This window comes from Schistocerca americana, chromosome 10, assembly GCF_021461395.2.
Source record: "Schistocerca americana isolate TAMUIC-IGC-003095 chromosome 10, iqSchAmer2.1, whole genome shotgun sequence".
Lineage (NCBI taxonomy): Eukaryota > Metazoa > Arthropoda > Insecta > Orthoptera > Acrididae > Schistocerca > Schistocerca americana.
Window position 1 is genome coordinate 83,890,265 of NC_060128.1, and position 72,089 is coordinate 83,962,353.

General features: G+C 44.3%; 1 non-coding gene and 1 pseudogene across 1 annotated transcript; both read left to right on the plus strand.

Annotated features, from left to right (window-relative positions):
• The first annotated feature begins 9,461 nt into the window (after positions 1-9,461).
• Trnap-ugg lies at positions 9,462-9,536 on the plus strand. The gene has a single exon. It is a non-coding gene; the product is annotated as a tRNA-Pro (tRNA).
• A 14,068-nt stretch (positions 9,537-23,604) lies between these two features.
• LOC124552903 lies at positions 23,605-23,722 on the plus strand (annotated as a pseudogene).
• The last annotated feature ends 48,367 nt before the right edge of the window (positions 23,723-72,089 follow it).

Here is a 72,089-nt window from a genome sequence, read left to right on the forward strand (position 1 = left end):
CTTTGTTTTTAACAAGAGCATCTGATGGTGACTTGCTAAGAACTCCAAAAAAATGGCTCTGAGCACTATGGGACTTAACATCTTAGGTCATCAGTCCCCTAGAACTTAGAACTACTTAAACCTAACTAACCTAAGGACATCACACACATCCATGCCCGAGGCAGGGTTCGAACCTGCGACCGTAGCAGCCCCGCGGTTCCGGACTGCAGCGCTAGAACCGCACGGCCACCGCGGTCGGCCTAAGAACTCCAAACCGATTATGATACCAAGTGTACGACCTGAGCCTGAAAAGTATAACAAAGGAATTTCGATAGGCTGGTGCCCAAGATGAAATCTTTTCGGTCATTTTTTCACCGTTTGGAGTCAGCGGCCGCGAAATTCCAACAAAAAAGAAAATTCCAAATTCCCAGTTTTAAAAATAAAATGTATGATAGGAACAGAGTTTTATCCAAAACGGACGGTGATTTATCTACACAGCATGAAAAGGTTCTTTTTAGAGACCGCCACAATTTTTTGTTGGTTTGTTTAAATCATGCGATAGGTAACGAGCTTAAAGTACGGGATGCTTTAGAGAAGAGCTGAAAAATGGACATCATATGGGAAATAGGAATAACCATCCATAATCAAAAGTGGAACAACGAGGTCCTAAACGAAATTACAGATGTCAAGAGCTCACATTACTTGAGCAACTTCGATTTAACACTGTTACAATAAATAATACGTGACGATAAGGAATGTTTATGATTATGTGTTCCAAAAGCAATACATTGCCAATAATTTTTATTAAGATGAAAATGTCAAAGTATCTCTTATCGTTATATATTTCGGTGACCAACGCGGGACATGCTTCAGCGAAGCGTGAGGAAGACACTGAAAGTGACAGATGACACCAACATCGGCGCACCGATAGTTAAATCGAAAAAGCTTTGTTTTGACCGTCGTCTCGTTTCTAACAGACAGTAGAGTTGATATTGATGACATATTTTAACTGTCCATTGCACTTTTGTTAAACGGTGGTTGACAAGGTTCAACAAGCGATAGCAACTGATATTACTGCACACACACCACAAGAAGACAGCCATTTCATGTAATTATAATGGTTTTTTTTATGTATGACCGACAGACTAACAAACGAAGTAAACATTAGATCTTATAATTAAATGCTTCCCAGAGACATTTAAGTCTCTTTTTATTATCTACCATAATAATCGAAACAGATGAAATGAATGAAGACTTGTGCTGCCGGTGGGAATCGAACGCGGGTCTTCTTGCTTGCGAGGCAGAAATGCTAACCATTACACCACCGCAATATGATGGTCAACCTAGGAGAAGTAAATATTGCCTCACATTAGCTTATACTTCTCTTTTGGAACTCAGTCGCCGTAGCAGATGCCAAGGGACCGAAGAACAACTTCGATACTTCTATGCACTTCTCTTAATTATTATTATTATTTTTTAACTGTAGTATCAAGCTGAGGTTTCTGCCTCGAAACATGATGCTCTAATTGAAGGAAATAAAAAAAAAATTCTGTCTGATAGCGGTCTCTGAGAAACCTGTTAATATTTATGAAACAGTCACGGTCGACGAACAGTCAATGTGATTTTAAATTGATGTATACGCCAGTCGGTATCGCTGCAACAGAAACCCTCCAAAAATATGTTTTTTTTAAATACATTTTTAACAATGAAAGGAATTCACTAACAGCTTCTATTCTTCTTTGTTTGCAGGTGAGTCAGCGTGGATTCCATCACAAACGCTGCAGCGGGTTTTTCGTACAGAAGTAAGTAGTTATCCAGTTTAATTTTATTTCTTTATGGCGTAGACCATTTTTTGGAGTGACTAGGAAACTGCTAGCACCTTGCGCAAAAAAAAGAAAGAAATCCACACCACCGAAAAATAGCAGTAAAAGTGTGGAAATTGCACCATAGTCAGTACTTACTTAAACGGTTGCGGCCAGAGATCTTGTCCCAGTCGTTCATTTATTTACTTCATTTCATTTTATTCATTAAGATCCGTGGCATCATGCGAGCCAGAGCTATTTGGTCACGGAACGAATCACTACAAGGTATATCAGTACGCTGATCATAAAATTTGTAAATGAAAGAATTAATGAAACACGAAAAACCAGCGAGGGAGCATACGAATAAATAATATCTTATGGCAAGAACTCCGCGAATAGTTGCATTTGGAGCCAGTTTCATTGAGGCACTTCCGGTTTCGTGACCTACAACCACAATATCAGGTGCACATAAACATCAAAACATGGTAAAAAAAAAACACGGCGGAGAACATACACTCATGCTTATAAATGAAGGATAATTATAGAATGTGGTGCCAAACAATGTGACACTACACAAAACTGGCGTTAATAGGATACGCACATGGGAACACAAACGACACGGATCTGTAAGTTCACGATATTGGTGATAGGTTGAGAAAACCGTCCCGAAACACATGTGCTACAAAACGCCATTGTTTCCTGCGCATGTACCCCGACATCAGTATGGGATATGATCACCATGCACACGTACACAGGCCGCACAACGGGTTGGCATACTCTGGATCAGGTGGTCGAGTAGCTGCTGGGGTATAGCCTCCCATTCTTGCACCAGTGTCTGTCGGAGCTCCTGCAGTGTCGTACGCGTTTGAAGACGTGCAGCGATACGTCGACCGAGAGCATCCCAGACGTGCTCGATGGGGTTTATGTCTGGAGTACCTTCGCCTGATATCTTCTGTTTCAAGGTACTCCTCCACGATGGCAGCTCGGTGGGGCCGCGCGTTATCATCCATCAGGAGGAAGGTGGGACCCACTTCACTCCTGAAAAGGCGGACATACTGGTGCAAAATGACGTCCCAATACACCTGACCTGTTACAGTTCCTCTGTCAAAGACATGCAGGGGTGTACGCGCACCAATCATAATCCCACCCCCACACCATCAAACCACGATCTCCATACAGGTCCCTTTCAAGCACATTAAGGGGGTTGGTATCTGGTTGTGGTTCACGCTAGATGAAAACCCGGGGAGAATCGCTGTTCAGACTATACCTGGACTCGTCTTCGAAAATAACCTGGGATCACTGTTCCAATGACCATGTACTGTGTTCTTGACACTAGGCTTTACGGGCTCTCCTGTGTCCAGGGGTCAGTGGAATGCACCTTGCAGGTCTCCAGGCGTGTAAACCATGTCTGTTCAGTCGTCTGTAGACTGTGCGTCTGGAGACAAGTGTTCCAGTGGCTGCGGTAAGGTCCCGAGCAAAGCTACCTGCAGTACTCCGTGGCCGTATGCGAGCACTGATGGTGAGATATCGGTCCTCTTGTTGTGTTGTACGCTGTAGACATCCCGTACTGTAGCGCCTGGACACGTTTCCTGTCTAATGGAATCATTGCCATAATCTTGAGATCACACTTTGTGGCACACGGAGGGCTGTGTTTGACCAGCCTCCACTCGACCTCGTATACTATCCTCCATAATGTCATCAATATGTATCTGGTTACCCTCCATTCAGAGGCTGTTGCACTCAGCGACCGTTATTTTGATTTGTGAATAATAGATTTAAGCTATAGTGAATACACAGTGAACTGTGTACAAAGCCAGACCAACGGGCATTACATGCATTGACCAAAAAAAGGATAGTGCATTGAGAATGGCTAGTTTCTAGCTAAATCTAGATCTGCCAATAAAAATTCCAAAGAACGACTGATACCTGAAATCTATTATTTAGAAATCATCAATACGTGTTCTTTGAGCCATTTTCAACACACAGTCACCATTAGCACGTCTGAAAACGTCTGCACACTTACTCGCTGCACCGTACTCTGACATGCACCAACACACCTCTGCCTATGTGGACTGCTGCCAGCGCCACCGTGCGACGACCGCAGATCAAATGCACCGCATGTTCATACCCCGACGTGATTTAAACCCGCAAAGCGCCCACCACAGCGTTGTTTCACCATGTATCAGCAGTATCCTTAATTTATGAGCTCGAGTTAAAATCATAACGGTCGTAGGACGGATTGTGAATGAATAAAAAGTTGGACGAGGGAAAACAACTGCATATAAACATTATAACATTGTACACAACGTGGTGAAGAATGTAGGAGGCCCAGGCTCCCTAGTTAAAAGCATTACACCAGTAGGGCAGATATATTTTCCGTTGCCAAACTTTTCGTTCATTGACTATCCGCCCTACGGACATGATGGTTTACGGTTTTAGCTATGAAGATTGAAGCTTCCGTATTCTCCTCCGTGTTGTGTACTATGTTGTGACGTGTAGAACCACCTTATGATGTGGGTGTAAGCCACTAAATCAAATGGCTCTGAGCACTATGGGACTTAACATCTATGGTCATTAGTCCCTTAGAACTTGGAACTATTTAAACCTAACTAAGCTAAGGACATCACACAACACCCAGTCATCACGAGGCAGAGAAAATCTCTGACCCCGCCGGGTATCGAACCCGGGAAGCCACTAAATCGGTAGTAGCTTAAATAATTGGTTCCAAACACAGCTGTTTGCTGAGTTCTTGATACAGAAGGTACTACCGCAGCTGCGTTTGGAATAATTAACACATTACACCGAAAGGACCTCGACTGCTGCGACGGCATCCTGTACAGAATAGAAGAAGTGGGCCTCAGGGAAAGTTTTCAACACGGATTTGAATACTGGAATCTGTCACTCACCTTTTTCTGTTCTCCTGGAAGCCTGCTATAAATTACACCTGCTCAATACTGCACGCCTTTCTGAAGAATGCTTTAGGAAGTGTTGGGCAAGTTCATACCGTTTCTCCGTCTAGTGGAATACGATGACAGTACGACATTATTGGTCCCAACACCCCACCTGGGGTTGTCCGGCCGTCTGGAGCATGTCTTCATATCTGACGCGTAGCTGACGATGAGCTGAAATAATTACGACAACACAAACAACCAGTCCGCGAGCGAAGAAAATCTCCGACCCGACCGGGAATCGAACCAACGACCCCGTAGGCCAACGGCACTAAACTTGAAACGTCCCCGTAGAAAAATTAGTAAATTACTGTGCTGGTAAACCCCTCGTGTTATTTGATTTTCAAACAGCTGAGCAGAACTGAACGTACTCAGACATTTCGCTCTTCTCCTATTCTGATCAACTCTAAACTGACACAATATTTTTAGCGCAACGCTACGCGCTGTTCACATCCAACTCCCCAACACTACAATAACGAATGTTACAACAATGCCAACCAGCCACAGACTGCACACAGCACAGCCAGTGATTTTCATACAGAGCGCTACGTGGCGTTACCGACGTAAAAACCCAAACAGCCTACTTATAAACTGTGAACCACAAGCTAGAGTCTTCAGTCGTGTGTTCACCGAATGAAGGTTCCCGTTTCTTCCGAGTGAGTCAACACTGTAAACAACAAATACCGTGATGCGGTACATACAGGGAACCAGAGCTAGAATTCCGACACACCCGTATCAGAAAACCACAAGTATTATGAATATAAGTGTAAGGAAGTGTCTTGTATAAGTAACTAGCTCAGTGCCCGCTGCTTCGCTCGCGTAGACTGTATGGCCCGCAGAGATATTTTTGTTTTGATTTAATCGAATTTTCATGTTGTTCACGAATTGCAACACCTTCTAAGATTTTCACGCTAGTTAAGGCCATATGAGCATGGTCTTCTCCGAATGCACTTCTAACAATAAAACGATTATGGCAGCCGGAATCCAAAGTTTTTGTTGATCATGCCTTTTGCGTTCTTGTGGAGATATTTGCATAGCAACTTTCATCCCCTAATAAATATTTCTTTATATCTAAATCAAAGGTGAAATACCAAGCCGGTCGGAGTGGCCGTGCGGTTCTAGGCGCTTCAGTCTGGAGCCGCATGGGTGTGTGTGATGTCCTTAGGTTAGTTAGGTTTAATTAGTTCCAAGTTCTAGGCGACTGATGACCTCAGATGTAAAGTCCTATAGTGCTCAGAGCCATTTGAACCATTTTGAAATATCAATTTTCATAAATTTAGCTTTAAATTTTTTTAATGTAACGAAATCTTATCTTGAAAATTTTCATACCCTATTGCACTCCCTTAGGCAGTTAGTTTTTTTTCTTCTTTTTTTTGTTTACCAAACGAGAAGCCAAATACCAGTTTTTGTAGACGTAGCCTTGAGAACCCTTTAGTAGTTCTTCTTCTTCTTCTTCTTCTTCTTCTTCTTCGTTTCACCCAACTTTGGGGTACGTTGAATCAATCACTTCTGTGTGTTCTGTGCCTTTCTTTTCGCCCAGTACTGCTTCATTCTTTCTGATCTTGCTTTTCTTTCCTCATCAGAGATGACAATCGTTCTTTTCTTTCTATTTTGGAGCTGGAATCCCTCTTTTCTGTCTTTGCTTATCATTTTTGCGGTCCTGTCTGTGAGCATTTTTTCTGTGATGTGTAGTTCTCTTAAGTCTTTCTCTGTTTGGATAAACCAATTTGGTTTGGATTTTTTATTCCTGAAGTAGTCAAACATTCTTTTTGTAAGTCTATTTGGGTTCATTCTGAGAATGTGCCCATAAAACTCAATTCTTCTTTTCCTCATTGTATCCGAAAGTTTTTCTGTGGTTTTGTAGAGTGTTTCATTTTTGGTATGAATTAGTTTGTCGTTATGAAATTTGGGGCCTAAAATTTTTCTCAATATTTTTCTTTCTTTGATCTCTAGCCTTTCAATTGGGCCATGGTTAGTGATAGATAATGTCTCAGCTGCATATAGTGCTTCTGGTTTAATGACAGTGTTGTAATGTTTTATTTTTGAATTCCATGAGAGGGACTTTTTATTATAAGTATTTTTAGTAAGCTGAAAGGCTAGTTCAACTTTGTTTCCTCTTAATTCTATTGCTTTTTTCTCAAGGGCGTTCCAGCTAATCCATTCACCAAGATATTTGAATTCTTTAACAATTTCGATCTTTTGGTCTCTTACTTTAAGATATTTCATTGGCTTTTTTATATTTGTGATTATTTTGGTTTTTTCAAAAGAAATTTTAAGGCCTATTTTCTCTGCTTGTTTCTGTAATTCGAGGATCTGTTCTTTGGCTTCTTCCCATGTTTCAGCTAGTAGGGCCATATCATCTGCAAATGCTAGGCAATTAACCTTGATGCCTTTGTTTTTTGTTCCTAGTCGGATTCCACTATTGATTTTCTTGTTCCATTCTCTTACTATTTTTTCTAGGGCACAGTTAAATAACAATGGAGAGAGTCCATCACCTTGTCGTACTCCAGTTTTTATCTCAAATAGGTCTGAGAGTTCTCCCATAAATTTAATTTTGGAGTATGTGTTGGTGATGGTTTCTCTAATTAAGTTTGTAGTTTTATTGTCTAGGTTCAATTCTTTTAATATGGAGATTAGAGATTCCCTGTCTATGGAGTCGTACGCCTTTTGAAAGTCAATGAATGTGATGACATACGCTTTTGCTCTCGATTTTTGGTAGGCCATAAGATTTTTGAGGTTTAGAATTTGTTCTGGGCAGGATCTTCCCTTTCTGAAGCCTGCCTGGTATTCTCCAAGTTGACAATCTAGCTGGGGTTCTGCTCTGTTCAAAAGGACTTTAGACAGTATTTTGTATGTTACGTCAAGGAGCGAAATCCCTCTGTAATTGTTGGGGTCTGTTCTGGATCCCCTCTTATGAATTGGGTGAATGAGGGCCATCTTCCATTCATCCGGAATTCTTTCTGTTTTCCATATTTCTTCAAATATGTTTTGGAGAGATTCTATGGCATTTCTATTGACATTTTTCCACAGTTCAGCTGTAATTTGGTTCTCTCCCGAAGCCTTATAGTTTTTGAGATTCAAAATGATTGATTGTAGTTCCTCGACGGTGTGTGGTTCTGAGTTAGGACTTGTTGAAGTTGAGTTGCTTTAGTAGTTCTATTGTAGTTATTTATTTAAAAAAAGCTTTAACCATTTTACTCCTTTAGTAGCTGAATTTCCAAAAATGCCGAAACACGTATTTTTTATTTTGTTTCATGCAGGTGGGTGACTATTGCTGATGTGTGGTGGTTTTTGTGTTTTAGTGCTGCCATGTGTTCTTTGATCTAATCTCAAATGATCTGCCTGTCTGGCCTACACCATGTTAACAACACAAGTATCAGTGTCCTACACTTCCAACCAAAAGGCAGAAAACTAGACATACTTGAAACACTCCAAATATACCAACACCAAACAAAAAAACTTGAATCCACCTTAAATGACAAAAATGACGATATTTACAATAGTATTATCTCTGGTTTCAGCAGCTACCTACATCATTCAAAACCGCGCACACCCTCACTCTCTCTCTCTCTCTCTCTCTCTCTCTCTCTCTCACACACACACACACACACATACACACACCTTAATGTTTACCATAAATATTTAGTCATGTTACCATGACAGCCGCCAAGGCAAGAGATTGACCTCATTTAGAGATATTTCATTGCAGCGACATCTTGTACCCCTTGTCATCTTGAAACTATATGTACATCAACTACTGGCACAAATTGTATATCCGTCTGCAAATTTTAAGTTCCTCCAAAAAATCATAACACAACACACACAAATGTCATACTAACTAATGTAAATCCACCTGATGATGGAGGTTTAAACCTTTGAAACGCATCGTGGAGATAAATGAAACGGTGACTGGTAACAGTAAACGTGTTGTTTCATTTAATAAAATATCTGCTAAAACACATAACCAAGGAGAACAAGACCCACATCAACTCAAAACCAAAAGCAACAGAACGAAACACACTCAGAAGGCTAAACAAAAAACTACAAGAACACAACGCAATCGTCACGAAGACGGATAAGGGAAATACCCTGCTCCTTATGAGTGAGACAGAACAGAAAAATTCATAGAATAGAACAACATCGTTTAATTAATCAGTGGGCCCACCACGAGATACCAAAGAAACATACAGAAACTTCTGAAAAGACTCAAACTTACCGTCACAGAAACTCGAGCCATACTCATGACACAGAACAATCCCAAAGCACCCACCCTAAATAGTTTACCACAGATAAGTAAACGTAACTGTCCAATAACAACAGCAATTAATTTAAAAATGCGCCATCTTACCTCCTACCTAGGCACATACGTACAGTACTACAGAAATTGCACACTTCCACAAACAACAGACACCTGCAAACACCAACAAACTTATTGGAAAGATAGAAGACATAAATATTCCAATATCTGACATCACCTCAGTGTTCACAAATGTGCCAGTAGCAGAAAAAAAATCAGCAGCAAGATAGTATCTGTTCTTTCTGACCACCTCCTTCTGTGCTGGATGCACACGCATTGCCCGAACTCTTACAGAACTCGGAAAGATTAGCTGGAGCGAGTAATGACTGTAATGGGCAGGGGCACTACGAATGTATCGTGTGGACATTAAGTTGGGAATGTCGGTCCCACGGGGACGTGGAAGGGATAAATCCCTGCAGTCGCACTATCCTTTGTGCCCTCGGTGGCTCAGATGGATAGAGCGTCTGCCATGGAAGGAGGAGATCCCGGGTTCGAGTCCCGGTCGGGGCACACCTTTTCAACTGTCCCCGTTGATGTATACCAACACCTGTCGACAGCTTAGTGTCTTGATTTAATTATCATTTCCAAAAAAATCAGCATTGTTGAAGAACGACTGCAGAAATGAGGGAATACAACGAATGCCCACGTAGATGAAATTGAAGCCATCCTAACCGTTGTAACAGAGCAGAGCTAGTTTACTTTCAACAAGGAGTTCTGTCTACAAAATGATGGCCTACCAGTGTCCTCACCCATGACTGGTCTACTTGAAAACATATTTCTGAACCACATTCAAAACAAAATATTCGCTTAAATTATACATTCAGAATAATAGAAGGTTACCTGCTGGTTCTTGTATGTTGAAGACATCATTTGCTTCACAGACTAAACAGAGATCTCCCCCCCCCCCCCCAAAAAAAAAAAAACTAGACAGTGACATAAACACAGGGTGAACACCCAAAAATCAAATTCACCGTGGAGACAAAAGCAGGATCGAAACTTTTTTTTTTTTTTGAGATCACTAAACAGAAAATCAACAACAAACGTAATATTGGAATATTCAGATAACCTACAGCCACAAGTACAACCATTCACAACCATTCCAAATAACCCCAAGGCACACAAACTCTCAAGTTTCTGATACGTGATACGCAGGCTTAAGGGAACTCCACTAGACAAACTCAGCTACACACAGGAACTCAACACAATACGCCAGAGAGAGAGAGGGTACAACACATAAATAATAAACAAACTGAACAACAAAACGAAACGTAAACGAATTACCAGCGACAGCGTACAACCAAGAACACAAACACGTGACAAACGCAGGGAATCAGGAACACTTTAGAGAACACAGCCTAGCACATAGTAAGATAGAGCTACGAAAACATCCACAGGGTGGGGAACATACTGTAGGAACGAGGGCTGAAAATATTGTTCTGCAGAAAAATTTGAACACCTCCGCAGACAAATTCTTCATAGCTGGACTCTATCAGTTAATCTGTAGTTCATGCCAGTCTGTCTACACAGGCCAGACAGGCACAGATTTTAAAACAAGATGTTCTGAACACCCCAGAGCCTTAAAATGTGACAGTAGACACTCAACTTTCGCAGATTATCTCATACAGGAAAAGCACCACCCAAACAATAATGATCTTCAGCTCCTCGGAGAAAGAAATAGTCTCTATCAAAAGACAGTAGACGATGATGTTTGGTTTGCGGTCGTCACTGGCCGACTCACTGTAGACAACTACCATATACGGAAAGCAATAATACAAGGAAAGAAGGCCTTGAACTACAATACAACACTGTGCGACAAAACACGGCTTGGAGCAGTCAGTGAGCTATACATAGACATTTCCCGACACAAAACATGATCATTAAACACCCTCAAACATTGAAAAACACCCCTCTCTTTCTCTCACTCACACACACACACACACACACACACACACACACACACACACACACATTTTTACACATACGTTCTCCCCTTGCAGAGACACTACAGTAGTTGTCAGAAGACATTCAGTCAGCGGCGCAGTAAAACGTAATGCAAACTATGAGCAAGTGAGCAGCGACAACAACATAGCACCTTTCAATGAATGTGGAGACGGGAGTGTCTGGTGAAAACACAGTTAGTGGAAAATACGTGTGAAGTAAACGTGGCAGCGAAATCACATAAAAAACGGCGCGAAAACAGTGTAAACAATAGCAGTAGAAAGAAAATCTAGCAGATATACACAACAGGGCGGAAAATGTGAGTATAAGGCTTCAAACATGCACAAATTTTCTTTGTGACTACTTTGCAAGGGACATGCTGTCAAGCGCCTAACAATAACGCGGTATGATCGATTCGTGTCATTATAAGAAACGTTTATTTACCAGCATCACTGTGTCCTTACGGGGAGGTTTACTACCTTTTGGTTCAAAATCGAATTTTTTTAAATTGCATTTTTTGATCCATAAAAGTGTTTAGGATCCACCCCTGAAACGGTTTATCCGAATACGGAACGGAACGGTTGAACAAAAAAATGCTCCTGCCTGAAATCGGCCTTTTTCACGCACCAGTTTGTTTCTTTCGGAGGACGAGTTATTGTACCGGTGCTTGGGAGGAAACATACAAAATTCAAATGGAAGTTTGAACGCATGTGTTTGGAAGTTAGCCCCCAAGCATTTGCATTCTGGTGCGAAGACTGTGGACACTGCGACTGTCCTGGTAGTGAATGGCTTTAACTAAGGGTATTCAGCAATTCTGAAGACCATGATAACGATGGACGTCACCCTGGGACTCCATTCGACGCAGTTCGCCAAGCATTCCGACGACCACCGGATTCGAGCGGCCGAAAACCGCTTGTCACCGGCCGTACGAGCGGCTCTGGAGCATCGTAGGATGGCCCAGATCGAGCAGAACGCCCTCTATGAGGAAGAGGGAGGACTAGTTTATGGACCCGGAATAGCACATTGCACGTACGTTGCATAATATCGCACTTATATGTAGTCAAAACTTCAAACGCGTCTTTCTCGAAATGATGATTCTTTTTTATATTTTTTTATCGCGCAGTATATTAACTTGAAATCTACTGAACCGATTGGCATGATTCTTCGTTTTCGACGAAGCTAACTAAATAGTCTAGGAGTTGTACCACTTTTATTCCGATCCATCAACGATAAATATTTTTACTTGTCCGAAGAAGTCGAAAAATCAATGAACAAAACCGTATTTTTTTCCAATGGCTGACATTTTCTTCCCTACGGTCCAAATAACTTAAGCGACGTACAACTCCTAAAGAATCGTGTACAGGGTGGTACATTGATAGTGACCGGGCCAAATATCTCACGAAATAAGCATCAAACGAAAAAATTACAAAGAACGAAACTCATCTAGCTTCAAGGGGAAACCAGATGGCGCTATGGTTGGCCCTCTAGATGGCGCTGCCATAGGTCAAACGGATATCAACTGCGTTTCTTTTAAATAGGAACCCCTATTTTTTTATTACATATTCGTGTAGTACGTAAAGAAATATGAATGTTTTAGTTGGACCACTTTTTTCGCTTTGTGACAGATGGCGCTGTAATAGTCACAAACGTATAAGTACGTGGTATCACGTAACATTCCGCCAGTGCTTCGTGATACATTACCCATGTTATAATGGACCGTTTACCAATTGCGGAAAATGTCGATATCGTGTTGATGTATAGCTATTGTGATCAAAATGTTCAATGGGCGTGTGCTATGTATGCTGCTCGGTATCCTGGACGACATCATCCAAGTGTCCGGTGTGGTGTCACCGCCAGACACCACACTTGCTAGGTGGTAGTTTTAAATCGGCCGCGGTCCATTAGTACATGTCGGACCCGCGTGTCGCCACTGTGTGATCGCAGACCGAGCGCCACCACAAAGCAGGTCTCGAGATACGGACGAGCACTCGCCCCAGTTGTACGACGACTTTGCTAGCGACTACATGGACGAAGCCTTCTCTCATTTGCCGAGAGACAGTTAGAATAGCCTTCAGCTAAGTCCATGGCTACGACCCAGCAAGGCGCCATTAACCGTATCTGAAGATAGTCTTATTTGTATTATCAAGAGCGATGTACCACAAGGATAGAATAAAGTTAAGTATTCGAGGAGCTGCATACTTTTCTTATTAGAATTCACTACTTATCCTGTTCCAGAATTCACGCCCGTCTGCGTTAGATAGCTTCCATTTCGGCCTCCTCTATCTACAAGGTGTTGGCACATTTACCAACACATCATCCGGACCGTTCGCCGGATAGTTACGTTATTTAAGGAAACAGGAAGTGTTCAGCCACATGTGTAACGTGAACCACGACCTGCAAAAAATGATGATGGCCAAGTAGGTGTTTTAGCTGCTGTCGCGGCTAATCTGCACATCAGTAGCAGACAAACTGCGCGAGAATCGGGAATCTCAAAAACGTCTGTGTTGAGAATGCTGCATCAACATCGACTGCACCCTTACCATATTTCTATGCGCCAGGAATTGCATGGCGACGACTTTGAACGTCGTGTACAGTTCTGGCAGTGGGCACAAGAGAAATTGCGGGACGATGACAGATTTTTTGCACGCGTTCTATTTAGCGACGAAGTGTCATTCACCAACAGCGGTAACGTGCACTATTGGGCAACGGAAAATCCACGAAGGCTGCGACAATTGGAACATCAGCGACCTTGGCGGGTTAATGTATGGTGCGGCATTATAGAAGGAAGGATAATTGGCCCCCATTTTATCGATGGCAATCTAAATGGTGCAATGTATGCTGATTTCCTACGTAATGTTCTACCCATGTTACTACAAGATGTTTCACTGCATGACAGAATGACGATGTACTTCCAACATGATAGATGTCCGGCACATAGCTCGCCTGCGGTTGAAACGCTATTGAATAGCATATTTCATGACAGGTGGATTGGTCGTCGAAGGACCATACCCATGGCCCGCACGTTGACTGGATTTCTTTCTGTGGGGAAAGGTGAAGGATATTTACTATCGTGATGCACCGACAACGTCTGACAACATGCGTCAGCGCATTGTCAGTGCATGTGCGAACATTACGGACGGCGAACTACTCTCTGTTGAGAGGAATGTCGTTACACGTATTGCCAGATGCATTGGGGTTGGCGGACATCATTTTGAGCATTTATTGCATTAATGTGGTATTTACAGGTAATCACGCTGTAACAGCATGCGTTCTCAGAAATGATATGTTCACAAAGGTATATGTATCACATTGGAACTTTCTGTATTTTAATTTAAAAAACATACCTGTTACCAACAGTTCGTTTAAAATTGTGAGCCATATATGTGTGACTATTACAGCGCCATGTATCAGAAAGCGAAAAAAGTGGTCCAACTAAAACATTCATATTTATTTACGTACTACACGAATATGCAATAAAAAATGGGGGTTCCTATCTATTTTAAAAAACGAAGTTCATATCCGTTTGACCTGTAGCAGGGCCATCTAGAGGGCCAACCATAGCGCCATCTGGTTTCCCCCTTCAAGCTAGACGAGTTTCATTCTTTGTAGGTTTTTCGTTTGACGCTTATTTTGTGAGATATTTAGCCCGGTCACTATCAATGGGCAACCCTGTATACTTAGCTAATGTCAACTCAATTTTGATTGCAGGCGAGCCGGCTGACCTGTGACATACCGTGCGTGGAGGACTACATCGAAATTTTGTTTCGTTCCGGCGGCACTTCCGCCTTTGCTCTTCGATATTTGCAGTCGAAAAAATTCCGGCTCGTAGAGGAAATATCAACAAACAGTTTGACCAAATTTGACATTGACATCTATAGCACATCCCGTGAAAAAAATTCTCACAGAACATGCTTTTTTCGGGCCAAAGGTAGTAAAACTGCCCTTAATGGATAAAAGTACTAGTAGTTTTCTGTGTCGTTCAGTGGGCTGGCGACCGCCCGGCCTGAGTGTACATTGGAAGAGGTGTTTCCCCTCACGTTGTTGGTGTCCGGCAGTGCGTGCAGCACAGTGGAAAAGCAGCGGTTAGCAGTCAGCCACGGCTCAGCTAGCCGCCGCACGAGACGTCACGTGGGGTCACGCCTGTCGCACAGTACCTGCGCGCCGTGGCAGGGCAGGTCAGCGTTCCGCGAAGTCGCGGCGCATGCGCAGTGAGCCGAGCTGCTGCGTCCGCCACAGGTGGCAGCCGGCCGCCTTCCCTGGCCGCGCGGCTCGGATTTCCTCGCGTCCGCACTCGCTGCTCGCTTCTCCAGAAGGAAAACTGTCCGTCCGCTCACTGGCGCTCCAGCTTCTAACACCCTTAACAACCCAACATAGCGTCTGAACCACGACCTCCAGGGTCTCATTTTCGAGAGATAAGTGGTCCCGATTTGTTCCGGATATGCATCCACATACATACTCCGCAAGTGGTGTATGGCGGAGGGTGACTTGTACCACTACTACTCATTTCCCTTAAACAGCGAGGTCATCGGTCCCATCCGATTGGGGAAGGATGTGGAAGGAAATCGGCAGTGCCCTTTCAAAGGAACCATCCCGGATTTGCCCTGAAGCGATTTAAGAAAATCACGGAAAACCTAACTCAGGATGGCCGGTCGCGGGTTTGAACAGTCGTTCTCTCGAATGCGAGTCCAGTGTGCTGACCACTGTGTCACCTCGGTTCTTTCCTGTTAAAAAAAAAAATGGTTCAAATGGCTCTAAGGACTATAGGACTCAACATCTGAGGTCATCAGTCCCCTAGAAAATGGTTCAAATGGCTCTGATCACTATGGCACTTAACATCTGAGGACATTAGTCCTCTACAACTTAGAACTACTTAAACCCAACTAACCTAAGGACATCACACACATCCACGCCCGAGGCAAGATTCAAACCTGGGACTGTAGCAGCTGTTCCAGACTGAAGCGCCCTAAAACCGCTGCCGGCCGCGGTGGCCGTGCGGTTCTAGGCGCTCCAACCCGGAGCCGCGCTGCTGCTACGGTCGCAGGTTCGACTCCTGCCTCTGGCATGGGTGTGTGTGATGTCCTTAGGTTAGTTAGGTTTAAGTAGTTCTAAGTTTTTTTTTTTCTCCAGACACTTGGGACTATGCGCTGCGCGAGATAAATGCCAGCTAAGTAAGGGGCCAATACCGTAAAGTACTCTGTGTAAAAGTGAACTAGGATTCCATCTGGATCTCGCGAACTACGAGGTGCATTCAAGTTCTAAGGCCTCCGATTTTTTTTCTCCAGACTGGAAAGAGATAGAAACATGCGCATTGTTCTAAAATGAGGCCGCGTTCATTGTCAATACGTCCCAGAGATGGCAGCACCGTACGGCAGATGGAATTTTACCGCCAGCGGCGAGAATGAGAACTGTTTTAAATACTTAAAATGGCGACGTTTTCTTTACTTGAACAGCGTGCAATCATTCGTTTTCTGAATTTGCGTGGTGTGAAACCAATTGAAATTCATCGACAGTCGAAGGAGACATGTGGTGATGGAGTTATGGATGTGTCGAAAGTGCGTTCGTGGGTGCGACAGTTTAATGAAGGCAGAACATCGTGTGACAACAAACCGAAACAACCTCGGGCTCGCACAAGCTGGTCTGACGACACGATAGAGAAAGTGGAGAGAATTGTTTTGGGGGATCGCCGAATGACTGTTGAACGGATCGCCTCCAGAGTTGGCATTTCTGTGGGTTCTGTGCACACAATCCTGCATGACGACCTGAAAATGCGAAAAGTGTCATCCAGGTGGGTGCCACGAATGCTGATGGACGACCACAGGGCTGCCGGTGTGGCATGTTGCCAAGCAATGTTGACGCGCAAAGACAGCACGAATGGGACTTTCTTTTCGTCGGTTGCGACAATGGATGAGACGTGGATGCCATTTTTCAATCCAGAAAAAAAGCACCAGTCAGCTCAATGGAAGCACACAGATTCACCGCCACCAAAAAAAATTCGGGTAACCGCCAGTGCTGAAAAAATGATGGTGTCCATGTTCTGGGACAGCGCATCCTACGAAAATATTTTGAAGAACAAATTCCTTCCTGCACTGCAACAAAAACGTCTGGGAAGGGCTGCGCGTGTGCTGTTTCACCGAGACAACGCACCCGCACATCGAGCTAACGTTACGCAACAGTTTCTTCGTGATAACAACTTTGAAGTGATTCCTCATGCTCCCTACTCACCTGACCTGGCTCCTAGTGACTTTTGGCTTTTTCCAACAATGAAAGACACTCTCCGTGGCCGCACATTCACCAGCCGTGCTGCTATTGCCTCAGCGATTTTCCAGTGGTCAAAAGAGACTCCTAAAGAAGCTTTCGCCGCTGCCATGGAATCATGGCGTCAGCGTTGTGAAAAATGTGTACGTCTGCAGGGCGATTACGTCGAGAAGTAACGCCAGTTTCATCGATTTCGGGTGAGTAGTTAATTAGAAAAAAAATCGGAGGCCTTAGAGCTTGAGTGCACCTCGTATTTGTTTTCAACTCTTCCACTACGCAAGAAGTACCGATAACTATGTCCTTCACAGGGAAGTCTCTGTGACGTCAAATGACGGTAATTTCCTCCTGTGCTAATGATTTCTTAGACGCGTAATTTGTAACTTCGGCTTTCCTTTTGCTGCTTTCTAGTGTCACACGAGACTGGTCAACGAGTGACTGTATAAAACCCTGCTTAGCGATTTCACATAGGAGCAGATCTCCCTCCCTCCCCGCTCCGCAATACCGCTTGTCGCATAAGTCAGTTAACCTCTGCGCGTTTCTGATGACGCTCAAATTTCAGTTAAGTAACTAAATATTATGCCCTATACGGAAAAACTGCGAAAACCAAGCGTAGTGAAATTTGTTTAAAGTGTGATAACGGAAGTGGTTTGTTGTTAACGAGTCACCATCTCAGGCTGGCCATCATTTGTACATTCATTGTAGGCTTGAAAAGTGTACATGATGATGAGTAAATTGTCTGAAATATAGAGTAGCGTGTGTTTGCTCTGTTAGATGTAGTGGAAATGAGCCGCCCGGAATTAGCGACTACTGAAGAAATGGTTCTGAGCACTATGGGACTTGACATCTGTGGTCATCAGTCCCCTAGAACTTAGAACTACTTAAACCTAACTAACCTAAGGACATCACACACATCCATGCCCGAGGCAGGATTCGAACCTGCGACCGCAGTGGCCGCGCGGTTCCGGACTGAGCGCCTAGAACCGCTAGACCACCGCGGCCGGCCGACTACTGAAGAAAAGCTACATCTCGTCGCGTAGCAATCACCCAAAAAATCTGAAAGGAAACCTTGTAAGGAACTAAGATTTTCGGACAGAAGTTTAAGAACGATGTTAAAAACGTTGCATCTGAAGCCTTATACAGTTCCTACATTGCTTCACGTCATAAACGAGGGTCATCCTGATGGAAGACGTGAATTCTGTATGCAATCCGCAATGAGAGTCAGCATTACTTTCAAAAGACTGTCCCATTCTCTAATGAAGCAAGTTTTAAATTACGAGGCGTGTTTCTTTTTAAGTAAGCACCGTTTTGAAATTATAATAAGACGTGCTAAGATATCTCAATAATTTTATTTTTACATGAAAGCTTGTACCTTAATCTACGGACTGACGCCATTACGGTCTGATTCTTCCTCGTTTACGTTGTGTACTGAGTGTTTAAGATGCCTCCGATAATCGTGAGTCTCGGCAACTGTGAAGTACGGGCTGTTATAAGATTTCGTAGTGCTAAAGGCCTAAAAGCGATCGATATTCATCGTGAGATCTGTGCAGTTTACGGAGAAAACATTATGAGTGATGGAAGGGTGCGAAAGTGGATGAGAGCATTTAAAGATAGCCGCACAAATGTGCATGATGAACAACGGAGTCGGCGTCTTTCGGTCGTTAATGAAAGTTTGTGCACGATAGTGGACAAGAAGGTGAGAGAAAACAGACGCTTTACGATTTCCTCCTTGCGGGATGACTTTCCTAATGTTTCTCCTAGTGTTTATTGTATGGCACTGTGACCGAGCACTTGAATTTCTGAAAATTATGCGCACGTTGGGTACCGAAAATGTTGACGGATGTGCACAAAACCAAACGTTCAGACAGTGCATTGGCTTTCCTTGAGCGGTACCACGACGACGGTGATGATTTCTTAAGCCAAATTGTTACGGGTGATGAAACATGGGTGGCCCACGTCACACCAGAATCAAAGCAACAGCCCATGGAAGTTGAGCAAGGGCATCGTTTTGCTGCAAGACAATACCCGACCGCATGTGGCGAATCAGACCAAAGATCTCATCACATCTTTTCGATGGGAAACTCTAGATCATCCTCCGTACAGCCCCGATCTTACGCCCAGTGACTGCCATCTGTTCCTGCACTTGAAGAAACACCTGGGCGGTGAGCGTGTTCAGGACGATGACGGAGTGAAAACAGTGGTGATGCAGTGGTTAACAAGTCAGGCGGCAGACTCCTACGAGGAGGGTATTCAGAAACTGGTAAAACGTTATGACAAGTGCCTCAGTATTGACGGAAACTATGTAGAAAAGTAGTCTAAGGTCCAGGCTTTCGTGTAAAAATAAAATTATTGAGATATCTTAGCACGTCTTTTTTTTTGTCAAAACGGTACTTACTTAAAAACACACGCCTCGTAAATGGACGAGTTAACACACACAACTGCGTGTCTCGGCCTTTTGAAAATCCGAAATTTGTTACTGAGAAAGATTTAAATGTCCTTGGGGTAACGGTATCGCTATGTGTGCAGCAAAAGAGTGTCAGGCTCTTACTTTTTCGATGGGACCGTGACTGCGGAAACGAACGTTTAAATGTGAACAGAAGTTATTACTGAATTAGAAAACACTCCTGTACCTGAATCTGTGCGGAAGAATTTCATTTGAAATCAAAACGGTGCTCCAATACTCTACGTCCGCAGCTCGTGGTCGTGCGGTAGCGTTCTCACTTCCCACGCCCGGGTTCCCGGGTTCGATTCCCGGCGGGGTCAGGGATTTTCCCTGCCTCGTGATGACTGCGTGTTGTGTGACGTCCTTAGGTTAGTTAGGTTTAAGTAGTTCTAAGTTCTAGGGGCTCAGAGCCATTTGAACCACCCATCACCCTACAGATTACACGCGAGGACATTTTCAGATGGCAGTTTTCAAGAGTGGGTACGAAGGCAGTGTGGAATACGAGGGATGCGCAGAAAGTAATGAATGGACTACTTTTTTGTTTCTCAGCCGAAAACAATACTACGAATGCGAAACGTTACGTATGCATTATTTGAAGCTTCCTGAGTGAGCGCGCCAGGTTTCCGTCGCTTCTGACAGGTTGCGTAACTACAGGACAGTTTCAAAATGCCGCCTGAAGGTGACGTACGTTACAAGCAACGTGCCGTCATTGAATTTCTCCCTGAAGAGAAATAAAACGTGGGGAATATTCACAAACGCTTGCGCTAAGTCTGTGGAATATCTGCTATCGACAGAAGTACAGTTAGTGACTGCGCACGGAGGGTGTCATCAGAAGGCGATTCGGCGGAGCTCCACGATTTGAAGCGGTCGGGGAGCCCATCCACGGCTGTCACACCTGACATGTTGCAGCGAGCTGATACTGTCATTCGCGATGATGGACGCGTTACAGCTGTAGAAGACATTTTAAGGACGATGAGCAGGTGAAGAGGACAAGGATTGGTACCGACAGGCAATACACGCCCTTGTTTCGCGCTGGTTAAAAAATGGTTCAAATGGCTCTAAGCACTTTGGCACTTAACATCTGAGGTCATCAGTCCTCTAGACTTAGAACTACGTAAACCTAACTAAGTTAAGGATATCACACACGTCCATGCCCGAGGCAGTATTCGAACCTGCGACCGTAGCAGTCTCGCGGTTCCGGACTGCAGCGCCTAGAAACGCTCGGGCACAGCGACTGGTTGTTTCGTGCTGGAGGAAGGCCATAGAACGGTATGGAGATTACGTGGAAAAATACGGTGTGCAGCTAAAACACCTTTCTTTCGTGTATGTAATTCTCATTATGTTCGATAAAGAATTGTTGAAGGGAAAAAAAATGCGTTGCGTTACTTTCTGGGCAACCCTTGTAGATTGGCGTCCAAGATCACCACATCTCATACCGAGTAATTTTTCAATGTAGCGGTTTTTCAAAAACGATATTTTCACGACAGAACTATTATACCTACAGCCTTTCAGGGATTTGATTCAAAAAGCATTTGAAACACTTGTGGTGGCAATTGGGAGTGACAATATATGTATATTAGTATTTAAATGATGTGTTTAAAGTCTAGATAATATTGGAGGACTCTTTGAACAATTTCAGTAGGACAAAACCATTAAAGCTACAAAACGCTGTACTGCATTTTCCGTTAATTCAATTTTGCCGCAGGTTGTGTAACTTACCGTCGCCCTTCAGTCTCAGTTTTGAAGTGCCACAGATGCATATGATGTTAACACTAAAATACGGGGTGGTTGTAATTACACTTTTGGAAAATTTGTGGTATGGTCTTATGGGACCAAACTGCTGAGGTCATCGGTCCCTAAGCTTGCATACCACTTAATCTAACTTAAACTAACTTACGCTCACACACACACACACACACACACACACACACACACACACACACACACACACATGCCCGAGGGAGGACTCGAACCTCCGACGGGAGGAGCCATTTACACTTTAGTTACTACACCCAGCGCTGACGAAAAACTGTTTACTGCATCTGTACCCAACTTTATAGGAATTACAGGTATATTCAGACTGTGCAGTGTAGGATCTGCGTTCTTAGTAGTGTTAGTGTCATGATTCGCCGCTAGGTGGCGGCGCTGGTGCGGCGACGTAGCGTCGAAACACAAGCATCAGTCAGCGTTACAGTTGCAGACAGTTTGCACGGGTCTGGACAAAATGAACAGAACTTTACTACTAAAGCTGCTTTATCAAAACAACAGCATCACTGCTGCTGGTTTTCGCAAGTATCAACGTATTAAAGGAATACGGAGAGGTCCTTTCTCCACACGAGGATCCAACAAAGTGATTGCGTAGTTCGAATTAAATGTAAGAGGCCCAAGGACAATTGCGCCAGAAACTGCCACGCCTAGGAATGCTGCACACAACGTGCGACTTGTACGTCTACATCTACATCTACATCCATACTCCGCAAGCCACCTGACGGTGTGTGGCAAACGCTACTTTGAGTACCTCTATCGGTTCTCCCTTCTATTCCAGTCTCGTGGAAATAAAGATTGTCGGTATGCCTCTGTGTGGGCTCTAATCTCTCTGATTTTTTCCTCATGCTCTGTTCAAATGGTTCAAATGGCTCTGAGCACTATGGGACTCAACTGCTGTGGTCATTAGTCCCCTAGAACTTAGAACTACTTAAACCTAACTAACCTAAGGACATCACACACATCCATGCCCGAGGCAGGATTCGAACCTGCGACCGTAGCAGTCGCACGGTTCCGGACTGCGCGCCTAGAACCGCGAGACCACCGCGGCCGGCCTCATGCTCTGTTCACGAGATATACCTAGGAGGGAGCAGTATACTGCTTGACTCCTCGGTGAAGGTATGTTCTCGAAACTTCAACAGAAGCCCGTACCGAGCTACTGAGCGTCTCTCCTGCAGAGTCTTCCACTGGAGTTTGTCTGTCATCGCCGTAACGCTTTCGCGATTACTAAAATGATCCTGTAACGATGCGCGTTGCTCTCTGTTGGATCTTCTCTATCTCTTCTATCAACCCCATCTGGTACGGATCCCACACTGGTGAGAAATATTCAAGCAGTGCGCGAACAAGTGTACCGTAACCTACTTCCTTTGTTTTCGGATTGCATTTTCTTAGGATTCTTCCAATGAATCTCAGTCTGGCATCTGCTTTACCGACGATTAATTTTGTATGATCATTCCATTTTAAATCACTCCTAATCCCTACTCCCAAATAATTTATGGAATTAACTGCTTCCAGTTGCTGACCTGCTATACTGTAGCTAAATGATAAGGGATCTTTCTTTCTATGTATTCGTAGCACGTTACACTTCCCTACATTGAGATTCAATTGCCATTCCCTGCACCATGCGTCAATTCGTTGCAGATCCTCCAGCATTTCAGTACAAATTTCCATTGTTACAACCTCTCGATATACCACAGCATCATCCGCAAAAAGCCTCAGTGAACTTCCGATGTCATCCACAAGGTCATTTATGCATATTGTGAATAGCAACGGTCCTACGACACTCCCCTGCGGCACACCTGAAATTACTCTTACTTCGGAAGACATCTCTCCATTGAGAATGACATGCTGCGTTCTGTTATCTAGGAACTCTTCAATCCAATCACACAATTGGCCTGATAGTCCATATGCTCTTACTGTGTTCATTAAAAGACTGTGGGGAACTGTATCGAACGCCTTGCGGAAGTCAAGAAACACGGCATCTGGATGTGAACCCGTGTCTATGGCCCTCTGAGTCTCGTGGACGAATAGCGCGAGCTGGGTTTCACACGATCGTCTTTTTCGAAACCAATGCTGATTCCTACAGAGTAGATTTCTAGACCTGGAGAACCAATCGATACCGACCGCCCGCCGTGTCATCATACGCCAGTGGCGTATTTGGAAGCGCTATGGGAGGGCGTCGCCAATAGCCTTGCGGCAGTGGTAACACCGGTTCCCGTCAGATCACCGAAGTTAAGCGCTGTCGGGCTGGGCTAGTACCTGGATGGGTGACCATCCGGTCTGCCGACCGCTGTTGGCAAGTGGGATGCACTCAGCTCTTGTGAGGCGAACTGAGGAGCTACTTGATTGAGAAGTAGCGGTGTGCTGACCACGTGCCCCTCCATATCCGCATCCACTGACGCCTGTGGCCTGAGGATGACACGGCGGCCGATCGGTGCCGTTGGGCCTTCCAAGGCCTGTTCGGACGCAGTTTAGTTTTAGTTTAGTGTGGGAGGGCGTCAGGTCAGCACACCGCTCTCCTCGTCATTGTCAGTTTTCGCGACCTGGAGCCGCTGTACTGCGTGCTGAAGCAATGCCCCAGTTGGCCTTATTAGACTTAAGTCAGCACGTTGCAGTCTTCCCATCAAGGAAAACTGCCTGGGAGTACTGGGAATAGAACCCAGATCCTTGCCATGGCAGGCAGCCGCACTGTCATCTCAACTGCGGAGAGCGACAAGAAAAGTTTAAGAAATGGCTAGTATTTCACTATTCCTGGCGTTCGTTCAACGTATATACTGCTTCAGACGAAACTGTTCAGTATATTCCGTGTTAAATGTACAGCCATGCAAGAATGGCAAATAGCAAATGACAAAAAAAATGGCTCTGAGCACTATGGGACTTAACATCTGTGGTCATCAGTCCCCTAGAACTTACAACTACTTAAACTTAACTAACCTAAGGACATCACACACATCCATGCCCGAGGCAGGATTCGAACCTGCGACCGTAGCAGTCCCTCGGTTCCGGACTGAGCTCCTAGAACCTGCTAGACCACCGCGGCCGGCTTAGCAAATGACACTCTAGGAGATCTATTCTGGTATCACTTGTCAGATCGACGCCTTATTATAGGCAATACCCACTGCTTTTCACGTTGCGATGCCAGCTGGTTGCATACGCCACTCTGTATCTGTAACATAGGCGATGTATCGAATAGTGCAGTGGCTAGTAGAAAATAAATGAATGTTAACCCCAGTAAGATCCACTTCTTACAGTTTTTGACACAGGGTTCATCTGAAAGTGACATTCTGATTGCAGATAATGAGCATATGATTAGTGAGGCTCACCAATCCACATTCTTATGTGTTCGATAGATCGTGTGTTAATATAATTGCGTAGGCTTCCGCGGCCAGAGTCAGTCGACATAAATGTTTTCTGGGTATGGTACCGCGTGATAATGCATAAAACTACTGCTGCTGGAGAAAAACCAACGTTTCTGGCACGGTTGCAGCGGCCTCCTTCTGGGCTTAGCTGTACCCACCTACAGATGTAGCCCTGTAAGCCATGCCAATACTACTGGTATAACATGCATGATGTGCAAAGCAGCCTACATGTCATGGATTGGAAACGCATTCTTCCCTATCTCTGCTCCATGGGAGCTAAGAAGTTCTTCCGGGTCTAACTACATCCAGAAGAAGGCTGCTGCAACTTTGACCGAAACGTTGGTTTTCCTCCAGCAGCAGTAGTTTTACGCATTATCACGCAGTATCACACCCAGAAAACATTTGTCGAGATCGTGTGTTGTCATGGAAGGCCCATATTCAGCTCTAGTTCAAAAACTAAATGGTGCTGTATTTATCATTCCAAGAGTGTCTGTAGTGAGAGGCCAACACGCAAATTAGTCTACTTTTCTTATTTCCACGCCCTTATGACAGACGACATTACATTCTGCAGTTACTCACCCCACCCTCAAAGTGTATTTTCGCTTAGAAACGCGCATTTCTTGCAACATGTGGCGCACGTTTGCGAACCTCTTGACCATAACTGTTCAAGAGTCTGGAAATTCTGACATTGTCCACTCAATCCGTATTTTATTGAATGCTATTTTCTGTTAATTATATGAGGTGAGGCGAGACGAATTTGTGAACGTCTCTGTGGATATGCCTCTGTGTTCCTGGTGCTACATTGACTGATATTGTCTATGTTTCGTAGTCGACAACACTTGAAAGTTGTCCCGAGCGTCCCCACCTGGGCACTTTGCTTACGCTATATCGACCGTTGGCGCCTCTTGCCGCCACAGATGTGTATCCACAGTTCATTTAATACATGTACCATGGTCTGTCCACCTCCTCCTCCACTGTCTCTCTGTCTGTCTCCCCTTCTGCTGCCTCTATGTCCTTCCCCTCTTCCCCACTCTCTGTCAATCTCCTCCTTCATCCTGTCTCCTCTCTCACTGTTCATCTCTTCCCTGGCTCCTCTTTCTGTTTAGCTGTGCCCATCTACACATGTAGCCCTGTAGGGCATGCCAATACTACTGGTATAACATGCATGACGTGGAGAGCAGCCTACATGTCATGGATTGGAAACGCATTCTTCCCTATCTCTGCTCCTATGGGAGCTAAGAAGTTTCACACACAGTAATGGTTCTCATATAGCAAGCACTATGTGTACGAAATTTGGTTGAAATCGATCATACACCCTGTTTTACATATACAGGGTGGTCCATTGATTGTGACCGGGCCAAATATCTCACGAAATAAGCGTCAAACGAAAAAACTACAAAGAACGAGACTCGTCTAGCTTGAAGGGGGAAACCAGATGGCGCCATGGTTGGCCCACTAGATGGCGCTGCCATAAGTTGAAAAGGTTCAAATGGTTCTGAGCGGTTCTAGGCGCTACAGTCTGGAACTGCTACGGTCGCAGATTCGAATCCTGCCTCGGGCATGGATGTGTGTGATGTACTTAGGTGTGCCCACATTGTTGACAGGTGTTGCCTTTAAAAGTTCCCATCACACACAAAACATTTGTATCTGACTTTACCAGTGTTCTATCTCGAAATCTGTGGTTGTTAAGGTTTGATGACAGTGAATGGCACTAGCCAAAAATACTTTTAAAAAGCTTTATTTCAGTGCCATTACTGGTTTCATCAGTCATGCTCATCTTCAGATGTTTAACTTGTTTAACTATAGGAATGTATTTGTCTGTAACATTTCATCAACAGAATTGCAGCAAACTGCAAAACATAAGGAGTACACGCAAGAAATTACGACAACGTGACGACTTGTTGGCTCAGCTGTTCGCGACAGTAGTTGTGTTCGCTACTGTTGCTTGAGAAATAATTCAAGTAATTGACAAGAGAAGGTAACACCTGTCGAGGGACAGTTAATGAGACATCCGTACATTGTCTTCGTAGAAATGAGTCCAGTTTTCGAGCGACAGGTGGCTCGCGCGTCGATAAAATCGCGGCCGGAGCTAAACTTGGACGCAATGTCGTGAACACAGCGTTGTGGTCCAGGTTGTGTTCGGACTTGGTCGCCAAAGGGTTAACGACCGAGATGTCGTTCTTAACTGCCACGGACGATAGCGTAGCTGCCCGGAAGTGCATCTGCGGTTACGTGCAATCTGCACACCGCCGCTGGATCCGGGAGTGGATCCCACTGGGCAGGTGGGAAGGTGTGCAGTGCCGGCTCAGGCAGCGCGTGGCGTGCCGCCGCAGGCAGCAGGCTCTCTCAGCCACGCACCGCCCCCTCAATTGGCGGCCGTCCGCCCAATTGTCGCCGTGGGGACGCCGTCCTTGACGTGCCGAGATTGCGGCGTTATTTATAGCCCGGCTATACAGCCGAGTAGTGACTCGCTCCCACCAGCCGGACTCCCGTACAAGCACCAGGCAGCAGCGGAGCTGTCTAACCGGAGGCGCCGCTTCAGCCGGAGATCCAGAGGTGCTCCGGTTCAGCACAGGCCACCGAATACCCTTAGATTTACAAATTAATAACGCTGCGAGACTGGTGTCCAGTGAACTGCTCCCACTGAAATTTGCACACAGGAAAGGTTGAGGAATGGTGCACCAGTTTCCCCTAGCCGAACTCCGCAGCTAGCCCGGCATGTAAAGAGCCGAGGGATATATTTTAGACTAGCAGATTTTTTTAATGGAATTTTTATGTTGTTCACAAATTGCAACGCTTCCTAAGCTATTCACGCTAATTAAGCCCATCTAAGCATGGCCTTACAAAACACTCGTTCGACCTGATTATTGCTCATCAGTGTGGTATCCGTACCTGGTCGTGTTGACAGAGGAGATAGAGAAGGTCGAAAGAAGAGCGGCGCGTGTCATCACAGGGTTATTTGGTAAGCGTGATAGCGTCACGGAGATGTTTAGCAAACTCGAGTGGCAGACTCTGCAAGAGAGGTGCTCTGCATCGCGGTGTAGTTTGCTGTCCAGGTTTCGAGAGGGTGCGTTTCTGGATGAGGTATCGAATATATTGCTTCCCCCTACTTATACCTCCCGAGGAGATCACGAATGTAAAAGTAGAGAGATTCGAGCGCGGACGGAGGCTTTCCGGCAGTCGTTTTTCTCGCGAACCATCCGCGACTGGAACAGGAAAGGGAAGTAATGACAGTGGCACGTAAAGTGCCCTCCGCCATACACCGTTGCGTGGCTTGCGGAGTATAAATGTAGATGTAGATGTAGGCCTTTTCCGAACGTACTTCTCACCAAAAACATGATTGTGGTAGCTGCGGTCAAAGTACTTGTTGATCATGCATTATGCATTCTTGTGGATATATTTCCATAGCAATTTTCATCCCCTAATAAGTATTTCTTTACATCTAACAGATAAGTGGAATACGAATTTTCATAAATCGAGATTTAATTTTTTTTTTTTTTAATGTAACGAAATATTGTCTCAAAACTTTTCATACGACATCGCACTCCCTTAAGGGTTGAATTTCCAGAAGCACTTAAACACCTTTTTTTTTTTTAATTTCTAACCAAGAAGTCAAACAGCAGTCGTCATAGATGTAACCTTAACAATTGTTTAGCACTTCTTTAGCAATCATCTATTTTCAAAGTAACTTTCACACACTGTTTTCCCCCTTAGTGGCTGAGTTTCCAAAAATGCTCAAACAGGTACTTTCTTTATTTTCTGACTAAGGAAACAAATAGTAGTTGTCGTAGTTTTAGCTTCAAAATTTCCTTAATACCGCCATACTTTCAAAAAGTCTTTCATCCCCTATCTCGCCCCGTTAGGAGCGAAATTTCAGACCATCCCTTCTTAAGCAACGCCTACAATATAAGATCCGCGCCCTCTCCCAAGTTCAAGTTTCAATTGTTAGCGGTTTGGGCTGGCGATACTCAGTCAGTGAATCAGTCTGGCCCTATTTCACCCCCTTACGGGTTGAATTTCGCAAAACAGTGAAACACGTGGTTTTTTTTTCATCTCTGACCCAAAAACCACACTCCAATTTTGAAAGATTTAGCCTTAAAAATGCTTTCGCAATGAAATTTTTAATAAAACGTTTCACCCCCCCCCCCCCCATTTCTCTCCCCCTAGGCGTTGAATCTCCAATAACAGTGATATGTGTATGTTTTATTTCTAATAGAGAAGCCAAATACAATTTTTCATAAATTTAGCTAAAATGCTTGGACAGTGAAATATTTCCATAAAAACTCCCATCCCCAGTTTCACTCCCATAGGAGTTGAATTTCCAAAAACACTGAAACACGTATTTTTTGATTTGTAAACGTGAAGTGAAATACCAGTGTTCACAGATCTACCTTTAAGTATGCTTTAGTAGTTCTTCAATAATGATATATTTTCAAAAAATTCTTTCACTCATTATTTAGTACCCTTAGAGTTAAGTTTTAAAAAATGCTGAAACGTGTATATCTTTATTTCTGACCGAGAAGCCAAATACCAATTTTCATGGGTCAAGCTCCAAAATTGCGACATTTTTGGTTCAAATGGTTCAAATGGCTCTGAGCACTATGGGACTTAACAGCTATGGTCATCAGTCCCCTAGAACTTAGAACTACTTAAACCTAACTAACCTAAGTACAGCACACAACACCCAGCCATCACGAGGCAGAGAAAATCCCTGACCCCGCCGGGAATCGAACCCGGGAACCCGGGCGTGGGAACCGAGAACGTTACCGCACGACCACGAGATGCGGGCAACATTTTTCAAAAAATGAACATTATAACCTATTTCACCCCGTTAGTATTGGAATTTCGAAAAAAATCCCTTTTAAATGACACCTGCGCTATACGATCAATATCTTCTCCAAATTTCAAGTTTCCATGCTCAGCGATTTGGGCTGGGCTGTGATGAGTTAGTCAGCCAGTCAGTAAGGACATTGCCTTCAATATATAGAGATACACTAAAAGCTGTACGTGGGGTGGAATGCATGCTCATACGTAAATGCAGATGCTACCTAAGTCCGCAGGTTGCGCTGTTGTGTTTCACCACGTATGACACCTGTGCAGTTCCCTTACTAAGTTTCAAGTGTCAGCCGTGCACAGAAAAGTGTTCTGGGTAATTGTGAGTGCGTTATGTCACAGCTAAGTAAATTCCAACGTGGGCAAATTGTTAATGCATCTATGGTGGGTGCTTCCGTAGCCAAGGGAGCGGAAGTGTGTGATCTTTCAAGAGGCAACGTGTTGAAGACTTACATCGCATACAGGAAAAGCGGAAACGCCGGCCGGAGTGGCCGAGCGGTTCTAGGCGCTTCAGTCTGGAACCGCGCGACCGCTGCGGTCGCAGGTTCGAATCCTGCCCTGGACGTGGATGTGTGTGATGTGCTTAGGTTGTTAGATTTAAGTAGTTCTAAGTCTGTGGGACTGATGACCTCAGATGTAAAGTCCCATAGTGCTCAGAGCCATTTGAACCATTTTTTGACGTGCGGTAGCGTTCTCGCTTCCCACGCCCGGGTTCCCGGATTCGATTCCCGGCGGGGTCAGGGATTTTCTCTGCCTCGTGATGGCTGGGTGTTGTGTGCTGTCCTTAGGTTAGTTAGGTTTAAGTAGTTCTAAGTTCTAGGGGACTGATGACCATAGATGTTAAGTCCCATAGTGCTCAGAGCCATTTGAACCATTTTTTTTTTTTTGAAAGCGGAAACATATCATCTGGTAAATCACAACGCGGACGGTGTGTGTATTGGATGATTGTCATGGACAATCTTTGAAAAGGATTGTGACAAAAAATAGAATAACCAACGATCACTGAGAAACTTGAATGCTCGAACTCGCGCCGCCAGTTAGCAAAACAACAGTACGAGCGGAGCTCTAGAACGGAAACAGGGAACTGCAGGGCGAGCTGCAATTCCAAAACCTCTCATCAGCGATGCAAATGCCCGTAACAGGAAAGCGCCCTGGGAGGCCATACAACGTGGACTAAAAGTCCGGGACCTTTCTCTTCCAGTCATCCGTTACTTGACTTCAAATGACGACCTACTTGCACCCCAAGAATCGTCCTTCTATGGAAACACCGAGCAAGGTTGCGCAATGGTTAGCACACTGGACTCGGATTCTGGAGGACGACGGTTCAAACCCGCGTCCGGCCATCCTGATTTAATTTTTCGGCGATTTCCCTAAATCGCTTCAGGCAAACACCGGGGCGGTTCCTGTGGATGGGCGCGGCCAACTTTCTTCCCCAAACTAAACTAAATTCCGTCCGAACAGGCCATGAAAGCCCAACGGAACCGACCGACCGCCGGGTCACCCTCAGACCACATGCGTCACTGGATGTGGATATGGAGGGGCATGTGGTCAGCACACCGCTCTCCCGGCCGTATGTCAGTTTACGAGACCGGAGCCGCTGCTTTTCAATCAAGTAGCTCCTCAGTTTGCCTCGCAAGCACTGAGTGCACCCCGCTTGCCAACAGCGCTTGGCTGACCGGATGGTCACCCACCCAAGTGCTAGCCCAGGCCGACAGCGCTTAACTTCGGTGATCTGACGGGAACCGCTGTTACCACCGCGCCAAGCCCGTTGGCGCACTTCCTTCCCCGTCCTGCGATGGAGCCGATGATCTCGCTGTTCGGTTCCCTCACCCGTATCAACCAATTCTACGGAAACGCTCGTTATGAGTCAGGCTCTGTACCAAATGCAGTGCGAAACAACTCACCCACCCCACTGGATGGCCACTTGAAAAGTCGCCCTAAGAATGACTCTAACTTCCGCAGTGTTTAGTTCGTGCACGTTGTGTGTGTGTATTCTTATCCATATAGTTAAGATTAAGTAGTACTAAGTCTATGGGACTGATGACCTCAGATGTTAAGCCCCATAGTGCTTAGAGCCATTTTTCCCAACCGAGTGAGTTGAAATCGGCTGTATCCGTTGTTGCGGAGTCATAATGAGTCGCGCTTGAGAAATTCTTATTCGATTTGCCTCAAAACAGTGTCTACGCTCTTTGTCCATATCACTGACCCGATGATCATATCGTTGCCTTGCGTTGTACCTACGCCGCCGATATTTCGACGCTTCACTGGTGGATTTCTTCTTTTTTTTTTCAGAGAAATAAACCACGAACTGAAATCAGTTGAATGTTTGCAACACACCAAATAACCAGGAACTGACGTGAATTCCATCTTTGCGACACCCAAAAGATATGATCATCTCCGATAACACACTGAAATATCGCTTTCAGTTGTATTCTATTTCGCAAAACATCAATATTGAATGCGGAATTTGTTGCTTTTATGGAAACATGTAAGAGCAGAACTGTCAAACGGAACGTCACTCTTTCTTTTACGAAAACATGTGACGGCAAAACTATCAAATCGACAGTCGCATTTCTTTCACTGAGAGTTGCATACAAAAATACCATCCAAGTTTCTGAATTTTCCGGTGGATTTTCCAAAAATTTTCTTTCACTCAAATCTTGTCCTGACAATTACGAACACAACAAAAAAATATCAGCCAAATCGGTCGAGCCATTCACACGTAATGATCTTTCATACATGCGGCAACTACTTTTTTATTTTTATATGTGCACTGAGGGTGATTGAGCTACCCCTACCGATGTCGTTTTATGCAACCGGCAATGTTATAACTGGCCTTCAAAAACCACGCGCGAGATTTTCAGATTCATTCGCTCGCTACAGGCGAACTAGTAATCCTACAGAAATAAATGAACAGATTCTTTTTGTAGGAAGTTTAATTTAGTCAAATTATGTACTGGGATATGTCAGTTTTGTACGTCTTTCTTAAATAATTCGAAAACTGCGGTCTCTTGCTATAGCGTGTGGCAGGTTTAATGCCACTTCCTCGGACGAAAAATGAAAAAAGAAAAAATAGCAACCAATACCCCAAAAATTTCCCCAAAACAAGTTCCAAATTCCATGAAAAGTGAACAAGTAACCGAAGTTCCATTTAACACTATTACTTGGATAATAGTCAGTAATTGAAACAAGAACCTTATACTTAGTAATTTATCAAAATGGTTCAAATGGCTCTGACCACTATGGGACTTAACTGCTGAGGTCATCAGTCCCCTAGAACTTAGAACTACTTAAACCTAACTAGCCTAACGACATCACAAACATCCATGCCCGAGGCAGGATTCGAACCTCCGACCGTAGCGGTGGCGCAGTTCCAGACTATAGCGCCGAGAACCGCACGGCCACTCCGGCCGGCCACTAATTTATCAACTTACAAAAGACAGATAAAATCTCAGTAAACTCAAACTCAAAATCATGGTAAATCGCGAAATCATTATAATTAAAATTAGCGAAGTAGAACCAACTATCTCAAAGGATGCATCGTGTGAGCACTGTTTGAGAATCGTGAGTAATGGCTAAGGAAAATTTGATCCATTGTCACTAGGTTGCGAGAGTTAGCCGAAGCTGGTCAGACTTATTTGAATACTCGTATATGTAGGCGCGGTTAGGTTGTTTTTCGAGGATGGATAATTGCGATCTACTACGACGCACCGAAACGAATCATTGTCTTCAACTATAAAATCGTTTAGAATTCAGATAGAGGACTACCTTATATTAGACTGAAGTGAACATTTTAATTAGATAACTCGAACTCAGCTCTAGTTAGGCATTGAACAGTGATAGACAATTAACTTCATTCGTAATTGCAAATGGACTCTGGATCTTGGCAATAGTTCTAAAGCAGATAATTTCTAAATTGCCCCCCCCCCCCCCCCACCACCACCACCGCCACCACCACTTGGGAAAGCATCAACCTCACGGCCTTGTTAGGAAGTGATTGTTATTGTGAAATAAATCACCCTTTCGTGCCAATTTCCGCATTTGTGATTCCAATTTACAAAATTGTTTAGAGACATAACTGTGACCTTTTGGGTGCTGCGATAATATTTGACTGAAGCGCTCGCAGCATACATAGAAACTCTTTGACGTTAGGAAGCAATCTCAATGTTACGACGTATTAGCGATTTGAAATTACAACCAAACTATGGGGAGGTTGGTGTCGGTGAAACTACACTCCTGGAAATTGAAATAAGAACACCGTGAATTCATTGTCCCAGGAAGGGGAAACTTTATTGACACATTCCTGGGGTCAGACACATCACATGATCACACTGACAGAACCACAGGCACATAGACACAGGCAACAGAGCATGCACAATGTCGGCACTAGTACAGTGTATATCCACCTTTCGCAGCAATGCAGGCTGCTATTCTCCCATGGAGACGATCGTAGAGATGCTGGATGTAGTCCTGTGGAACGGCTTGCCATGCCATTTCCACCTGGCGCCTCAGTTGGACCAGCGTTCGTGCTGGACGTGCAGACCGCGTGAGACGACGCTTCATCCAGTCCCAAACATGCTCAATGGGGGACAGATCCGGAGATCTTGCTGGCCAGGGTAGTTGACTTACACCTTCTACAGCACGTTGGGTGGCACGGGATACATGCGGACGTGCATTGTCCTGTTGGAACAGCAAGTTCCCTTGCCGGTCTAGGAATGGTAGAACGATGGGTTCGATGACGGTTTGGATGTACCGTGCACTATTCAGTGTCCCCTCGACGATCACCAGTGGTGTACGGCCAGTGTAGGAGATCACTCCCCACACCATGATGCCGGGTGTTGGCCCTGTGTGCCTCGGTCGTATGCAGTCCTGATTGTGGCGCTCACCTGCACGGCGCCAAACACGCATACGACCATCATTGGCACCAAGGCAGAAGCGACTCTCATCGCTGAAGACGACACGTCTCCATTCGTCCCTCCATTCACGCCTGTCGCGACACCACTGGAGGCGGGCTGCACGATGTTGGGGCGTGAGCGGAAGACGGCCTAACGGTGTGCGGGACCGTAGCCCAGCTTCATGGAGACGGTTGCGAATGGTCCTCGCCGATACCCCAGGAGCAACAGTGTCCCTAATTTGCTGGGAAGTGGCGGTGCGGTCCCCTACGGCACTGCGTAGGATCCTACGGTCTTGGCGTGCATCCGTGCGTCGCTGCGGTCCGGTCCCAGGTCGACGGGCACGTGCACCTTCCGCCGACCACTGGCGACAACATCGATGTACTGTGGAGACCTCACGCCCCACGTGTTGAGCAATTCGGCGGTACGTCCACCCGGCCTCCTGCATGCCCACTATACGCCCTCGCTCAAAGTCCGTCAACTGCACATACGGTTCACGTCCACGCTGTCGCGGCATGCTACCAGTGTTAAAGACTGCGATGGAGCTCCGTATGCCACGGCAAACTGGCTGACACTGACGGCGGCGGTGCACAAATGCTGCGCAGCTAGCGCCATTCGACGGCCAACACCGCGGTTCCTGGTGTGTCCGCTGTGCCGTACGTGTGATCATTGCTTGTACAGCCCTGTCGCAGTGTCCGGAGCAAGTATGGTGGGTCTGACACACCGGTGTCAATGTGTTCTTTTTTCCATTTCCAGGAGTGTATATTGAACTTATCATTAATATTTTTATAGCAACTGTTAAACCATCGAATATAGACGAGTCAATTACGACGACTACCGTAATATTGGTCACAATTGATGAACTAAATATCACGCACACGTCGAGAGTTCAGTTCAGCGCTGTTTTTTGTAACGTCGTCTTTACCTAATAACAATATCATCGCTCTACCGACTTCGCCGAGTTTTAGCCAGGGCCGATCAATACTAATCTATCAACTACCAGCTAGAGAAACGGGTGACGTAATACAGGTTAAAATTAAACTGCAGTAAGTTTCGTACAAAAAAGGTTTTGTTCGTTTATTCTGTAGGGCTAATATTTTAGGCGAAGAGAGCTCAAATCTAGCACAACGTGCATACGCTATAGCTTAGGTGGTTTTTGGGAGCCAATTTGGAGTAGTTTCCGGACTTGGTTCAAATGGCTGTGAGCACTATGCGACTTAACTTCTGAGGTCATCAGTCCCCTAGACTTAGAACTACTTAAACCTAACTAACCTAAGGGCATCACACTCATCCATGCCCGAGGCAGGATTCGAACCTGTGGCCGTAGCGGTCGCTCGGTTCCAGACTGAAGCGCCTAGAACCGATCGGCCACACCGGCCGGCTTCCCGACTTGTTAGACCACAAGTGTCCTATAGCAAATCGTTCGTCTCAATTTCTTCTACACTACTGTGGTACGTCGTAAACAATGATAATGTTTGAACAATACGTAAAATAAATAATAATATACATAAAGTGTGCTCTAGCTTGGAAGCCATTCGGAAGGGGGCATATGTCTACATGAAGTTTTTTCTTCAGAATCACCAGTAGCCCTCAAATTCGGTAACTTTTCTCCTGACTCAACCTGTAAAAGGGTCGTTTTGAAGTCGGAGTGCTGAAGACTGCGAGCTGTGAATTCGTAAAGTGTTATTGAAAATTGTTGCAAATCACAACTAAAAATGGCAGTTACCGAAAAGCAACATTAACATCGGTGACTGTTACCGGGAAGTAACCGTTTAGCCCACCGCCGTCGGTGACCGCATGTGTGTATGCGGCAGCGGCCGCGCTAGGTAGCGCACTTGCGGGCCCCCCTGTACCGGGGCCAGGTTGGGAGGCCGGTAGGCCGTGACGTCAGCAGCAATCATCGCATTTAGCCCTAACTGGCCAGGTTGCCTTCTCTCTGCCCGCTGCCTCTGTCCAGGACGGCCTACCTACGTCTGCCCGCTCACAACCTACATCCGTTCCTATCTACTCCTCACGCTACATCTGTTCCCAGCAAGCTACAACTAAATTACGACATATGGCAGAGGGTACTTCTAGTACCATTACCTTACAACCTCTCTTCTCCCCCCACCTTGCCACTTCCTGTTGCGTTCGCGAATGATGCGAGGCAAGAATGACTGTCGGCAGACAGACTTTGATATGAGCTCGCAGTTTCTCGAGACGTGTGTGGGAAGAACTAACATGTCACCCCGCTCCTCCTGGGACGTACAGTCTCGGAAAATCATCCTCTCCACCAGACACAACGCCTCCCCCGTAGCGTCTGCCACTGGAATTAGTTGAGCATCTTGAAAGGTCTGCATACTGAATCAAATGCTATAATCCGTTCATCATAAGAATATTCCTGATGTAAACAAACACAAACGCAGTGATCGGTCAGAAGCCATAGCGCACTTAGATTGGCGTTGTTAAGCTCTTGTAAGTAGGTCCTACTTATATTTTAGACATTGTAATACACTACTGGCCATTAAAACTGCTACATCAAGAAGAAATGCAGGTGCCAAACGGATATTCATTGGACAAATAGATTATACTAGAACTAACATGTGATAACATTTTCACACAATTTGGGTGCATATACCCTGAGAAATCAGTACTCAGAACAACCACCTCTGGCCGTAATAGCGGCCTTGATACACCTGGGCATTGAGTCAAACAGAGCTTGGATGCCGTGTACAAGTACAGCTGTCCATGCAGCTTCAACACGATACCATAGTTCATCAAGAGTAGTGACTGGCTTATTGTGACGAGCCAGTTGCTCGGCCACCATTGACAAGTCGTTTTCAATTGGTGAGAGATTTGGAGAATGTGCTGGCCAGGGCAGCAGTCGAACATTTTCTGTATCCAGAAAGGCCCGTACACGACCTGCAACATGCGGTCGTGCATTATCCTGCTGAAATGTAATGTTTCGCAGGGTTCGAATGAAGGGTAGAGCCACGGGTCGTAGCACATCTGAAATGTAACGTCCACTGTTCAAAGTGCCGTCAATGCGAACAAGAGGTGACCGAGACGTGTAAACAATGGCACCTCATACCATCACGCCGGGTGATACTCCAGTATGGCGAAGAGGAATACACGCTTCCAATGTACGTTCGCCGCGATGTCGCCAAACACGGATGCGACTATCATGATGCTGTAAACAGAACCTGGATTCATCCGAAAAAATGACGTTTTGCCATTCGTGCACCCAGGTTCGTCGTCGTGTACACCATCGCAGGCACTCCTGTCTGTGATGCAGCGTCAAGGGTAACCGCAGCCACGGTCTCCGAGCTGATAGTCCGTGCTGCTGCGAACGTCGTCGAACTGTTCGTGCAGATGGTTGTTGTCTTGCAAACGTCCCCATCTGTTGACTCAGGGATCGAGACGTGGCTGTACAATCCGTTACAGCCATGCGGATAAGATGCCTGTCATCTCGACTGCTAGTGATACGAGGCCGTTGGAATCCAGCACGGCGTTCCGTATTACCCTCCTGAATGCACCGATTCCATATTTTGCTAATAGTCATTGGATCTCGATCAACGCGAGCAGCAATGTCGCGATACGATAAACCGCAATCGTGATAGGCTACAATCCGACCTTTATCAAAGTCGGAAAGGTGATGGTACGCTTTTCTACTCGTTACAATTTTTCACCGGGCAAAGCTGGTCAATTGCTGTTTGTGTATGAGAAATCGGTTGGAAACTTTCCTCATGTCAGCACGTTGTAGGTGTCGCTACCGGCGCCAACCTTGTGTGAATGCTCTGAAAAGCTAATCATTAGCATATCGCTGCATCTTCTTGCTGTCGGTTAAATTTCGCGACTGTAGCACGTCACCTGCGTGGTGTAGCAATGTTAATGGCCAGTAGTGTATTTCTGGCTTCGTCAGCCATCATATTAGGCTCCAAGAAGCTGTTCCAAGAGCTGTGGAGATGCAAGAAGTATATAGATGACGAAACGTGGTGTGAGGTACCTGTGACAGATGTTAGATTCGGTACCATTCCCGTGAGAAAGACAGCCTGCATAATGCTACTGCTCTGTGATTGGCTGCTGTGTTCGGAGCAAGGGCGCCAAAACGTTAGAGTATAGTTATTGTTATTAGTTAAACTACTCATTGAAATGACTTTACTTTTTAATATAAATACCTCTCAACGGCTATCAATCAGTCATTTTATAATTATTAAAAACAATTTAAATCAAAAACAAAAGACTGACGAAATTGCAGACGAAGCACTCCGGAATCGTTCGGGTCACGCCTTTTCAGGTATGGCGCGCGAAGTGTTTCGGGCTGTTCGTCACTTTGGATTAGGCAGTCCTCAAGTTCCTATTCGTCACTCTGGATTAGGCAGTCGAGAAGAACAGACATGTTCTCTGTCGTAGGATGTGTTTCCAATTTTTATTTAAGTTCCTGTTCGTCACTCTGGATTAGGCAGCTGGTCTGACCGAAATTCACGACAAACTGAGAGGCACCCCCATGCATGATGTGTTTGCCAGTATTCAGTATTAAAAGATTCACTCCGGTAGTCATGAGGCACAAAAAAATGGCTCTGAGCACTATGGGACTCAACAGCTGAGGTCATCAGTCCCCTAGAACTTAGAACTACTTAAACCTAACTAACCTAAGGACATCACACACATCCATGCCCCAGGCAGGATTCGAACCTGCGACCGTAGCGGTCGCGCGGTTCCAGACTGCAGCGCCTAGAACCGCTCGGCCACTTCGGCCGGCCATGAGGCACAGACACGTGCCACAAATAACATTGTGTTTGATCATGTACTTTGCTGTATCAGAAGGTGTTGTATAAAGATCATGTAGTCTTCTCGTGTGGCTATATTAAAATACGCGAGTGGCATCCCACAGAAGTGATACATATGAGAGACTACTTGTGATAGCTACATAAAATTTTGTGACCTGTTTATCATAACATACTGCATCTACTGAAGCACAGTCATGGTAGTGATTTGAATGGGTATGAATCTAGAGGCCAACATATACAAGAAATATTTCTAATAAAAATGGCATAATTTTTTAGAAAGGATATACACTATGTGATCATAAGTATCCGGACACCTGGCTGAAATGACGTACATGTTCGTCACGCCCTCCAGAGGTAATGTTTGAATTCAATATGGTGTTGGCTTACCCTTAGTCTTGATGACAGCTTCCACTCGCAGGAATACGTTCAATCGTGCTGGAAGTTTTCTTGGGGAATGACTTCACGGAGTGCTGCACTGAGGAGACGTGTCGATATGAAAAAGTATGGGTTATTGTTAGGATGTCTTGCAGTTCAGGGGCATTCTTTTGTGTTAGTTATTTGAAGCCATGTGGTCACTGTATAGCAGTCAGATTGCCGTTGGGCTTGTACGAGGTGCGGCTAGAAAAAAACCGGACTGATGCTGGAAAAAAAAACATTTATTTACAATTATTTACAATTTCATGTTATCTCCTTCAATGTACTCTCCTCCTCGGTCTCTACACCGCTCCATACGAATTTTCCACTGTTCATAGCAATGCTGCAGATCATTTTCGGTAAGTCCATACATTACTTCCGTCGCTTTTTCTTTTACTGCTTCAACAGTCTCAAATCTAGTTCCTTTCAAAGCTGACTTGACTTTAGGGAAAAGAAAAAAGTCACAGGGGGCCAAATCAGGTGAGTAGGGTGGATGATCTAAGATGGGAATGTTGTGTTTTGCCAAAAACGTCTTCACTGACAACGCACTGTGAGCTGGGGCATTGTCTTGGTGAAGGATCCATGACTTTTTTCTCCACAAATCGTTCCGTTTTCTCCGTACTCGCTCACGTAGGGTAGCCAGGACGCTAATGTAGTAATGCTGATTCACTGTTTGTCCCTCTGGTACCCAATCAATGTGCACAATCCCTTTGATGTCAAAAAAAAATCATCATTGCCTTGAATTTCGATTTTGACATTCGTGTTTTTTTTTTTTCGTGGAGAACCAGGAGTTTTCCAATGCATCGATTGGCGTTTAGTTTCGGGATCGTAAGTAAAAAACCACGATTCATCGCAAGTAATAACATTTTGTAAGAAGGTGGGATCACTTTCAATGTTTTCCAGGATGTCAGAACAAATCATTCTTCGGCGTTCCTTCTGTTCAATTGTGAGACACTTTGGAATCATTTTTGAACACACTTTGTTCATGTTGAAACTTTCATGAATAATCTGCCTAACACTTTCCTTGTCAACTCCTGTTAACTCAGACACTGCTCTGATTGTTAAACGGCGATCTTGTCGAACAAGTTTACCGATTTTTTCAATGTTTGCATCAGTTTTTGCTGACAATGGTCTGCCAGTGAGAGTGTCATCACTGGTGTCTTCGCGGCCATCTTTAAATCGTTTAAACCACTCAAACACTTGTGTTCGCGATAAACAATCATCGCCGTACACTTGTTGTAACATTACAAACGCTTCACTTGCAGATTTTCCTAGTTTGAAACAAAATTTGATGTTAACACGCTGTTCTTTCTGTACACTCAACATTTTCCGACGCACAGACAAAACGTCAACTACTTAAAACAGACGCCACGGGCAGACTGAGTGCAGGAGGCAGATGAAACTCGAGCAGTAGGCGGAGCGAGAGTCACGTGACAGGCCACGCGACTTTCAGCCTTATTGCATTCGTTTTATTGTTTCACCAGTACTAGTCCGGCTTTTTTCTAGCCACACCTCGTATATTTTGGGTAATAAATGAGTAGGTTGTATTGTCTTTGTCACGGAAAATTCTGTAGGTCAGTGTTTGAAATGCTAAAATATAAGCCGGCCGAGGTGCCCAGCGGTTCTAGGCGCTACAGTATGGAACCGCGCGACCGCTACGGTCGCAGGTTCGAATCCTGCCTCGGGCATGGATGTGTGTGATGTCCTTAAGTTAGTTAGGTTCAAGTAGTTCTAAGCTCTATGGGACTAATGATCTCAGAAGGTAAGTCCCATAGTGCTAAGAGCCATTTGAACCATTTTTTTGGTGAACATAAGTAAACACTCAGAAGTTTCCCAGCAGAAAAGAATTCTACGAATGCAAAACGTTACGTAAGTATTATTTGAAATCTGGTGAGTTAGTGCGCCAGGTTTTTATCACTTCCGACGGGTGGCGTAGCTTTAGGACAGTTTCAAATTGACGTCTGTAGGTGATGTACGTTCCAAGCAACGTGCCGTCATTGAATTTCTCACTACAGAGAAACAAATGGCTCTGAGCACTATGCGACTTAACTTCTGAGGTCATCAGTCGCCTAGAACCTCGAACTAATTAAACCTAACTAACCTAAGGACATCACACACATCCACGCCCGAGGCAGGATTCGAACCTGCGACCGTAGCGGTCACCCGGTTCCAGACTGTAGCACCTAGAACCTCACGGCCATTGCGGCCGGCCCCAGAGATAGAAACTGTGGGGAATATTCACAAACGCTTATGCAAAGTCTACGGAGCATCTGATGTCGACAGAAATACAGTTAGCCGCCGGGCACGGAGGGTGGGGTCATGAGAAGGCTGTTCCGCGGAGCGCCACGATTTGCAGCGGTCGGGGAGAACATCCTAGCCGTCACACCCGACAGCCCTGACTTCGTCCCTGAGGACGATGAGGAAGTGAATCACATAGTGAAGCACTGGCTCCGCCACCAGGACAAGGATTCGTAGTTGCAGAGAATACACGCCCTTGTTTCGCTCTGGAGGAAGGCCACAGAACGGGATGGAGGTTAGGCCGGTATTACACTATCTAATTTCTTTGTGAAATATGTTTGTCAAAGATATTTGATGGTGTAATAGGGAACTTTGTCAACTGTCGTCCAATATTTGATCAAATCTAGGGCCTTACTGTAGATTTGATCAAAGAAGTCGCTTGTCTTCTGTTCACTGCAGTGTGATATGTTACCACATGGAGCGCTAGCATGGCTGCAGCGTTCTGTCGTCTGTAGTGTTTTTATAAACATTGCCGGTAAATACAATTGGTGTGTGCCGACAACTACAAAATTATTAGAGATGTATGAAGCTGATGAGGCGCTTTACAACGTGAGGCACCCTCAATACAAAAATAGATGATGAAGATTGGAGACCTAACCTGACCTAACCTAACCTAACATAACCCTCTGCTGTAGCAAGGAATCGGAGTGTTACAGTGAGCCTGTCTTCTGCAGATGTAGCAGTTCTTAAGTGAATATTGTGCTTTGTGATATGAGGATACACTTCACTGAGCACATACAGAAATGTATGCTCATCCATTCCTAAGCAATTGATGTACGACTTGACGTCCTCCACTATAAGCTCACGTAACAAGTTTTGTTGAATGCTTTTATGGTGTCGTCGTAAAGCCCACGGCTTTATCCAGGTACGTTTCCTTTTTTTTCCCCCGTTTCTCTTCCGCATGTGCACACAGTGCAATTGTGGTACATACAACTGTTGCGGTTAAGCCGCCCGGGGTGGCCGAGCGGTTCTAGGCGCTACAGTCTGGAACCGCGCGACCGCCACGGTCGCAGGTTCGAATCCTGCCTCGGGCATGGATGTGTGTGATGTCTTTAGGTTAGTTAGGTTTAAGTAGTTCTAAGTTCTAGGGGACTGATGACCACAGAAGTTAAGTCCCATAGTGCTCAGAGCCATTTGAACCATTTTGCTGCGGTTAATAACAAGTTGTTGTTGTCAGCCATCTTGAACTTTGACGAAAAATATGATGACAGTGTAATACACCTTCTAGCGCCACGACAGAGATCTTTGTCAAATATATTTGACGGAATATTTGATTACATCTTTGATCAAATCTTCGACAAAGATATTTGATAGTGTAATACCGGCCTTACGTGGAAAAATAGAGTGTTCAGATAAAACACACGTATGTATTCTCGTTATCGGAATGAAATTTCACTCTGCAGCGGAGTGTGCACTGATATGAAATTTCCTGGCAGTTTAAAACTGTGTGTCGGACCGAGACACGAACTCGGGACCTTTGCCTTTGCCTTTATTCTCATATTGTTGAAGAAAAAATGTGTGGCATTCATTTCTAGACAAATCTCGTATTTAAGGACGTTATACCTCTCATTCAAGGAATGGGTGTATCACCACAACGTTGAGTGTGGAAGCGACAAAAGGTTTAGAAAAAGTTTGAAATTCTGTTTAAAGCTTGTGGGAAGTCGGTAGCTGCTAGGTGCTTTCTTTATCAAAGGCCGGATGAATACAGGATGGGTAATTTCCGCTTCATTTTAAGTAAAAGCTAGTTTTTCATGTATCACAATGTTTATGACATCATATCACCTTAGCTATCATCCGTACAACGACACAATTTTTCATATACTCGCAGTCGTTTATATGGAAAATGTCATCAAAATATGTTGCGAATTGATGTAGCAGTATGTAAGAAATTTAAATGCTAACGTCATGCTTGATCCTGAGATCCTCTGTTGTAACAGTGTAGTTTAGTGAGCGATGATCTTATTTTCGTATTATCATTATGAGGGGAATGTTAACAATAAAGAGTTTCGCAAATGTTAAAATATTTGAATGCTAACGTCATGCTTGACCCTGAGATCCACTGTTGTAACAGTGTAGTTTAGTGAGCGATTATCTTATTTTCGTTTTATCATTATGAGGGGAATGTTAACAATAAAGAGTTTCGCAAATGTTAAAATATTTGAATGCTAACGTCATGCTTGATCCTGAGATCCACTGTTGTAACAGTGTAGTTTAGTGAGCGATGATCTTATTTTCGTTTTATCATTATGAGGGGAATGTTAACAATAAAGAGTTTCGCAAATGTTAAAAATAGTGAGTGAAATTTGGCGGACGTCGCCACCTGCTCAAATTCTCAAGTCCTGGCCGAATAATATTGCCAGAGTAATTTGCGCTACGTGAGTTACGTTGCCTCATGACAGATACTCAGTTTCTAACCTCAGTGCTTCTCTTTCGTATTATACCTTTAACGTGAAGGTAATCCTGTTAAATTAACTGGTTATGATGGCATTTTAAATTCGATCAATAACTGTATACAACACTGAAAATCAAATTCTTACTGACTGTGAAAGCCATTAGATGTGGTATCATGCCACCGTCTAGTACTACAGGTTGCTTAAGTGTGTGGTATCCGTACCAAATACGGCCAACAAGATTTGATGAATGAATACAAAGGAAGGCAGCACGAACGGTCACAGGTTTCTTCGACACACGGAAGTGTCGATACATCTGAACTGGCAGCCACTTGAATATAGACACCAATTACCACTACTTGCTATGTTTCAAGAGCCAATATTCAGTTAAGAAATCAGAGGCGTTTTTCAGCCTCCACGTATCGTTCCTGTAAAGCTACGTACACAATTGACAATTTTCACTCTGAGAGAGCTTTTGCCAGTAGGATGTACCGTGTAAACAGTACCAGCAGTCAGCTCGCAGGCAGTGCCCGCGAGTTGGGCGAGATCTCAGATTGTACGAGGGTTGTCCAGAAAGTAAGTTCCGATCCGTCGCTAAACGGAAACCACAGTGGAAATCAGAAACGTTTTATTTGCAAGAGTTATCTACACTTCCCAGGTACTTCTCTACATAGTCGCCACTCCGATTTAAACATCTCTCGGAGCGTTACACCAAATTTCCAACACCATCGTCACAGAAGGCAGCCGCCTGTGCTTTCCGATAATTCTCTACGCTGGTCTATGGCGTGATGCCTGCGCCCAAGTGTTGTCTTCGTATCCAGCGCTTCATGTGAACAGAGATGATACTCAGGACGAGCCAATTAGGGCTGTGTTGCTGGTGATCGAACACTTCCCATCGAAAAGGCTGCAGGAGGGTCTTCACTGCCCCTGCAGAGAGCGGCTGAGAAGTGCGTGGCAGTTGTGTTAGGTGGGCTGCATTCATTAAGGCGAAGCCTCTCAGTGGGCCCTCCTACTTGGCGGGAGACATCGTTGTTCTAGACACCTTTACTCACTCACAGTGCGCTCACAACTGAAAAGAGCGTCTTGATGCGATCGACGGTCATACTGTAGACACTATCCAACACATCTGTGCAAAGCTTCATTGAGTTTTCGCTGTGGTGTCCATTTCGCGACCGATTGGAACTTACTTTCTGGACAATCCTCGTATGTAAATTGAAGGTGGAGGGGTGAAGAAAGGGGAGGAAAGGGAGTAGTGATGTCAGCTGCATCAAGACTTTATGTGGAATCAGCAGCGACGAGTGAAAATGTGTGATGAACCAGGACACAAATCTGCGATATCCTGCTTACTAGACAGGTGAGTTAACCTACTGCGTCACCTGGATACAGTGTTTATTACAGCTCCATCGACTATTTCGGCATCAGTCTCGCCTGATGCACAGTTCCACCCAGCGCAACCTATCCGCAATCTCTCTCCCATTTTCTCCGTGCTCGTTTCCCGCGGGAGGGCGGATGTATTTGTGCATCTGCACTGAAGGTGGATTCGTTGCCCATCTAGGCGAATCAACTACATAAAATCGTGGTGCCTGTTATTGCGGACATGTCAGAAGGCTTAGACACTACGCATTCATGCGAAAGATCTCAGATAGTAGCGCTCTGCGAGTTCAGACCTCTCGTGCAGACGCCAACTTCATCTCTCGAGAGCTGCTCGCCGTACTTCTCAAGAGAAGAAACGCTGTACCAGAATTGTCGGGAGAGCTGAGAACAACGCCGTGGTAACTTTGACCCCCCCCCCCCCATGAACCATGGACCTTGCCGGTGGTGGGGAGGCTTGCGTGCCTCAGCGATACAGATAGCCGTACCATAGGTGCAACCACAACGGAGGGGTATCTGTTGAGAGGCCAGACAAGCGTGTGGTTCCTGAAGAGGGGCAGCAGCCTTTTCGGTAGTTGCAGGGGCAACAGTCTGGATGATTGACTGATCTGGCCTTGTAGCGCTAACCAAAATGGCCTTGCTGTGCTGGTACTGCGAATGGCTGAAAGCAAGGGGAAACTACGGCCGTAATTTTTCCCGAGGGCATGCAGCTTTACTGTATGGTTAAATGATGATGGCGTCCTCTTGCGTAAAATATTCCGGAGGTAAAATAGTCCCCCATTCGGATCTCCGGGCGGGGACTACTCAAGAGGATGTCGTTATCAGGAGAAAGAAAACTGGCGTTCTACGGATCGGAGCGTGGAATGTCCGATCCCTTAATCGGGCAGGTAGGTTAGAAAATTTAAAAAGGGAAATGGATAGGTTAAAGTTAGATATAGTGGGAATTAGTGAAGTTCGGTGGCAGGAGGAACAAGACTTCTGGTCAGGTGACTACAGGGTTATAAACACAAAATCAAATAGGGGTAATGCAGGAGTAGGTTTAATAATGAATAGGAAAACAGGAATGCGGGTAAGCTACTACAAACAGCATAGTGAACGCATTATTGTGACCAAGATAGATACGAAGCCCATGCCTGCTACAGTAATACAAGTTTATATGCCAATTAGCTCTGCAGATGACGAAGAAATTGAAGACATGTATGATGAAATAAAAGAAATTATTCAGATTGTGAAGGGAGACGAAAATTTAATAGTCATGGGTGACTGGAATTCGAGTGTAGGAAAAGGGAGAGAAGGAAACATAGTAGGTGAATATGGATTGGGGGACAGTAATGAAAGAGGAAGCCGCCTGGTTGAATTTTGCACAGAGCACAACATAATCATAACTAACACTTGGTTTAAGAATCATGAAAGAAGGTTGTATACATGGAAGAACCCTGGAGATACTAAAAGGTATCAGATAGATTATATAATGGTAAGACAGAGATTTAGGAACCAGGTTTTAAATTGTAAGACATTTCCAGGGGCAGATGTGGACTCTGACCACAATCTATTGGTTATGACCTGTAGATTAAAACTGAAGAAACTGCAAAAAGGTGGGACTTTAAGGAGATGGGACCTGGATAAACTAAAAGAACCAGAGGTTGTACAGAGATTCAGGGAGAGCATAAGGGAGCAATTGACAGGAATGGGGGAAATAAATACAGTAGAAGAAGAATGGGTAGCTTTGAGGGATGAAGTAGTGAAGGCAGCAGAGGATCAAGTAGGTAAAAAGACGAGGGCTAGTAGAAATCCTTGGGTAACAGAAGGAATATTGAATTTAATTGACGAAAGGAGAAAATATAAAAATGCAGTAAGTGAAACAGGCAAAAAGGAATACAAACGTCTCAAAAATGAGATCGACAGGAAGTGCAAAATGGCTAAGCAGGGATGGCTAGAGGACAAATGTAAGGATGTAGAGGCCTATCTCACTAGTGGTAAGATAGATACCGCCTACAGGAAAATTAAAGAGACCTTTGGAGATAAGAGGACGACTTGTATGAATATCAAGAGCTCAGATGGAAACCCAGTTCTAAGCAAAGAAGGGAAAGCAGAAAGGTGGAAGGAGTATATAGAGGGTCTATACAAGGGCGATGTACTTGAGGACAATATTATGGAAATGGAAGAGGATGTAGATGAAGATGAAATGGGAGATATGATACTGTGTGAAGAGTTTGACAGAGCACTGAAAGACCTGAGTCGAAACAAGGCCCCCGGAGTAGACAATATTCCACTGGAACTACTGACGGCCGTGGGAGAGCCAATCCTGACAAAACTCTACCATCTGGTGAGCAAGATGTATGAAACAGGCGAAATACCCTCAGACTTCAAGAAGAATATAATAATTCCAATCCCAAAGAAAGCAGATGTTGACAGATGTGAAAATTACCGAACAATCAGTTTAATAAGCCACAGCTGCAAAATACTAACACGAATTCTTTACAGACGAATGGAAAAATTAGTAGAAGCCAACCTCGGGGAAGATCAGTTTGGATTCCGTAGAAACACTGGAACACGTGAGGCAATACTGACCTTACGACTTATCTTAGAAGAAAGATTAAGGAAAGGCAAACCTACGTTTCTAGCATTTGTAGACTTAGAGAAAGCTTTTGACAATGTTGACTGGAATACTCTCTTTCAAATTCTAAAGGTGGCAGGGGTAAAATACAGGGAGCGAAAGGCTATTTACAATTTGTACAGAAACCAGATGGCAGTTATAAGAGTTGAGGGACATGAAACGGAATCAGTGGTTGGGAAGGGAGTAAGACAGGGTTGTAGCCTCTCCCCGATGTTGTTCAATCTGTATATTGAGCAAGCAGTAAAGGAAACAAAAGAAAAATTCGGAGTAGGTATTAAGATTCATGGAGAAGAAATAAAAACTTTGAGGTTCGCCGATGACATTGTAATTCTGTCAGAGACAGCAAAGGACTTGGAAGAGCAGTTGAATGGAATGGACAGTGTCTTGAAAGGAGGATATAAGATGAACATCAACAAAAGCAAAACAAGGATAATGGAATGTAGTCTAATTGAGTCGGGTGATGCTGAGGGAATTAGATTAGGAAATGAGGCACTTAAAGTAGTAAAGGAGTTTTGCTATTTGGGGAGCAAAATAACTGATGATGGTCGAAGTAGAGAGGATATAAAATGTAGGCTGGCAATGGCAAGGAAAGCGTTTCTGAAGAAGAGATATTTGTTAACATCCAGTATTGATTTAAGTGTCAGGAAGTCATTTCTGAAAGTATTCGTATGGAGTGTAGCCATGTATGGAAGTGAAACATGGACGATAAGTAGTTTGGACAAGAAGAGAATAGAAGCTTTCGAAATGTGGTGCTACAGAAGAATGCTGAAGATTAGATGGGTAGATCACATAACTAATGAGGAAGTATTGAATAGGATTGGGGAGAAGAGAAGTTTGTGGCACAACTTGACCAGAAGAAGGGATCGGTTGGTAGGACATGTTCTGAGGCATCAATGGATCACCAATTTAGTATTGGAGGGCAGCGTGGAGGGTAAAAATCGTAGAGGGAGACCAAGAGATGAATACACTAAGCAGATTCAGAAGGACGTAGGTTGCAGTAGGTACTGGGAGATGAAAAAGCTTGCACAGGATAGAGTAGCATGGAGAGCTGCATCAAACCAGTCTCAGGACTGAAGACCACAACAACAAGAACATGACTGTTGGTTGAGGAGGGTAATACGGAACGCCTTGCTGGATCCTAACAGCCACGTATCACTAGCAGTCGAGATGACAGGCATCTTATCCGCATGGCTGTAGCGGATCGTGCAGCCACGTCTCGATCCCCGAGTCAACAGATGGGGACGTTTGGAAGACAGCAACCATCTGCACGAACAGTTCGACGACGTTAGCAGCAGCATGGACTATCAGCTCGGAGACTATGGCTGCGGTTACCCATGACACTGCATCACAGACAGGAGCGCCTGCGATGGTGTACACGACGACGAACCTGGGTGCACGAATGGCAAAACGTCATTTTTTTGTATGAATCCAGGTTCTGTTTACAGCATCATGATGGTCGCATCCGTGTTTGGCGACATAGCGGTGAACGCACATCGGAAGCGTGTATTTGTCATAGCCATACTGGCGTATCACCCTGCGCGATGGTGTGGGGTGCCATTGGTTACACGTCTCGGTTACCTCTTGTTCGCATTGACGGCACTTTGAACAGTGAAATTTCAGATGTGTTACGACCCGTGGCTCTACTCTTCATTCGATTCCTGCGAAACCCTCCATTTCAGCAGGGTAATGCACGACCGCATGTTGCAGGTCCTGTACGGGCTTTTCTGGATACAGAATATGTCCGACAGCTGCCCTGGTCAGCACATTCTCCACATCTCTCACCAACTGAAAACGTCTGATCAATGGTGGCCGAGCAACTGGCTCGTCACAATACGCCAGGCACTACTCTTGATGAACTGTGGTATCGTGTTGATGCTGCATGGGCAGCTGTACCTGTACACGCCTTCCAAGCTCTGTTTGACTCAATGCCCAGGCGTATCAAGAGCGTCATTACGGTCGAAGGTGGTTGTTCTGAGTACCGATTTCTCAGGATCTATGCAACCAAATTGCATGTCAGTTCTAGTATAATATATTTGTCCAATGAAAATCCGTTTATCATCTGCGTTTCTTCTTGGTGTAGCAATTTTAATGACCAGTAGTGTAGCTAGTATTGCAGCATTTTGAGGTGTGAAGATAGTGTCACAGATTCGTCTGCGAAAAGAAAGGTCCGTAAAGTTTGCGAACCGCAACGGCACAAAATGTATTCAGTTTCGGCGATTTTCTTTCGCGTTCGCCGATGAGGTCAAGATTTTGTCCCCCCAAATTCTTACATTACAGCCGTTTCAAAATGGGTCTGAGCACTATGGAACTTAACTTCTGATGGCACCAGTCGTCTAGAACTACTTAAACCTAACTAACCTAAAGACATCACACAGATCCATGCCGGAGGCAGGATTCGAACCTGCGACCGTAGCGGTCGCGCGGTTCCAGACTGTAGGGCCTAGAACCGCTCGGCCACACCGGCCGGCTTACGGTGGTTTACTTAACCCGATAGATGAAACGTCGATTCGTCCAAAACGATGAGTCGTTCGGTAAAGCTGGCATATGCTGCAGAACTGAAATTCAAAATTCATGCCTTCTGTTACGGTCGCCGGGACGCAATTCTACATCTACATTTATACTCCGCAAGCCACCCAACGATGTGTGGCGGTGGGCGCTTTACATGCCGCTGTCATTACCTCCCTTTCCTGTTCCAGTCGCGCATGGTTCGCGGGAAGACCGACTGCCGGAAAGCCTCCGTGCGGGATCGAATCTTTCTAATTTTACATTCGTGATCTCCTCGGGAGGTATAAGTACGAGAAAGCAATATATTCGATACCTCATCCAGAAACGCACCCTCTCGAAACCTGGACAGCGAGCTACACCGCGATGCAGAGCGCCTCTCTTGTAGAGTCTGCCACTCGAGTTTGCTAAACATCTCCGTAACGCTATCACGCTTACCAAATAAGCCCGTTACGAAACGCGCCGCTCTTCTTTGGATCTCCTCTATCTCCTCTGTCAACCCGACCTGGTACGAATCCCACACTGATGAGCAGTATTCAAGTATAGGTCGAACGAGTGTTTTGTAAGCCACCTCCTTTGTTGATGGACTACATTTCCTAAGGGCTCTCCCAATGAATCTGAACCTGGTACCCGCCTTCCCAACAATTAATTTTGTATGACCATTCCCAGATATTTTACAGACGTAACTGCTACCAGTGTTTGTTCCGCTATTATATAGTTGCTGCAGTAACTGCAACTTGTAAGGTTTCATGTGCAGGTGTCGTTTCGTAACACGCCAGACAACTGTCAGAGGAAGCGGAAGTTCCTGTTGTGGACTTCTGAGGGCTCCGTGCGAACGCATTTCGGATACGTTCGACATTTTCGACAGAAGTGCGTGGCTGACCAGTGCTCTGCACTTTCCATATGCAACCCGCTTCCAAGAGATCTACATGCCAGTCATAGATCTGTCTGTGCGTAGGCGGCTTCTTGCTGAATCGCAATGCACGTCACACTTGAGCTGTGGATTGTACAGGCGGGCAACAAACAGGTCCTGTCAAGGTTCCGTTTTTACCGCATGAGCCACGGAACCCTAAAAACATTTAACTCGAATACGCGTAGATGTAAATGTTAAAGCTTCATGCCTTGGAATATGTTATTGGTTGTCCGCAGAAGGAAGAGGTTTATAAGGAGACGTCCATTAATTACGAAAAATGGGAGGCAGTGGGGGGGGGGGGGGGTGTCCTGCAAAATCTCATTTAGGGGTGGTGGGGAGGTCGGAACAATGAAAATCTCATGCCCACTTCTTAGTTCAGAGAACACACTGAAACATGGGAGCAAGGGAAATGCAGAATTCGGCGTGGACGGGGCCTTACTCAGTTTCCGTTGGTTGCTCAGTTTGTATTTTTTTTTTTTTTTATCGCGTACGCTTTATTTGCAACCAATTGAAAATAAGGTTGGCAATAAGGAACAATTATCAGATTCGACTGTTAAGACACAATATCTAATAAAAAATTATTAATCAATGTGCCCTCGCGTCTAAAGGCCTTATTGACCAGAAATTCAAATTACTTGTCGGCTGAAAGACCCAATGGGAATAACTCAAAAACAATTCGACAGCTGAAGGCCTGGATAGCAAATTATTAAGAACAATTAAACTTCTCCAAAAGATACGAAGATATTTTTTTAAAAAAAAAGCGCAATAATCAAAATTTCACTATTAAGAGGCAATATCTAATTAGACAAATGGCATTCACGGCTGAAGGCCTTATTGACAATTAAGCCGCCTTACAGTGTGCAGCGGATAGTACTTTCTGTACCTAGTGTGCAGCGGAGAGTACTTTCTGTACCTGTCTCACTTTCTCCCGTTCCTATCACAATCTGACAAATGAAGAGAGAAGTGGGCCTCAGACAGTGTTCCAGGGATTGACGTGGGAAACTCGCTCAATTTCGTAACCGATGAGACAGGCAGCCAAGGGTTGTATTCACTTAACTGGATGGCAACTCAAGCTAGTGACAGTTTAAATGCAGGCCAACACTACCTAACGTCTGATAACCAAGACAACGATGGAATAGCCCAGGCAAGGCGGAACCGGCGGACAGCACTGCGTCTTCTGAATCCGGAAGCAGAAGGACCCGCTACGACCAAGGTAGTCCAAAAGTAACAAATATCCGAACCACAGTCAAGGAGGCTACACGCCTTACCGGATAGCAGCGGCAAGGCGAGGAGAAGTACACTGCCGCGAAGATACGCTAACCTCCAGGGCAGGTAACTGGGGCGTTAGCTGCCACTAGACAGGAAAAATACCACTGGTTGAACTTCACCAGTAATAACACAAGGAATTCAATGATTAATAATAAAAGGTGGAGGACGGCTAATTAACTTCGCCAACTCCAAACACTCCACTCGTTGCTCTTCGTCTCAGCGAGCCTGCGAGCAGCAACACGCGAACAAAAGCGTGATCTCAAAATAGTGGAGGTTCCACTACTGGGTTAATTTTCACTTAACTCAAACATCCTGCGTCCGGTGGAGAACGAGGTTGTGGCCCTCGCAACTACAGCCCCTTGATCCAGCAGTGCCTGCGTGCCGTAGGCGTCAGTAAACACAAGAAGAAAACGAAGTGCCACTATCCCTATTACGCGATGCCAACCTACCAACGGCACCAACGCGAGCCGCAACACAGCTCGCACACATTATTATAATGCGTCCAGAATTAGATTTTCACTCTGCAGCGGAGTGTGCGCTGATACGAAACTTCCTGGTAGATTAAAACTGCGTGCCGGACCGAGACTCGAACTCGGGACCTTTGCCTTTCGCTGCGGAGTGAAAATCTCATTCTGGAAACATCCCCTAGGTTGTGGCTAAGTCATGTCTGCGTGCCGGACCGAGACTCGAACTCGGGACCTTTGCCTTTCGCTGCGGAGTGAAAATCTCATTCTGGAAACATCCCCTAGGTTGTGGCTAAGTCATGTCTCCGCTATATCCTTTCTTTCGGTCCGGCACACAGTTTTAATCTTCCAGGAAGTTTCATTATTATAATGGACAACAGTTCGTTTCATATAATTAATCGCAAGCATAGACAATATCAAGCTGATTAAATTGCCTACCCGTCTTTATGGCCCCTCAGAATTGAACTGAATGCCTTACACGTCTGCACGCCCGGGATTCCCCGACTTGAAACAAGTACCGCACAAGTGTCGCATCTCTCTCGGGAAATTCCCTGCCGCGCCCATCGCCTTCACAGCGTGTCAGTCAGCGAGACAGTCCTGATAGTCTGCAACGCATACTACGCCGCTGTTATGAATATTGAAAGGTGGCTACACTGAGCCACTGCGCCAGAGATTGCGCCAAAGAGTATTATTTAGCCGCCTCCACAGTGCTTGGAGAGAGCTCGTGGTAGTCAGTGCTTGTCGAGGTTTCGTGGTAGTCTGTGCTGAGATGTTGTAGCAGAGGAGTGTTTGTTGAGATGTGCTAGTAGGCTGTGTTTGCTGAGATGTGATACTGAAGAGTCTTGTCGAGATGTGGTAGTAGAGACTCGGGGTGGAGATATATTGTAAGGATTAGAGTGATTTTCATCAATATAAATGAGGTAATAAACTCCGTTTCTTTTTTTTCATTATTTCAGTGTCCTAAATAATGCGTCATTACAGGTTCAGTCAACAAAGCATCTGGCGTGTGTTCTTGTATTAGAGTGTAATTCTACTTTCCTTGAGCAATTATAGTATTTCTAATTTTCTTTTATCACGTCAGTATAATTGGTATTTAAAAATTCTTGTCTTGTTGGAGAAGAACCGTGCCAGATGTGTACGTTGAGTCACACTCCCACACACAGAATTACACTTGTGCTTTGGTTTAGTAGGTTTTATAGTTGCTGGGGACTTAATTAATTAACTGTGTTAACGAAAATTTTCATTTCATTCTTTGTTGTTGTTCTTTGCAGTCAGATAGCGTAATAATACTAGTCAGGGCCAACCGTTTACGAAACAGCGTAATCGGACTTACAGCTACCAAAAACTAAAAATATTTTCAATCTTATTTAATTAAGCCCCCATGCAATATGTATCGAAACTTTTACAACGTGTATGTTAACAGTGGCATGCCGACAAGCTGGTACACACGTGCTAACAAGAACGTTTGTGGAACGAAGCTAAGCTGTAGATCACCGACGAGAATTCGCATAGTGATCCCTATAAATGAAGAGACTGGAAAGGTACAAACAGTAATGTCTTTCATCTGCAAACTTAGTAAAGGTTCAATGACATTTAATGTATGACATACACCAATAAGAGGTCAGTGCGTTAGGGATTCTTCAAAGCGGTTAGTACCGGGTGATTCAAAAAGAAAGAACAGATCTGAAATGTTTATTACAGGCGTGCTATAAACGACAGAAACACACTCCGCATGTCGCTGGATAGCAGAAGATTCAGTTTTGCCGTCCGTCCGTCGCTCTGAGTGTCTATCCGACTGTTGAAAATCCTTTTCTTCAGGATCGGGCAGACGTATCAAGATGAAAATTATCCCACATATTGAGGTCTGTGGTCAGTTGGCCGCGTAAAAAATTGAATCTTATAAGTCAATGCAATGAAAAGATACGGACATTTATGTCGCACAGTTTAATACTCGCATACTCAGTCATCGAAACCTATACGATTTCCCTAGAGTCGTGAAATTTGGCAAAAAGGAAGTTTTCACAGTACGGCGAAAGGAAAAAACCCGAAAACTATAAATTTGTAATTATATCCCACGAAAAACAATATTTTGTCTTCCCTTACCTGACTGTCTGTTTGCCCGTCTGTTAACAACCCTTTTTCTCAGGGACGGGTAGACGTATGAAATGTAGATCTATGTCACATACTCAAGTGCATAGGTTCAAAAAATGGTTCAAATGGCTCTGAGCACTATGGGACTTAACATCTACGGTCATCAGTCCCCTAGAACTTAGAACTACTTAAACCTAACTAAGGACATCACACACATCCATGCCCGAGGCAGGATTCGAACCTGCGACCGTAGCAGTCACGCGGCTCCAGACTGAAGCGCCTAGAACCGCACGGCCACACCAGCCGGCTAAAGTATATAGGTCCTTGCCGGTGTGACAAATGTAAATTTCTAAGCCAATGCAACCAAAAGCTCACTTATCAAAACCTATAGGTACTTCCCGTTGATCTACAACTATGAAATTTGGCAAGAAGTAAGTTTCACACTACAGGTAAAAAAAAAAAATAAATAAATAAAAAAAGTAAAATAAAAATAAAAAATAAAAAAAATCTGTTAATATTTAATTTGTAATTATATCACACGAAATATTTCTTTTGTCATTCGTTATCGGACGTCAAACCTTAAACTGAAACAATCAGTATTTCTGCATTCAGATTGAGTGGGTCGCAATGGTAAAGTCAGACATCAGGGAAGGAATGATTATTGCTCACGTGACACGTTTCCGAATTTATCCATGATATATCCAGGAGCGATTACTGCACGTAGCTAGGGCGTTTCAAGTTCTATGTGAAACAAACAATCGCAGACTAACATGCAGTAATCGCTCCTGGATGTCTGATGGGATAAATTCTGAAACGCGTCATATGAGCAGTTAAGTCATTTCTTGCCTGATGTCTGACTTTTACTACTGCGACCCAGTCAGCGTGAACGGAGAACTACTAATTACAATAATAATGGTCCTCTGCGTCCTGCCGCATCTCGTGGTCGTGCGGTAGCGTTCTCGCTTCCCACGCCCGGGTTCCCGGGTTCGATTCCCGGCGGGGTCAGGGATTTTCTCTGCCTCGTGATGGCTGGGTGTTGTGTGCTGTCCTTAGGTTAGTTAGGTTTAAGTAGTTCTAAGTTCTAGGGGACTTATGACCACAGCAGTTGAGTCCCATAGTGCTCAGAGCCATTTTTTCTGCGTCCTGCGTGACTTCATGTCACATTTAGATTATTGAAATTAAAACATTCTCGAAAATCTTGGAATCCGTGGGAACGAATCTTGCCAGTATCATTGTCGATAACACGCAAAAATTGTCGAGATTCTAGAATCGCGAAATGGATTAATTGTCTGCCTACATAATTTTGTACGAAACCCACAGTGCGTCTGGTCAATTTTTATTGCCTTTTTTATTGCTCGTAACGTGACGCAATATTGAATAGTTTTAGCAAATTGATGAAGAATTGTGATTGGTAGTTGTCTCTGAAAAACCTGTTTATAAATGGTGCGACTGTTCGTCCTCGTGTGGATGATACGATCGGCGGGAATGAACTCGTCGCGGGCCGTTATGGCGGTTGGCCCGCAGCGCTTGTAAAACGCCGGGCGCGTTCCATTTGGTGCTGTGCGCGTAATGACGTGTCCGTGCGGCCGCATTCATTTGTCGCTGCGCGCAGCGCTGACTCATCATCCGGGTCGCCGCCATCTGGCGGTGTTACCTGCAACTAGGGCACCACTGCAATAGATGGCGCACCACTGCACGTTTCGTGGCTGGCGGGGCTCGTTCGCCGTGCTAAAGCAGATACAGCGGGACCGTTTGCGAAATCGTTGCCGATTCGACAAAGTTATGAACGCAAATTTGCCCGTTCTGTTGGAAGTATCGATGTTTGCGTTTTTGTTTTGTTTCGTGACGTCTTCTGTCTCGCGTCCTGTGGTCGAGTGACCTTCAGTTGTTTCTAATTCAGCTGGACGAACCACGTAAGCTGTTACGCGAAACTATTTCCGCAGCCATTAACGATATCTGAAGAAGACATTTGTTAAGTGCAAAGTGGAGAAATGTATTGCTGTTTCATAAGTCTTCCTGTTGTCGACTGACCTTCAGTTGTTTCTAATTCAGCTGGACGAACCACGTAAGCGGTTACGCAAAACTATTTCCGCAGCCTTTAACGATATCTAAAGAAGACATTCGTTAAGTACAAAGTGGAGAAATGTATTGCTGTTCCAAAAGTATTCCCGACCCTTATTTTTCGACTCCTTTAACAGATTTAATTTCGGTGCCAATTATTCCACTACGTTACAGTTCTGAAATCAGCTGTTCTTATGACTCACACAGCGGCAAGAGAAGTTTAATGCATTCCAAAGAGGAAGTCATAAGGCTTTAATTAACACCTGCAAATGAACGTTACGAAATTCATTTTTGTTTTCAGAATCTGCACGCAGTGTATGCTGATATGAAACTTCCAGGAGATTAAAACTGTGTGCCGGGCTGCGACTCGAACCTGTGACCTTTACCTATCGCGGAGAAATGCTCTATCGACTCTTTTTGTTACCCAACGTATTTATTGGCATAACTGTACAATATGCGAGATCACACATCAGTACGTAGGGAACGAACTTTCACACTAAATTCTAACAATAAAATGGTTCTACTAACAGTTTAAGAAATAAATTCGTAACGTATTGTTAATCATCAAAAAATCTCCGCGTAGTCCTTTCCTTTATTTTGGCTGTCATAGAATCCACAGTTTCAATGAAGAGGATGGTCATCAGCATGGTACTCGGCAACAATGAGAACATCTTTGGCACATGTCCCACACCGCATATAGTCAGCTTTATTTCCATTGTTTGTTTTGGCAGTCTCATGCGATCTTGAAGGTAACTTCTGTTTTAAAACTGCACTTCTATTCACACTCGATTTTACGACACTGTTTTATTTAAAAAGTTCGTTTAAGTTTGCTTGTAATTTTTTATCTGTGATAACATCTGATGAAGCACTGAAGCCTTCTGTATTATCATTTTCACGATGTATGGAATGGTTTCTTTTCGAACTGGGTAAGATTTGGCGTCTTGATTGGAGAAGTCAATAGGCGTTGTCGCATTTGGTAAAGTTCTGGTAATGTGCGTTAACTTTTATCCTGCGACAATACAACTCGCGACCCCTCACAGCTTTACTTCTGCCAGTGCATCTCCTACCTTCCACACTTCACAGTTCTCATTCATACCGGGTGATTACAATTTAAGTGCATCTACCCACTGAGGGCCAGTGGAGGCTGTAATCATCGTACGACAGCGAAACTTGATACATTCTCTAATGCGTTAACGCGGAATTGATATGCACCGGGAAAAAATTTGTTCCAATTTTGGCCACCAGGTGCTTATCTGGTGCTGTGAATCCAAACATAATATTTCAAAATGGTTCAGATGGCTCTAAGCATTATGGGACTTAACATCTGAGGTCATCAGTCCCCTAGACTTAGAAGTACGTAAACCTAACTAACCTAAGGACATCACACACATCCATGCCCGAGGCAGGATTCGAACCTGCGACCGTAGCATATAATATTTCGATATGTAATGGGTCAGGATCGGGACTTGGGCAGAAAAGGTCAAACAAGTGGAAGAGGCGTAATGTTCATTTGATTATTAACTGTCGCTTACTCAATTTGTCCAATATGGGCACCGGAGATGTCGAAAATATGTTGTACAGCGCGAAATTTGCACGTAGTGGCCTAAGTGGGAACTAATTTTTTGCAGTGTAAATCGATTCTGCATAAACATATTAGCGTATCTCCGAAGTTTTGCAGCCATACAATATTTACAGTAGCTGCACGTTAATAATAACCACCCAGTACCTTGTAGAACTAGCATCCTGGAAGAAAGGATATTGCGGAGACATGGCTTAGCCACAGCCAGAGATATGCTTGCAGAATGGACTTTTCACTCTGCAGTGCAGTGTGCGCTAATACGAAACCTCATGCCAAATTAAATCTGGGACTGACTGGGACTCGAACTCCGGAGCTTTGCCTTTTGCGGGGCAGGTGCTGTACTGACTGAGTTATCCCCCCCCCCCCCCCCACCCCCCTTTCTCAGCTTTGCTTGGGCGAGTACCTCCTCTCCTACCTTCCAGTTCTAACAGTCTGCAGAAGGCAAAGGTCCTAGGGTCCACTCGCTATTCGGCACACAGTTTTAATCTCGAATGAAGCATCAATTTTTGCTTGTTTAGAAGTACGTGCCAGTAGTCCTGGTTCACAAATGGCTGCTAGATTAAACTGACAAAATGCCCGAACATTGCTTAGTGATTGAATATGCTGAGCTAAAGGCCGAAGGTCAACACAATAAAACACTTAGTAAAATTACATTTATGATTGCTAGTTACAGCTTTCGACAAATTTTGGATAACTTTAATTTTTTGTAAATGTCGTTGCATGTTGCGAAATTCAAATTACGACGAATGCATAATTCTACTTTTACCACATCGAGAATCAGTTTGTTCCCGTTGTCAGACCATAAATGATTCATGTGACTGAAGACTCTTTCCACATAGGCACTGCTGTGTGGATCCCCCAGTATCCTTTCGCTAATTTGTTTTTATGTTAGGCGTGTCTTCTTCTTTAAAGAAGTTTTCCACGAAAAAAAGTCTGTGGACGTAGAAGCTTGACTTCGAAATTCCTACAAATTATTATTTAGCGTATGGATCTCATCGTGTAAACTATCTCTATCAACGTCGTCTTCAATAGCCCTCATCTTTGATCCTTGTACACATTTGTCACCAGAATGAAAAATGCTTCTGTCATAGAACAAAAAAAGGCGAATATGTCCCGTGCAGAGCTAGGGGTGTAAAACAAGGGAACTATCTTTTAGAGTTAACTCGCAGTTTCAAAGACATATAAATCAAAACACCTTGACATATTCGCGGTTTTTTATTGGTCAGTATCAGTACTCGTGTCATGTAATATAAATAATTGTGTCAAGTTCTGTAACATGATGCATGATTTCATACCCCCACCCAGGAACAAATCCACCCCCAGAAGTATTGTCGACCAAGAAAATATTTTTTAGCCTTTAAATGTACATGCTCCTGTCATATGATATTATACACTCCTGGAAATTGAAATAAGAACACCGTGAATTCATTGTCCCAGGAAGGGGAAACTTTATTGGCACATTCCTGGGGTCAGATACATCACATGATCACACTGACAGAACCACAGGCACATAGACACAGGCAACAGAGCATGCACAATTTCGGCACTAGTACAGTGTATATCCACCTTTCGCAGCAATGCAGGCTGCTATTCTTCCATGGAGACGATCGTAGAGATGCTGGATGTAATCCTGTGGAACGGCTTGCCATGCCATTTCCACCTGGCGCCTCAGTTGGACCAGCGTTCGTGCTGGACGTGCAGACCGCGTGAGACGACGCTTCATCCAGTCCCAAACATGCTCAATGGGGGACAGATCCGGAGATCTTGCTGGCCAGGGTAGTTGATTAACACCTTCTAGAGCACGTTGGGTGGCACGGGATACATGCGGACGTGCATTGTCCTGTTGGAACAGCAAGTTCCCTTGCCGGTCTAGGAATGGTAGAACGATGGGTTCGATGACGGTTTGGATGTAACGTGCACTATTCAGCGTCCCCTCGACGATCACCAGTGGTGTACGGCCAGTGTAGGAGATCGCTCCCCACACCATGATGCCGGGTGTTAGCCCTGTGTGCCTCGGTCGTATGCAGTCCTGATTGTGGCGCTCACCTGCACGGCACCAAACACGCATACGACCATCATTGGCACCAAGGCAGAAGCGACTCTCATCGCTGAAGACGACACGTCTCCATTCGTCCCTCCATTCACGCCTGTCGCGACACCACTGGAGGCGGGCTGCACGATGTTGGGGCGTGAGCGGAAGACGGCCTAACGGTGTGCGGGACCGTAGCCCAGCTTCATGGAGACGGTTGCGAATGGTCCTCGCCGATACCCCAGGAGCAACAGTGTCCATAATTTGCTAGGAAGTGGCGGTGCGGTCCCCTACGGCACTGCGTAGGATCCTACGGTCTTGGCGTGCATCCGTGCGTCGCTGCGGTCCGGTCCCAGGTCGACGGGCACGTGCACCTTCCGCCGACCACTGGCGACAACATCGATGTACTGTGGAGACCTCACGCCCCACGTGTTGAGCAATTCGGCGGTACGTCCACCCGGCCTCCCGCATGCCCACTATACGCCCTCGCTCAAAGTCCGTCAACTGCACATACGGTTCACGTCCACGCTGTCGCGGCATGCTACCAGTGTTAAAGACTGCGATGGAGCTCCGTATGCCACGGCAAACTGGCTGACACTGACGGCGGCGGTGCACAAATGCTGCGCAGCTAGCGCCATTCGACGGCCAACACCGCGGTTCCTGGTGTGTCCGCTGTGCCGTGCGTGTGATCATTGCTTGTACAGCCCTCTCGCAGTGTCCGGAGCAAGTATGGTGGGTCTGACACACCGGTGTCAATGTGTTCTTTTTTCCATTTCCAGGAGTGTATATTGTTTACTAAGAGCCGGCCGGAGTGGCCGTGCGGTTCTAGACGCTCCGGTCGCAGGTTCGAATCCTCCGTTGGGCATGGATGTGTGTGATGTCCTTAGGTTAGTTACGTTTAATTAGTTTAAGTTCTAGGCGACTGATGACCTCAGAAGTTAATTCGCATACTGCTCAGAGCCAGTTTTGTTTACTAAGACTGCCGAATCTTCTCGATTTTGGCCACAGAATCAGGGACATTACCCCATAAATTGTAAAATGCAGGTGTGGCAACACCTTGCAGCTAAATTAGCTGTATGTATGAGATTGAGAGATTGGGCAGTAATATTGAGAACATAAAAAACTTTTGAAATACTTTGCGCTGCGCTGTCTGCAAATGTTGCGCCGTCTGTTAGCAGTATTGTGTACAAGACCACCTACAATAAATCAGACCTTAAGGCAGATATCGATAGTTGACAATATGGTTGCAATCGCGGGGGAAAACAAACCGGCGTTCTTGTGTTTCCATCACGCGTGTGTGTAACATTGTATACGTGACGTTCCAAGAGAAGCGAAAGCATTTATTACTAGCTGCTATTTATGCTATATGCTGTGAATGTCGTGAAAAGTGCTACGCTAGTATTTATTTTCTATATTAAGTTCGGCATAATTTAAAGTGTAAACTGTTCTTGCGATGGGTCGTAGCTGTTGTGTACCAGGATGTAAATCCAATTACGCCAAAACATACGATACCTCAACATTTAAGTTTCCCAAGGAAACAGCGTTGAGGAACAAATGGATTAAACTAATTCATAGAGATAATTTTGAAGTGAACGATAAAGCTGTGGTGTGCATTAAGCATTTTGAACCTAAGTTTGTGGTTAGGGAAGACATTTTTCTTGTGGAAAATAGTGAACCAATACGTGTGCCACGAAAAATACCAAAACTAACAAATGATGCAATTCCAACCATCTTTCCTAATCAACCTTCTTATCACACAGTACCAGTTCCTAAGCAAAGGAAGAATCCTGAAGATCGTGTTCAACAGCTACTGGAACGTGATGAATGTAGTTTCAGTATGTGGTACGAAAATGACAATATACCTGACTTTCAGCATTTTAAAAGCGAAGTGCAGAAAAGGAATGTTTGTCCATTTACAATTTTAGTAAAGGATGACTACATATCTTTCATTAAATTAAAGGATGATTCAGTCAGTGATGTGCCATTAGTTTCAGTGTGCTTCAAGATATCAAGTTCCTTGGAAGTGAAAGTGTTTCACAAAAATGTGTGTTTGCCTACAGAAACCTTGAAATGGACACTACAGTCTGGGGGGGAGGAAGAGAACTTGAAATGTGACAAATGGACGAAATTTGATGATCTGGTGAGTCACCTAAATGGTTTCACAAATAACTCTACTGGCACCATTGACAAGATTATAATTTTAGTCAATGTTCTCAAACATGCACTAAAAGCTGGTAGTGATTTTGACGCTGAAATAGCACCTACAATAGAATTTGTTTTGGAGCAATTACAACTCGCGATAACGAAGCAAAGTAGATATTCTCCTGAGCTTTTGATATGGGCAGCAACCATTTGCTTTTCATTTCCTGGTGCCTACCATCACTTGAGAAAAACAAATGTATTAACATTACCTCATCCTGTCTATTTAAGGCAGTTTCTATGCAAAATGGGTCCAAATAAACCTTGTATTGGCCCATCACAGGTAGCTTTTTTGAGGGGAAAAAAATAAATTTCTTCAGGGAAGTGACAAGGTAATTTCAGTGATGCTATATGAAGTTTATGTTAACTCAAAATTCTCTTATAAGGCAGGAAAGATACTTGGTGTTGCTGAGAATACTTCAGATACTACAACAGCAGGTACAATGCAGGTTTTCATGGCATCATCTTTACATTCTGATTATAAAGAAGTGATAGCTCTCTTTCCTGTAAAAAATGTTAATTCAGATACTCTACTGAAAATGACAATTAATGTATTAAAGTTAATGCATGAGCTTCAGTATGATGTTATATGCCTGGTAACAGATAACCACAGCACTAATAGAAAAATGTATCAGCTTATGTGTGGTGGCACTTTACAGCCGTGTATTACAAATCCAGTCGCTCCATCCAAATTTCTCTTTCTTCTGTTTGACAATGTGCACTTGCTTAAGTGTATCAGAAATAACTGGTTGAATGGAAAAAATGAATCCTTCTTAATGCCAAATATTGAGGATACATTTGCTTTCATCAATACCTTTCTACACAGTGATGAAGGGAATGCTGCATGTGAATATACTGTCAGTGAAGCAAAGTTTTCAGATTTGAGGAACCTGTTTCATTCTGAGAAAAATAAACTGTTGAAACTTCCCCCAAAGCTAGTGAGAAAGGCAGTATATCCAACTTCTATTGAGAGACAGAATGTTACCCTTGCTCTCAGTGTTTTTGATTCTAAAAATGTGGCAGCACTAGAAATTTTGAAAAACCAGGGGATTGAGATTTCTGATGGCACTATTCAGTTTTTGAAATTAATCATTAAATGGTGGACAGTTTCTAATGTACAGCATCCCATGAAAGGCAAATACACATCAGATGATAATTCTAGCCCAATCACTGGACCTACTGACCCCAAACTTGTGTTTCTTGAAAATTTGAAAACATTTCTTGATATCTGACATGCATTGCCTACTCATGGAAAATTAACCAATGAAACATATACGGCTTTCTCTCACACACTTGCAGCAACAGTTCAGTTATGCAGATACATTTTTAACACTTACAACTGGTCCTATATTCTTACAGCAAAATTACAAACTGATGCTTTGGAAGCAAGATTTGGAGCTTATAGAAGGCCAAATGGCTGCACATATAATGTTTCAGTTGAGCAAATCTTGGAATCTGAGAGGAAACAAAGTAATAAGTCTACTAAAGCTCAGATCTTCTAAACATGGTGAATTTACATTAAATGATTTTGCAGCAAAAGTAAATTACAGCATAAAAAACCAAAAGTATGATAATTTAGATAAATTAGAACCTGCTCTAGAGGAACTAGCAAACATTCCCAAGATGGATGAAGACTTGAAAGTCTTGGTTTGTATTGCTAGCTACACCAGCAAAACAGTGCTTGAGAAGCTGCAAAAAGGTGGAAAATGTTCAGGCTGTGAAGAAATGTTGCAGAGACAGGATGAAATTTTGTTGCAGTGTGAAACCAAAGAACTCCTTTCCTATTTCAACCAACTGAATCGTGGGGGACTGAAGTGTCCTTCTTCTATAATGATTTCCTTGTGTTGTAATATATATATATATATATATATATATATATATATATATATATATATATATATATATATATATATATATATAAACTTTTTCAAGTTCTGATTAGCAGCACATATGAACCAGAATTCCTAAAACTTGAAAATCAGAGAGATGCAGTACTTGCCTTAGGAACTGAATTGCGTGAAAATGCCGTTAGTAACCTCAGTGATGTGTGTAAATGTTGCATTCCTTTAAAGACAATAATCAAGAAAAGTATTAAAGTGCTTTCAAATATTTTTATTAATAATCACACAAAACTGTTGAATGAAAAGTGTGTTTCAAAGGAAATTGCTCGAACACTAGTCAAACAAAAAAGAGGAACTCATGAAGACATTGCAGCAAAAATAACAAAACGCAAAGTGGCCAAGCTGAGCAGCAAGTAAATCCAACAGGTACTCAAAATCAAACACTTCTAACATATTACGTAATGACAGTGACTAGAATTAACTGCATATTGTTTAATACAATTTTGTGCTTTAGTTACACGCTTCATTTATTATTGCTATGTAGCTTCTATTGTGCAAATTATTATTAGTGTCCAAACATGCCATTTACATGTGTTTTGTAGTAGTTTTTTGGATTTGATTTTGAGTTGCATCTCATAATTTTACTTCGTCATAGCTCTTATTACGTAATTTGTGGCTTTAGTGACAACTTTTTATTTAAGTTTTAAGATAAAAAAAATACATAACAATACATTTCTTACGCAATTTTGAATCTACTTTCCATTTATGAAGTTTGTAAATTATTCGTATTAGGGTAGCGCTGAAATACTTGGCCTAAGACGGCCGCCATCTTGGTTTCTGTGTTGTGGTCTGATGTATTGTAGGTGGTCTTGATTGTGCAATATCCTTGGCCGTGTCTCGCGTGCTACAGACACTGCATATCTTTGTGTTCGTTGTCGTTATCGTGTTGAAAATGGGTTCATAACTACACGGAAGAATGTTATGAGTAGAGTGCATCGAAATGTATAAATAATTGGCAGAATTGTGGGATGTCAGGGCAGATAAGTACAAAAATAGAAATGTTAGGAATCAATTGTATAATTTGTTACTCAGAAAATACAGGAGAAGACCACAAAGGACTATTTTTTTAAATTGATGGAAAATTATGAATAAAGTATACATGGTGTGTGTGTGTGTGTGTGTGTGTGTGTGTGTGTGTGTGTACACTCCCTACCAGCAAATAATCGTTTAGTCCACGTTTAATGACATGTTTCTGTAACTATGTATCAAATACTTTAAGGTGACATTAACTTCTTGAGTTAGAGTCTTCGAAAGAATTGCCTGGTAACAAGGTGGGGTTAACATAATAGGTAAACGCTGACTTGATGGACTTACGTCTCTCATTACAGCATTTTGTTTTTTGATCATGCGGATTTGAGCGTTCGAGTAAATTTAACCAAGGAGGGGGGAAGGAGAAGACACTAACATCTAAATTTTTGTTGTGTAAGAGTTGATCAGTTTTGATTCAAAAACATTATATCCCAGAGAACTGTCGGTTATCACTCGGTATTTGTTACACAAACATTACTTCGACACACTTAGACACGAACTGCTAAAGTTGTAATATTGTCTCACTGAGATCAGCCATGTGGTGCCACATTTTACTAAACGAGAAGTTTAGCGGAAGCATGGGAAATCAGTCTAGAAGCGTATAAGAATTTTGTGGTGAATGAAAACACCATACACCAGTTTCCAAGAGGGAGTGGTACGAAGGGGGCGCAAATACCTACGTGTGAAGACTTCGAAGTACGAGGGTATTCCCAGAAGTAAGGTCTCCTATTTTTTATAAGTACATAGACCTGTTTATTTCTACAATGGTTTACACCAGTTTAGCTATATTCCGACATACTCACCAATTCTGTCGATGCATGTGTGTAGACGCTATGGCAATTCCTGTACGCCCATGTCATACTAGCTCGCGGCCATGCTGTTCAGAAAGTTATCAACCTCTTCTTTCACCTCGTCGTCGGAGCTGAGTCGCTTTCTGGCCAAATATTGTTTTAACTTGGGGAATAGGTGATAGTCAGGACTATAGGACGGGTGGGTGATTACGTTCCACTGAAACTGTTGCAGGAGAGCAACGGTTTGCCAAGCGATGTGTGGGCGAGCGTTGTTACGGAGAATGTGTACGTCCTTGCTCAACATTCCTCTTCTCCGGTTCTGAATTGCCCGTTTGAGATTTTTCAGAGTCTCACAGTGCCTGTCAGCGTTAATTGTGGTCCCAGTGGGCATAATGTCGACCAACAATACCCCTTTCCGATCCCAAAAAACGGTTGTCATGACTTTACCGGCAGACTGTGTTAGTTTTAATTTCCGCGGCTTTGGCGAAGAAGGATGTCGCCACTGGAGTGATTGTTGCTTGGTCTCCAGTGTGCAGTGGTATGCCCAGGTTTCGTCACCTGTGACAATTGAGTTCAGAAAGTTGTCCTGTTCGGCTGCGAGGCGGTGAAGAAATGCGCGGGAAGCATCAACTCATTGCCGCATGTGGTCCTCAGTCAGCATGCGTGGCATCCATCTTCCGCACACCTTCCGGTAGTTCAACGTTTCCGCTAAAATTCTGCGAGCGGCGCTTCGGGAAACCTCAGGAACCAACGTGCAGAGGTCATCCAGGGTGATACGACGATCTTGATGCGTGCTTTGCTCAACCTTCAACACTGCCTCCTCAGATATTGACGGCCTCCCGCTCCTTTGTCCGTCGTGAATTTCGGTGCGACCAGCTGCAAACTCCCTACACCACTTACGAACATTTTTGACATCCATGCACGACTCATGTTGATAACCATTTCCAATAATGTATCAGATGTTGGGCCGTCACCACACAAAAATTTATGATAATCGTGTTTTTATCGCAACCTCATTTTCGTCAGCAAATTTTCGTGAGTGATCTTTGATGATGCTCCTTGCCCCAATTTTTCGTCCACATTTTTTTGCTTGCATCAAAGTAGAGCAATTATCACAACAGCAGCGTCTTTATCGTCAACTGTCCGAGCCACAAAATTGTTACAGAGAATATTGTTGAGCAATGCAGGGAGAACGTCAATAATACTGCACACTATTATTGCGCAATACTATTGACGGTATACGGTATAGAGGCCGCGTAACTCAAATCATAAGGAAACGTGCGCGTAAGTATCGAGTATATTGCTTCCCCCTACTTATACCTCCCGAGGAGATCAGGAATGTAAAATTAGAGAGATTCGAGCGCGCACGGAGGCTTTCCGGCAGTCGTTCTTCCCGCGAACCATACGCGACTGGAACAGGAAAGGGAGGTAATGACAGTGGCACCTAAAGTGCCCTCCGCCACACACCGTTGGGTGGCTTGCGGAGTATAAATGTAGATGTAGATGTAGACAAGCAGGTAGTGTTAGCGCGGTATGTCACTGGACTCACGGACTAGACTACAAAGATATTGCTCGCGGTTAAGAATCCGGAATATCGCGAATCCGTATAGCGGAGGGTCTAATGACCAACTCTCCACTGTGTTCCGGAAAAGGAAGAAATTTACAGCCGTTGGTCCTGTTCTAATAGTTCCTCGCGTCGTTGCGTTCCGGCCTTTACTGTACGCGCCGTCCTCAGGCAGTACTTGTGCGGACTGGACCCACCCTAAGGTGCTCCAGAGTGTACCGGCGGTGACCGGCAGGAATTAATTCAGATAAACGCCGGTAACTGCAGCGGGCGCACAAAAGCCGCGCGGGGCGTCGCCCGTCCCGTTAATAATCGGCGCAGCCCGAGTCCCAGCAGCCTGCCCCCGGGGAAGCCCCGGACCCCAGGCCCCGCCTGCTGACCGCGCATAATGCACGGCAGCCATGGCGCCCTCGCGTTTAATGCCGACATCCGAGCCGAGAACGGCCCACCCCCTCCGGTCCGCCACCCCTGTGCGACAGCCACTCGTAATGACGGAGCACAATGGCGGAACACTGTCGCTTCACATGAGCAAAGTGCTCAGCGTGCGCGAGACGCGACACTCAGAACAAAACATCTTATTAAGTTTATCCATCATCTAGAATAAATTTCTTTTATGTCCGTCTATGATTACTAAATTGTTTGCTACTTAAACCACAGGTTTGGTCGACGAAGACGATCTTCAGATTTGTTTTCAAACGTGCATAGTGACACGTCAAAAAATACACACGAAATTACCTTCGCATCGTCACGCATGTTTAAAATATGGTGTAAACTAGGAGACACTGTCAGCGAACAGCGATGCTCCTCATAACACATTATGGATAGTATGCAATATGCGACTGTGCATTACTAGTAAATAAATACAGGGAAGTGCGAAGAGCCATTTATGAAATACGAGGGTTGGGACTTAAATAGTGGCACGTATTTGTTCACACCCGATACAAAAGAGTTACCTGTTTGCACCTGTTACTGTCCTTCCAAGCGGTCACCAGCGTTGTGCAGAACCCGTTGTCAGTGATGTGGAAGGAGTAGTATACCGTTATCAGAGCCTGTTCTGTTGATGGTGCGAATGCAGCGGTCTACTGACTGTCGAATCTCTGGAACAGTTCTGAAGCGAATGCCACGAAATGGTTTCTTCATCTTCGGGATCAAATCAAAGTCACAAGGACTTAAGTCCGGGGAGTATGGTGGATGGTACAGTACTTCCCAGACCCATAGACCGAACAGGGTAGCCACAGCTTGCGCTGTATGTGCCCGCTCATTGTCGTGAAGAATGATGGGTGGGTTGCGCAGAAAGTGTCGCCACTTCTTTCGCAAAGCTGGTCGCAGGTGATGCTCCAGAAATGAACAGTAATACTGTGCATTGACGGTCTTCCGTGGAAGAACGTAATGCGTTAGGACAACACCATCACATCCATACATGACAATCACCATAACTTTAGACCGCTCCATTCGCACCATCAACAGAGCAGGCTCTGCTAACGGTATACTACGCCTTCCACATCACTGACAACGGGTTCTACACATCGCTGGTGACTGCTTTGAAGGACAGTAACAGGTGCAAACACGTAACCCTTTTGTATCGGTTGTGAATAAATAGTTGCCACTATTTAAGTTCCAACCCTCGTAGTTGTTTATTTTCATATACTAGTTTTCTAGCGTTTTCAAGCTCGTCTGCAGGTGGGGCATCCAGAAGACATATACAGTGAATAATGATATAGGATGGCTGTCGCTGACATGCTTTACCCTCACGCCACCATTACAGTCCCACCATTTTTAAATTTTTCACAAAATTAACCTTCATTATCATACTAAGTATCGAGTCATAAAGAAACTGACAAAAAGTAAACACTAAATTGTTTGAAAGAGGTGGTTTCACTTTGGAACATAATTTTAAATTTTTTTACAAAAGTAACCTTTATCATCACAGTAAGCAATGAGTACGAGAAGAAATGGGCAAAAATTACGCGATCAACAGTTTTTGGGAGGTGGTTTCGTATGGAACCACTGGAACATACACTTCACAATCACCCATAATTTCATGTGTTACATTTAGAAGGAAATTCGCTTTTTTCCAAGACACGATCCCAAATGCCGAAACTTCCATGATTTCATAAAGCCTAAAACAAATTGTAGTTCTAAATAACACGCAAAAATGGCCCTAAAATTTATTGAATTTTGTATCAAAACTATATACTGCCCAGTGGTTTCCTTTCGAAGCTACTCAGTACACAAGCAGAAGAACAAACTCGTGTTTACTTTACAGTAACATTAAGCATATTTACTTTCACTGTCAGTGTTCCTTTCAGTATGGCCACTATAAAAGACGCCACATGGCACAATCCTCTTTCATCAAGCAGCATAATATTCACGCCAACTGTTGCTTTGAACGCCGTAAGTGATCTGATACAGTGCACTACACTCGTAGAAAAACTTTATTGTACCACTAACAATATTATGAGAAGGAAAGTTGCTACTCACCATATATCCATTCCATCCGGAACTTTTCTTTGTACCACTAGGTGTCTCTCTCTTGCAACAGCATCCGCGGTTTCATGCTAAAGGCACCAGCACTCCAAAAAAAAAAAAAAAAAAAAAAAAAAAAGTTTTCAGGTTTTCAGACAGAAACCACTTATTGTGTTAAGCGTACTCACCGAAAATCAAGAGTACTTAGTGGCATGACAAACAGTGCGTGGAAAATGTGGAAAACCACATAATACATTGTTATACTGCACTATACAGTGACTATTGCAGGTTCGAATGACAAGGGCAAAAAGAGAACAATGAAATGTGGATATAATCCTAATAAACATAGACCTGAAAACCAATACTTTCTTCGATATGACGTATGCACAAATGTAGTCATGCCAGCATTACAACGCTGTTGCAATGGAAGGCTAGCACGAAATTTGGACAACAAGTGTATGAATCGTGGCTCGCCAATAACAGGGCCTCCCATGCCCCCAACTTGAAGACAATGGATTTTTTTTGTGGGAGTATTTACAAGCTTTCTTGTATTCCAGCATTGTTGATACTGTCGATGAACTCTGGGGACGAACTGTGGATGGTAGACAGTGCACTTGAAACGCGTGGGACTTTTGAACTTGAACAGGCATCAATGGGAGGATGAGAGAAAGCCTGCCTGTACACGGAAGGTCACCACGTAATGTGTTTTTCCTCAACTGCGTATGTGCATCTGATTCTTGAAGTTCTCCCAGCATACCGAATATTCTGAGGTTTTGGGATTGCAGCCAGATCACGTTGACTTCTTGCCACAATATTTCGGCTGGCAAGCGTTCAGCTATCTTCGGCAGTACGATGGTTCAAAGCC